This window comes from Rhinolophus hipposideros (genome assembly GCF_964194185.1).
Source record: "Rhinolophus hipposideros genome assembly, chromosome: 17".
NCBI lineage: Eukaryota > Metazoa > Chordata > Mammalia > Chiroptera > Rhinolophidae > Rhinolophus > Rhinolophus hipposideros.
In genome coordinates this window covers 41,829,404-41,901,492 of record NC_138063.1, presented here as the reverse complement: position 1 = coordinate 41,901,492, position 72,089 = coordinate 41,829,404, and the positions used below count along the sequence as shown (strand labels likewise).

Here is a 72,089-nt window from a genome sequence, read left to right as displayed (position 1 = left end):
ATTATTTTAGTCTTAAAATATTTTTCACAATCATTACCTGATGTTAATCCTCTAAATGATTACCAAAATGTATAACACAAGTGTAAAGAAGGCCATTTTGTAAGTTGGGAGCTAAGGAATAGAAAAATCAAATGATTTAACTGAGGACACAGAGGAAATGTCAGAGCTGAAGCTCCCTTCAGTGACCGAGTGAGCTTGGTCTCAACCCCATTATTGACCCCTCCCAGCCATTCTTCTGCCCAGAGCCCTTGGGGGAAGCTGCTGGGATTACCCCTAGCTCTCGCTTCCAGCATTGATAGTCCTGGAGGTTTGGGGGTGTAGGAAGCAGCATCTCTGGGCCCCCAGCCTTTAAGACAGTATTGCCATTTCAAGAAAAGGAATGAAATGTGGGGTTTTTCAAGGGAACAGGAACACCACCCTTTTAGGGGGTTACATTTTGCCTACTTTTCAGCACTATTTTAGAACTCAAGTTACTCATTCCACTTCAAATTAAGGCTATTAGTGCTCAGTAGGTGATAACTAATAATTTCATTAGGTAAGAGTGTACCTTATGACCCAGCAATTCCACTCCTGGGTATCTATCCAAAGGAATCAAAAACACTAATTTGAAAAAATATATACACCCCTATGTTTATTGCAGCACTATTCACAATAGCCAAGATATGGAAACAGCCAAAATGCCCATCAATAGACGATTGGCTAAAGAAACTGTGGTACCTTTATACAATGGCGTATTACTCAGCCATAAAAAAAAATAAATAAAAAATAAATGAAATCTTACCATTTGCAACATGGATGGATCTAGAGAATATTATCCTAAGTGAAATAACTCAGTCTGAGAAAGACAAATACTATATGATCTCACTTATATCTGGAATCTAAAGAACAGAAAAATGAGCAAACTAAACAGAAATAGACTGAGAAATGTGGAGAAAAAAAACTGATGGTTGCTAGATGGGAGGGGGTAGGGGTAGGGGAGAAGGTGAAGGGATTAGAAAATGCAAATTAGTAGTCACAATATAGTCATGGAGATGCGAAGTACAATGTGGGGAATATAATCAATAATGTTGTAAAAATTATGTGTAGGCCCAGGATGTGAAGTGTGGCATAGGGAAGATAGTCAATGGTATTGTAACAACTCTATACGATGTCAGAGGGGTAGTAGATGGGTGGGGTTACCACTTTGTGAGGGGTGTTGATGTCTAATGATTACATTGCTTTGTACACCTGAAACTAATTTAAAAAAAAAGTAAATCATCTGATTCCTCAAGGGCTCCTCTGTGGCTGCTATTGACAATGATCAAAGAGAGGCCACTATTCGGAGGAGGGAACTACATTAGGAAGGGGTTGGGGGTGTGGTGAGGGTCAGGTCACTGGGACACTTGTCATTAGGTGAAAAAGAGGAGGAAGTTGAATCCTAGGGCTGAAGATTTCTAAAATGTGATCAAAGATATACTGTGAATTCTTAATTTCTCAAATGACAAACAATTCAAGTGCTCCCAGTCTCCAAAGTGGAGGTTCGGGGCTGTGGTGGCAGGATGGCCAGATCAAGGCTATGGGTGGGGTGGGATGAAGGTCTTGACTCACTCTGATTAGTAGGCACAGCCTGGTAGCAGAGGGGTCTGAACCTGAGAAAGTGATCCTTGTGGCGGAAATATTTGGCCACTGTGGAGCCTGCTGAGGTGCTGATATCCCTGGTAGCCACTTCCCAGGGGTGGGATTTGCTGCACCTCTGAGCAGTATAGAGTGCTATTGCTCCTAGGGTGTGGAGTAGGTGGAATTCTGCCTCTCAGATTTTCACTCCACTTACACTGTCCTTATTCAAGTCCTCCTTGAGTTGACCCAAGGCTCGAGAGAGACCTCCTCCCCTGACAGAAGCTGGGATATTTCACTCCTGTAGTCATGTCCCCACCTGGCAGCTCCTGCCCACCCCTCCCACCCCCTCCAAAGCACACTCACATACAAACAGAGCCACCTTAAACATTTTAAAGTACTTTTAGATCCTTGGAGGGACTCCCGCTCTTAGGGAAGGACTAAATTTATCCGACTTCACCTCCTAGGTACTGTGACTCAGAAATTGAGTGACCTCCTTTCAATTCATCTTTTCCCCCAATCTTTTTTCTTGAAAAATTTCCAGCAAGCCTACCTAAAAGTTGAAAGAATTGTACAACGAACATCATGATATGCTTTATCTAGACTCACTGATTCTTTCAGCTGTCATTTATTGAACACCACTATGCCCTAGACACTATGATAGTCTTTGGATAAACACAAATGAGTGTGTCCTGCTTCCTGAGCTCAAGCTGCACATGGCTTATCGGGAAAGAGAGACCATGAAATAAACAGAAAACCTACAATATGGCCTGATAATGGTGCTAACCCAGGGAAGTGTATTTTGAGCAAAGGAAGCAGCATGGATGAAGGCATGGGAATTTGACAAGGTCCAGTAGATTTGGAGAAATGCAGCTCAGTGATGACGAAAGTGATGTTGAGCAAAGAGAAGCCCAGTTGCCAGTGCAAGATCTAGCCACGTGTATGTCAGCTCTGGAAGATACTGAAGCTGACCACCCTAAAAGTTCCAAGCCAAAAATGTTTTTCAACATTGGTAAGGAGATTGCTTATGCTCCTTTGTGAAAAATAAAATAAAATGGTTGCCAGGGCTGGTGGCTGTCAGGGATCCTGCTTGAAGAGGGTATTGGTGACTCAAGGGCAGTTGAGTTTCTCAGAATTGCTCAGCTATTGTGTCAGCCTTAGCATTGGTAATACACATCTTGGGGACCCCTGGCCTCTGTGAGCTCTTGGGGTCCCTGTTTTTTGTCAATAACTTGCTTCCCATTTCCTGGAATCCATCAGGAGTGAGCCTTGTAGAATAATTGCCCTAAGTTGTTACAACTAAGTTTTGAATGAAAGGGAATGAACCCTCTATTTATTTGAAAAGAAGCAAAGGAACACACCTGAAATGTCAGGAAAACTTTTAAAAGGACGCGGGACCCATTTTTCCTTCTAAGGAGAACAGCATCTCCTAGTTTTTCAATATGGCTCTGAAGTGATTTACAGCACAGGGTAGCCATACCTGTGATTTCTTATCTTGGTTGAAGATTTAACCGCCTTTCTTACATTGTAACCAGGAGGACTAAGTTCTCCCATGCTTATCCACATTCGGTTTAACTTTTTCACTTAACACTTAAGGAAACAACTCATAAGGACTAAAACCTACGACCTCTATCACCTTGCCTTAGATATCTCAATTTTATAATCTTGTTGTGAAAAGGGCTGGTTTAGCTTGACTAATTTGTTTAAATATACCAATATCTTGGTGTCCTTCAGATAGGATGGCATGGTGGTCTCACTTTAGGAGGCGCTGTGGCAGAGAGTGAGGGAGGGGTTTGATGGGAGAACCCCTAATCTTTCTGCTTCTGGAGGTCAAAAAGAAATTCAAGGGGGCCGGCCCAGTAGCTCAGGCTGTTAGAGCTCCATGCTCCTAACTCCGAAGGCTGTCGGTTCGATTTCCACATGGGCCAGTGGGCTCTCAACCACAAGGTTGCCAGTTCGATTCCTCGACTCCCACAAGGGATGGTGGGCTGCGCCCCCTGCAATTAGCAACGGCAACTAGACCTGGAGCTGAGCTGCGCCCTCCACGACTAAGATTGAAAGGACAACAACTTGACTTGGAAAAAAAGTCCTGGAAGTACACACTGTTCCCCCAATAAAGTCCTGTTCCCCTTCCCCAATGAAATCTTTAAAAACAAAACAAACAAGAAATTCAGTTGCATTACACTTGTTAGATACAATCTCTTCTTCGTATCTGAAATTCAGGTTGGCAACCCAAGTTTGGCCCTTAAGCTGTAGCAAAGTGTCTTGCTGGACAGAGCAGAGTAGGTTTACCAGACAACTGGCAGCTTAACATCCACAAGGACAGGCTGCGGAGCATTAGAATCTCTGCTTTTTGAAAACACAAAGGTTCTCTCCTATACTGTGCGGCTCCAGGCTTGCAGCGTGCAGTAGGAAAATAGAGACGCGTTACCTACCTGAAGACATGCTAACAGACGAAAACATAGCCTTGCTCCCTTGTCTTTTATTCCCTGACTGGGCCATTGCAATATCCTGAGAAAACTGAAGTTGCTCTTTATACAAAAAGCAAAGGCAAATTTCCAATTGTACTTATGCCTTCATATCTAATGGTATGTTCAGATAGCACTGGATGATTCCAGGTTTTGAATCAAGGAATTAACCAACTGACATTTTTCAAAGTGTGTTCTTTCTATTTTTATGTTTTCCAGCTTTATTGAGAGGTAATTAACATAGAGCATTCTATTGTGAAATGATTACCACAGGAAGATTAGTTAACACCATCACCTCCCATAACTACCATGTTTTATGCCATGAGAACATTTATGATCTACTCTCTTGGCAGCTATCAAGTATAACACAGTATTGTTAATTATAGTCACCATGCTGTCATTAGATCCCCAGAGCTTATTCATCTTAATGAGGGTCTGTTCCATAGAATATATAGACATTGAAGGTATGTATGATACCTTTATCCAAATAAAAATCTTACTAATGCCAGTACGCAAAAGTTATAAATGATGTAGTTAGTGCTGAGGGAGGTCAGTAGAAAGTCACAATAGTGATAGCAGGGGAGTCTGAGATGGTTTCATGGATGAGAGGCAATAGAGTAGCAGGCTCAAACTCAGGGAATATTATAACACACAAGACATGTGAAAGGGGGTCTGGAGACACACACCAAACTGTTCAGTTCTGTGAAGGAACCTGTGAAGAACCTTCAGTTCTGTGAAGGACTGGGGATGGAGGGTATTAAAGAGGACAGTTGCTTTCAACTGTATTTGTGTATTACTTGTATAATCAGTGGTGGGCTGATAAAAGTTTAAGAAGCAGCTAATGCTTCTTAAAAAATAGTTTCTATTATAGTGTTGTCAATTTCTGTGCTGTAAATACTGCCACCATGGCTACTTTCAAGCAATCCATGTAAGAACCAACTCGCCCACAAATTCTTAGAAATTTAATAATTCAAGCACTTATGTGCTAGGCTCTGAGTCGGGTGCTGGGGAAGATGAAGAAAAGATTATGATGCAGTCTTTGTCTTCCAGACAACAGAAATATAGTGGGTGAGCTCAAAGAGGAACTGAAGGAAGGAGAAATTAACTTTGGCAAGGTGTGGGTACGGAGGAGCACTAGAGAAGGTTTTCTGAATGAGCTTGAAGAGATGAGGTCATTGCTATGTATCTAGAGAACAGCAAAGAGAAAAGCCCCAAAGCGTGGACGTACACGATACATTCAGTGAATTCCAAGTTGCTCACTTTGCATTGGATTGCCACAAAATGTAGGATGTGCCACAAAATGTAGGATGAGGCCAGAAGAGAGGATTGGGGCCATATTGTCAAAGGTGATGAATTTCACTGTGTAGTAATGAGAGCTACTGGCAGTTTTTGAGAAGCATCAGGCAATAATTCTGATGGCAGTGCGAAGACTAAACTGTAAGAGACCATTACAATGTTTCAAGCTGGGCCTCAATTAAGGCAATGCAGAAGAGATACAGATGGGGCTGAACTAAGCATTTAGAGAGGAAGCATTGACAGGACAATGGATTGGCTGAGATGAGTGGAAGAGATTGGTTGCTTGCAGATAATACTTAGGACTTTGAAAAGTAGTCATTCTGCCTCCCTTGGCAATGAATTACTTCATCAGAAAAGAAAGGTAAGATTTTTAAGAGACTATGAAGCTTAGAACTTGGCAGTCCAGTTGGTTATTTCCCTGTGTCTTACTACTGACATTTGTAAGTTTGCATGCAAGAACATCTGAGATATGAGTGGCAGGTCATGAAGATGGTTTTTTCTTTTTTGTTGTTGTTTTTTTTTCTACTGAATTTGGATTTATGGATCTTGATTCTGGGTAGTTATTTTATGAAAACGATGGAATTTTGGCTTGGGATGGAGGATATCTCACAAAATTAGGAAATAATAATTAACCCAGGAGTTTACTAGATAAATATAATTTATCCATGGAGCTTAAAAGGAGAATAGGTAAGGGAAGAGAAGAAAGCACCCAGGTAAACCTGTGAATCCAGTTATTCAGAAGAGTAGTAGGAATTACATAGAAAGAATAAGGCAGCAGAAGGTTCCTGGTGATTCACATGAGAAAACAGTTGGGAAGGAGGCCAGAAATAATACTTAGGGCTTTAGATGTCTATGTACAAACACATAGGGCATTAGTAGCAAGCAAAGTAAACTTGGAATTATAACACGAGGTGTAAACATGATGATCTCATTGAAATCTTGTTGATGGGAATCAAGACTGACATACAGAGATAAACTCAAATCTATTCCCCATTCAAAAGAAGCGTACCTGTGAGATGGGAAAGAAGATTGGTGTGTGTTGTGGGAACTAAGTGGAAGGTCATTGAAGAGCATAAAGGTGAATATTTAGAAAGAGAGGATCAGAACATTAACGCAATTGCTATGTACCATTTGGCCAGAAGATAATAGGGCAAATGTTAAATATCAAATTTGTATAAAACATCCAAATAAAATCCTTTCAAAATTTGTAATAGGAAATCTGACCTTGGTATCTCATCATACTTTTACTAATTTTAGCTTTCATTGACGATTCTTCCCTCAATCAGTTATTACTGTGATGTTTTCCAGAGGGTAGTTTTCCATTTTCATTATTTGTAGTATGGTTATTAGTTATAATTTACCTTGGACAGGCTTTATGGATTTCCTTGACCCTTTGTTAAAGCAAAAGAAGAGAATGTTTATCTACCACTTATTCTGTGTTGCTTTTGTTCTCAAAACACATGGAGAAGGTAGAGCTGCCCAGACAAAGGCATGAAGATGATGGAGCATGTGCATGTATTTGCATTGACTATTGATTTTCCGAGTCTTTCTCAGCAAGTCATAGCTCATTCTGCCAAGGAATCAGAGGCACTTTATAATATGTTATTTATCCTTAAATCCTCACTGTAAAGTAATAAGAAAGTGGCAATTGTCACTTCCATGCTACAAATGAGAAACCCAGGAATGTAGATACACTGCTCCAGATCACACAGTGGCATAACTGCGACTAGTTTCCAGTGCCTGAGTTTTCAGTTCCTACCTGAGACTACTCTAAAAATTATATCACTTCTATTTGTGTATGGATCATATAATATCTCTTTAAGAAAATATTCTGCTTTTGAACAAAATAATTTTTTGGCTAATTATTATGTATTTTTCACCCATTGTATTCCAATCTATTATTTGCAAACAACAACAATAATAAGTTTTCAAACAGAAGCTTCTTGCAGACATAAATTAAAAGATTTTTTTTTTTTTTTTTTTTTTTTTTTTACCCTCAAGCTGAATTCTTGATAATGACCTTAACTTCTAACTATGGAATCTTCCATTTATCTAGAATGGATAAGTTCTGGCTAACTGAACATTGCTGTACGCAGCAGGGTCCCCACTCTTCAAAGAATATAAGCACAAAGATAAAGGAAAAGGTTTTACTTCTTTAAAATCGCACAGTATCTCACATTAGTATGAACAGTAACTCTCATTGCATAGTCTCATTAAAAAAAGGAGGGAGGAGATGAATTTTTTTTAAAAAAACTATCATTTGTGTTACCTTGTTTTCTTGTCACTTATCTTTTTCTCCTAAAAATAGCTTGTGGGAAAAAGAAATTTTAGATGAGGGGAACTTGTGATTGGTGATTGGCATTTTGAACTTTAGAAAGTTACCAGTATATCTGTCATTATACTTCTTTTCCTTAGGATACCAGTAATTAGATTCTACTACTAGGATACCAAGCAATCCTTACTTGTTCACAGAATCAAGACCCACTGTGAATTCTGAATGCCTCAGCACAGGTGTTCCTTCTGGTTGTTGTTTAATTTTATTTTTAAGTCATTTGTGGCTCCTGTGTGTGTCCCCTTACCTGGCACAAAGTAGGCACTGGATAAATATTTGCTGACTCACCCACTGATCCACGGACAGCCAGACTTCACATCCAGAACAAAGGCGCAGCTTTTAGGCAGTCTTGAATTCCTAATTTTTTTTTTCTTATTTCAAAAAAGAATACATGCTCATTATAGAAATTTGGTGAACAAAATAGAAACAAAATAGAGAAACACACACAAAAGAGACAATAAAGCTCTCCCTATCTTACCAGTCATAGAAATGATTATGCCAGATGATGAGCATTTCCCATTTATAAAATATTCTTCAAACACACATTTTTAATGGCAATAGAATGATCCATTGTGCAGATATGCCATGTTTAACCATATCTTTGTTGTGGGTCATATAAATTCTTTACAATTTGCCACTGGTAAAGATTATGGCATAATGTTATAAAATAAACTGACTACTAGAGCTGTTTATCAAGTTACTTTCCAAAAGGATTATACCCATTTAAAACCAGTGCCTCAGGTATTTTACGTGTCATCCTTGCTCAGGGGCCATGCTAATCTTCTCTGTATTGTTCCAGTTTTAGTATATGTGCTGCTGAAGCGGGCACACCTCAGGTATTTTAAATACTGACATTGAGAGAAATGAAGGCTTTGAAACAACTCCTTGCCTTTAAAACAGACTTCAGTATGATGAGAATGAACTAATGTTTTCCTCCAGACTTAACTCTGGGCCCCTGTGAAGGGTAGGGTAAACCAAAGGGGAATAGATAATTTGGAAAACATGCCTGGAAACCTCAACCTAAATTGAGGAGAGAGCATTTGACCTTAAAAAAAAAAAAAAAAGCTTGTGAGATAAAGCAAAGGAGCCATGATGCCCCAAACTGAGCGATTGATAACACAAAACAACTAATATTGTTATGCTGATTGTTGTCACTTTATTCATGGCCTCAAATTAAAAACTACTTTCTCTTTACAAGATAAAATTATGCTAATTAAAAGGGGGAAACTATTGGAAAGATGAGTCAGTCAAAAGGAGAGAGTACTTTAAAAAATTAACTTTCACTTCTGCGTATTTGTTTTATTCCAAAACAAAACAAACAAACAAAAATTAAAAAATATATATATAATGAAAGCCAAAACTTTCCAAAATTATTTGCCATTATCGTAAAGAAAATTCCATTCTGGTGCTTGTCTTTTTCTGCCACTGAATATTCTACCTCAGAGACTGGTAGACCAGGTGTCAGCCTGGAAGCTTCGCTCAGTACCTACAGCAGGTAACCATCAGTTCCTAAATATAGCACAAACATATCTCTTTGTTAAGGCAGAGTTTAAAATGACTCTAAGCCATTATGAACATGTAAAGTATTATTATTTTTGCAACATAATAGTTATTTTAAGTTTAACCCTTAATAGGACAATTTATTTCCAGGTTTCCAGTCAAGCAAATCCCTCTACTTGGAACTCTGGAAAGCTCTAGAGGTAGAGGTCTGGGCTCTGAGCCAGTCATTCAGTGGGAAACCACCATTTTAGAAATTGGGATTTTTGGAGTACAGTGGGAGTGAAATTTAAATCAATCTTTATGTGGGACAATTTTGCTGAAAAGCTTGAGTAATTGACCCTTTCTTTATTTTACATTTGTGTTTTGATTGATTGTCATAAATCCAATTCCAGCTTATTTTCCAATTACAAGCCTATTTATTACATCTACAGCTTGATGGCTCATGAATGAATATTGTAACCACCATTAGTCAAAAAGAGGATACTCTGTAGAGAGTTGGATAAACGTACTTTTATTAATATAATGGGAAAGCAGTATTAATCTCACTTTCTTTGTACATTTCTTTAGATCGCATCATGGTTAACCTTGAAATTCTCATTAAAGACATTGGCTAAAGACAGATTAGCTAAAGACAGATCATCAAAAGTGGATTCAAAGCCACCAAGTTTCATCCCAAAGCACGCTGGGAAGTCAGTGGTACCAAGGTTATGTTGTCAGGCAATAAAGAATAAGTCATATTTCTAGGACTCTTATGTGTTCCTTTGACAAGGAAGTGGGATGGAGAGGAATATGGAAGATGGGTAGCCACTTCTAAACAATGCAAGAAAATATATTTTTTTCTATTGATATTTTCTTTTCTAGTGGTGGCAGTAGATCTGAAAGTTCTAAGCTGGAGTAAAAGTCTAAGTAGCTAGGATTTGAGACAGAGAGTGGGGATCTATGGTCTGGGGCATCTAGAGGATGTGGTACTCTAGGATAGAGTGAACAGAAGTAGAATATTTCCATTTTCTTCCTCTGATCCCCACCCTTGTGTGCCTGCCCATTCCAATTTAGCTTCCTTAGTTCTACCCCATCACTGGGGGCGGGGGAGAGGGAGAAAGGGTATTGGTGTCAACAGGAAAAGATGATTTAGAGGATATTGTTGCTTATCTGTCTATTTATCTCCTTTATCCTTTCAATAGATCCTCTTAGTTTACAGCATCTCCCACGTACTTTGAGGGGAGACAACCTCAACCTTAACTCTTGGTTGGTTTCACCTAATCAGCCCATTCCATTCCAAAGCTAAGGTCATTGGTTCAAGGGTGAGCATATGACTTATGGGGCCAATACAGATCAATCTCAGGATTCCTGCTTGGAATCCTGTAATTGGGGTTTTCTCTCTCTTCTTCTGGATGCCATGATATACAGGAACCATCACAGTCCTTTTGCCACCTGAGAGAAATGACCTAAAGATGAAGTTAACATATGAGAGAAACACATAGAAAAAAGTGACAGAGAAACGGAGCAGGAATTCCTGGGTTAAACTGACGCTGAACTTCCAGTTACATGAACACATGAATGTCCTCATTGTTCAACCTAGTTAGAGAAGAGTTTCTATGTCTTGGAACCAAAATCATTCCAACCTTTATAGAAGGTTGGAGGTATTATATCTTGTATCTAGGCATCATATGGCCCATATTTAAGGGCTGTATCTTCCTTCTGACATGTTATGAATGGTAGTCAATTACTCATATTAACCCAGAAAATAGATTCAATGTTATGCACTTGCAGTGAATAATAGTAGAAAACAAAACTGTTCAAGTATACAATACTGTATGATAAGGAGGGGAAGGGTGGCATTTTGGGATCTAGCCATCATTTATTACATATTTCTATGAGAAAATCTGATCCAATTTCCAAACAAGCAACTTACAAATGAATTTTGGGGACCCTCTAGGTTTCAGGTTTCTCATGAGAGTATAATATTAGACAAAGTTTAAGGCTTCTTCTAGCTTTAATATTTTTTGATTCTTTGTTACTGGTTCATTTTAAGTAAGTACAAGCAAATCCCTGTAATAGGGCAGCATTTTTCAATCATATGGCAGTTGAAGATTGTTTATTTCCCATTCAGCAAGCTGTATCTTGTTTGTTTTCACAGTAGTTGAGGATTTGGCATCATTATTTTAACCATTTATGAAATTCTAGCATAGTGCTTACATCTAGCCTCTAAATATTTATACACAGAATACCTTATGTCCTACAGCATATTCATTTTTTGATTTTTCAGTTTTATACAAATCTGAGAGATCCACATAGGCTCATATTTATAAGCAATAACAAATTGTAATTTCCTCCTTCTCCACCCTTGGGTTAGTCAAAGCAGGGACTTTTCCTAAGACTAAAGATATTTACCATCTTTAGATGGTTTCAATACAAAAACGTAATGGTTCATAGTATTTTTGGTTCAATACTTAAGTTATAGATTGAAAAACAAGCAATCAAGTAAACACAAAGAGTGCCTTGAAATAACAAGATCCATGCTTAGAATCATGATTAGGCAAAAGCTATCTTACTTATAATGTAGCAGGTGATGGCCCACCTGGTAAAAATGAAATGTTGCTTGGAGCCTCCTCTTAACCTCTCTCACCAAATTTCTCCCATTAGACTTGCTTAGAAGTCTGAAATTCTACCAATCACTCCCTTAAGAAACTATACTACACAAAGTCCCCACTGAAACAATACTATGCTAGCCTGAAGGGCCAGTTATTAGCCCAATAACTCCCAGTAGCACACTAGCTTAGATAAGACCGGCAGCCACCTGTTTGGGGATGGGTTGCTGGGAGAGGGAAGAAGGGAAGGATTGAATGTGGAATAGCCTGATGAGAGTCCCTGTTGGTTACACAGGATATGGGAACAAGGGACCAAAGACAACTTGCCTTATTTCACAACGTTGCCTTAGGCTTTCCCTATATATCTTGATTCAAAAGAATCGTAGATCTCATTCTCCCTGTTGAGTCTCAGAGGGTGCCAACTGGAATAGATCCTCCTTCCATATCACTCCTATTCTCTGCCTTCTTTTTCCTCATAGTATGGTCACCTACAAAGAAGTGTCTCTGGGCCCCCTGTGACGTGGATCAGCAGTTGCTCTGCAGGCAAAAAAGTAGCTGTTTGGATGCTATTTCTCTCTCTTGAAGGACTTACTTAGGGTTATGTCCAGGAATAATGCTTCTTCAGTGAGCACTGGGTTAATGCATGGAGGGAAAAAGTGAAAAACAATTTTCTCCAGCCTCTTCTTCCAGTCCACAGCCCCTGTATCAGTGTGAGGGATGAAGCAAATAAGAGAAAATATGACATGGACATCTGGTGTTGATGTTGGAACAGAAGTACAATTGAACTGTTGCAGTTCTGGGTCTGTGCTATGAATCTATTTGGGGTACATCTAGTTAAATTATATATATATATATATTTTTTTTTTTGGTAAAATATTTTATGGTGACAGTTCTTTAAGAAAGGATCCTTCGGGCAGAAACTTTACAGTATTCATCTTGTAAGGTGCTCCACCTCTTGTGGTATTGTGTGAGAGTGTTTGAACTTAATTCTTTAGCAGGTCTTGCTCTGTCTCCCATGTATTTGAAGGCTACCAAGGAGGGAGGATCCATGGTGTGAACGATGGTTGGTTCTCTTCAAATAGGGCACCTGTTCTCACATTAGGTACATCCCCACCAATAAAAAGAAATTTGAACTACCCCCAAACAACACAATGGAAAATGTAAGTGATAGTATTCTTACACTGTGTTCAGTAAAAATGAAAGGAACTTGACCTTTTATTTGAATGACACCTTCAGAAGTGACCCTCTTTCTCTTGTACTCCTTTCCTATTTTATTTTTGGTAGGTACCAGTCATAAATCTGTTTTGTTGCTCTCGAGACTAAAATCTGTTCCTTAATATTGGAACAATGAGAACAAAAAATGCATGTGTCCAGCACTGAAAACGGAAGTTACACTTCTGCTTTGTGTTCATGGTGCTGGAAATGCCATTGACATTTAATAAATTCTTGCTGATTTGTACTATTAGCCATTAATTCTGCTCTTCAAGTGCTCTTTCTAATAGGCTTAATAAATTATTGACTAATACAGAATTCTGAATACAGATAATATAATATTCTTAAGAGGCTGAATTAGGAGAAAAACATTACGGAAAGCATTTTGAAGTTGGAGGCAATAGAATGTAGTGAAATATAAAGCCCATAAAAACTGAGACAAAGTCTGGGAAGTAAAGGAATAATGCCTGCTGCAATAATAGTCTCACAATAGCTCCTTTAAGGACCAAGCATACAGTGCCCAGGATTAGTGAATTTCCACAGGCTACCACCGAGATTTGTTTGTATTAGGATTATTGATCACAAAAAAACTTATAATGATAGCGTTTGATGATCAACTCTACTCAATACAGAATCCTACCAAAATCCATGCTTTGGACTTGGAGCATTGTATCTCAACGCTTTCAGTATTACCACAACTCAACAAGCATTTAGTGAGAGCTATGTGCTAAACACTGTGTGCATCTAGTCTGTGAGACCTGAGGAGCACAGGGACACAGTAAAGATAAGTCACCTGTGATCCACCACATGGCACAATGACCATAGTGTTGCCTGAGCATAACGAGGGCAGCCGTGATTGTGGGAGTGTGGTGGGGGGGTGTTGGAGAAAAAGGAGGACATTGTGTGATGGAAATACATGTGACAGCCTTCACTAGTTTTGTGATGGGTTTCACTGTCATTAGAGTCACACCAGTTGTGACCGTGAACACAACTTGGGAACTCATGAGGACAGAATGGGTGCTGCAAACCCAGACAAAGTTCTAGCCTTCATGTGATGCTTCTTTAAGGGAAAAAGGGTGCCAACTCTGTCAGAAAGAAGAACCTTTTACATTTGTTAGACATTAAAATATTTGCACCCTGAAAGAGTTGTATTGGCGCTGCAACTTTCACTTTTGCCTGTGATATAAACTTGATATGCTGAGCAAAAGCCTATGACTCCATTCACAGATTAAATTATTGGCACATTTGTATACATAAAGGGTGAGTTTATGATCTTAAATAATCCCCAGTAGGAAATATCTAACTTTCTCAAAGGCTTTTTCCCATATCTTTTTCTAATGTGTTTGGTCACTTACTTTTTTTTTTTTTTTTTAAAGATTTTATTGGGAAAGGGGAACAGGACTTTATTGGGGAACAGTATGTACTTCTAGGACTTTTTTTTTTCCCCCAAGTCAAGTTGTTGTCCTTTCAATCCTAGTTGTGGAGGGTGCTATTTCAGCTTCAAGTTGTCCTTTCAGTCTTAGTTGTGGAGGGTGCAGCTCAGCTCCAGGTCCAGTTGCCGTTGCTAGTTGCAGGGGGCACAGCCCACCATCCCTTGTGGGAGTCTAACCGGCAACCTTGTGGTTGAGAGGATGCGCTCCAACCAACTGAGCCATCTGGGAGCTCAGCAGCAGCTCAGCTCAAGGTGCCCTGTTCTTAGTTGCAGGGGGCGCTGCCCACCATCCCTTGCAGGACTCCAGGAATCGAACTGGCAGCCTTGTGGTTGAGAGCCTTCTGGCCCATGTGGGAATTGAACTGGCAACCTTCGGAGTTAGGAGCACGGAGCTCTTAACCACCTGGGCCACCTGGCTGGCCCTGTTTGGTCACTTTCTACGTAACTTTTTTTGAGGTCTTCGTATGTCTTCTCTTTCCTCTCATCTCTCTTCCCTTTAAGAGGTGGACTGCAATAGTTTATGTTTTTATTTGTTCATCGAACAGTTCAAACAGCCTGCATGTTGAGCAAGGCACTCTTCGAAGCACTTCGTAAATATTAACTCATTCCGTCTCCATAACTCTTCTTTGAGGTGGCTAGTGTTATTACCACCCCCTTATTACAGATGAGGAAAATGACAAGTAGAGATATTAAGAAACTTACATAAGGACACACAGCCAGAGAGAGAAAGCAAGCTGTCGAGCTGGGGTTTGAACCCAGACCTCCATACAGGTGCTTAATCTAGCTGAGGTATAGACAGATTCTGTGGCTGGTATAGACCGATTCTGTGGCTGGTATAGACCAATTCTGTGGCTGGTCCACCACCTCAGCCCTTGGTAGGCTCTCCCCCATTCGCCTAGCCTTTTTCACTTCTGCCCAGAGCATGCTGAGCTCTCTACAGAAAGATGCCTTTGAAATGCAAAGGTTGACAGCTTTATTTGTGGATCCACACTGTGGTTTTGGCTAGTCTGCTGGCCACTGGCTTTGTGGCAGGCAGTTTTTAAAAATGGTGTAATATTCTCACTGTTTTTGTTGGATAATTGCATGTCTTTAATTTGTCGTATTATAAACAGAGCAGTAATCTGGCTCAGGAATAGCCAGAGAAAGTTATTTGATATCCATTAAATCAAGTTTCTATTTTTATTCACCTCTATAGAGGTGAATATTATTATGGTCAGAAAAAAGCAACATCATGGAATATATTCTAGTGGGTTTCTTCAGACTAGATAGGTTACAAAAAAAAAAAAAAGAGAAAGAGAAAGGCTTTTGAAGAAGGTAGGCAACAATTTTGCTTCCTTCCCTACCTGGTGAATACCATTTTCCTCTTAGATATTATGAGTTTAGCTTCCTTTAGAATATGAATTTTAAAGGGGGAAACACACACCTTTTTTAGTTAATGGATTTGCAGAGTGATTGTTTTTCAAAGACCTATTTAAACTGCTGCTACCTAAAATGTTTACCTTACTCAGAAAATTCTGATAGTTCAAGATAAATGAAACATTAAATCGTGTAAAATAATTACTTATTTAGTAAATATGAAGACCCAGATAGTAAGCATATTTAAATTAAGAACATTCATTGTCAGTGATTGCTTTTCATTAGTGTTCTGTGATTTAGTTGACTTATTATATATTTATATTTATAGGCAAAGAACAGATTATTTAGATAGCATCTTCCATCAGAAGACATTTCAGTGGTTTGAAAACTTGAGCCTAAGCTAACTGTTCTGTCTTTGGAGATGAATCACACCTTTTGTTTAGCCCATTGGTATAGTATTTAGATTAACTTGTAGGCTTCTATTTAACCTGACAGAGTCCAAAGAGCCAGATCCGACATATGCCAGAGGTTTTCCTGGGGCCCTGACAGAGTTACATGCAGGGAGGAAGATCTAAGTCATTAGTTGGTGATTAATGTTTATAGAAAGTAATATGTCTACCATTTTACAGATGGAGCAACTGAGGCATGGAGAGGTTAAGTGGCTTGCCCTTGATCACAAGTCTGTTTAGTAGATCCAAGAAAATCATGTACTCATGCCAGCTGACCATGATTTTGCACCCAATTTCCATCAATACTAAATTTTGCAAGTTACAGTTCCTATACCTGCCCACAGGTAGGTTACAAACCGGAAGGTGGAACTAAAATGAGAGGATGTTGACCCCAGGGGAAGGAAGCTACTAAGGTTTGCTTTGGCTAACAGAGCTGACATGGGGGCTAACGTTCCCCCATGGACCCAATTTTCTTGTGCCCACTGGCTCTCTGCTGATCCCCCCATAGCTTCTGTCCATGAGGATTCAATCAGCCTCAGACCGATGGCCGGGGTGGGGGGCAGGAGGACTGTAAATCTGGGAAAGCTGCAAGTATTCAGGGTCTTGAACTTTATCAGGTTTAAATGTGTGATTGTGAAAGTAAAGAGCAGAGAAATGACAGCACTCAGTAAATCAAACGTAGAGAAGATCAGGACTGTCGGAGACAAGAGAAAAACAGGCTCTGGGCACAAACCCGGCTGAAAACCTGCAGGGAGGGGAAGACTTTTATGTTCCCCCCAGACTTTGCCTTCTGTAAAACAAATCTCTTTCCCTGTCATTTTATCTAGAGAACAGTATTCTTTGTTATGTCCCACGGATTTCTTTTTTTTTTTTTTAAGTTTTCATGATCGAGGGTTAGACCTTGTTTTAGAAGACGGGGTGCTAGGAGGGAAAAAAAAACACAGAAAGAAAATCAGTTGAAAAATGTCTGGAATGGCCAAGATTTTCCTGTCAACACTGCATTCTATTTTCAATAAAATTGTGAAAAAAAGTAGTGTGTTCCATAGCTCCTCGATCTTTATTTTTTTCATTCCTCAACAAAAATGTGGTTAAAGTAGAATTAGGTGTCCTACATATATAACAATACCAAATTGAAAGGTGAAAAACATGAGACAAGTACAGTTAGCTGACAGGTCAATTTAATTCGTTCTCCCCCTCATTAGATATAAGGAATGCTTATATCTAATGCCAGTCCTCACTGCTACCCTTCTTCGAGGCCCCATCTCATCTGTTAATTCATTCCTATCTACTGCAGAAAGAAATTCCCAGAGAGGGGCTGCTAAGACGGATTCTTTTCCCGGAGCAGAGGATGAGCCTCAAGATTACTATCTTTGTCCTGTAGAAGATGTTGGTCTGTTGCTGGTATGTGCAAAGGGAACAACAAGGAATGTTTCCTCTTCAAAGGAACCAAAAACAAGTAAAGAAACTTTCTGTCTCACCTCCCACCTCCCCCCTTTCCTACCATAATGCAATAAATAAAGTCCTCACTGCTGGTAGGTAGGAAAAGCCTGAGACCTCTGGTGAAGAGCAGTCTCAAAGAAGTTTTTTCCTGGGAATTAATTTAGCTCCTGGGGACAGTTGGGTCACACAAGAAATTAAAATTTGGTGCAGTACACACGTATGTGAATCTATTACAATGTAGACATTGGTAACAACAGTTCACAATTACATAGTGCTTACTATGTGCCTGTATTATTAGCACTTTACATATAAGAAATCTTTTAATCCTCTCAACAATCCTGTAAGGGAGGTGATTTGTTATCTTCATTTTACAGATGAGGAAACTGAGGCACAGAATAGCTAGGTAACTTGTTCTGGTCACACAGCTAGTAAGTGATGAGGACAGGATCCAAACCCAGGCAGGCTGGCCTAGAGTCTGGGCTTCTAGAAAATCCCTCACTGTGTGAACTAGAGTGACTCCCTTCTTTTCAAATTTACCATGAAGCCTAGATGACAATCTGAGTCTGGGTATTTTACTAGAGAAGAAAAAAGGCTCAGACATCCCCCTTCATCTTGGAAGTTGTCTGTGGTTCTTTGCTTGACCGGCTCTACAGAAGTGCCAACCTTCTAGACTGTAAACACTTCAAAACTAGAGGCTAACTCTTCTAGTTCTCCTTTACGCAGTGCATACTCAGTATTGGGCAAGGGCAGGACACTGGAGGACTGCATGTAGGTAGACAACCCTTTGGTCCTAATTCTCTGCATATTTGCCACATAGCTGAATGGAGAGGTCATATTTCTGGGAGGCAAATGCAGTGATTTTTATTTCTTGGGCACTTCGCTCCCCCCCCCCCCCTTTAATTGACTCAGGGAGGAGTGTTAGTTGCTTAGCAAATCTCCAAAAACCTATCACCAATTTTTTTCTGCTGCCCTTTAACAACCCTACCCCCACAGGGAAAAAAAATTCAGTGAGAAAGGTCTCTGACCTGAGACAGCTCTAGGGCAGTGGCATCTGGACCCTGACCCTCGAATTGGCATTGCCTGCACACCTAGTGATACTAGCAAATTCCAGGGAAAGCTCAGGTCCTGCCTGTCTACTGGGTTGGAACTTTCTGCATCTCTTTCACCTTCTTGGGTGCAGAAATTACCCCTCTCTCTGATGATCCAATTTTTCCCTTCCTTGGAGCCTGGGTGAGGAGCAAGCATTCGATAAGGTGGATGGTTTTGGAGTTCACTTTATTTGGTGGGGGGGATATGACAAAAGAGGCATCTTTAACTTCTGGGCACAGCATGAGGTGACAGACAGAAGCTAAAGATGCTAGATTGAATTATGGAATCAGGGCTGTCTCCAGCTTTGACAGAAAAGAACAATGGGGGAAGGCAGAAAACGTGGGAAGAAGCCCCACTGCAGGGAAGCCAAGGGGGTCTCATATGCCACCCCCACCTTCTTATCCTGCCATATTCAAAGTGATAGAAAAGGCATATGCAGGCCTGGAGTATGAGGAACGCTCCATCTACTTAGGGGGAGGACAGACAATTCTAGGGGAAACTCGAAAACATGTCGTTTTACTCTCCAAGCCCACTTCCCAGTCCTGGATCAGGAAACTGGATATTTCCTACTTCATCTTTGGTGAAAGGGAAGGGATCACCCCAGGGGCAGGGCCCCAGCCCAGCTGGCAGCCCTAGCGCTTTATGTAGTGATGCCAGTAGTAATTAATAATAATAAATACCACGCTTCATAACCAAACCCAACCTGAGAATGACTGAATGATTGGACCTCTGCCTCCCACCTGCACGCTGTTAGTCTGCGCGTCCACACCCTCCCATTAGCCGAGGTCTAATCCAGCTGCCGGGTTCCAGCCACCACGTTCTGACTAGGGTTCAAAAGAAGGTCTGCTCCCCACAACCGGAGATGTGGAGTAACGCAGCCCTTCAGCAAAACCGCAGGCAGTGCGGGCGGGAAGGTAGGGTAGTTTGGCTTTGTAGTAGTCACTATCACAAAATAATCCAAATGGGATGGTAGTTGAGGCCCCACGGAGCTCAGTTTAGTTTTTCTGCCGAGTGCAGTGGGGCTGCTTTGGGAGCTCAGCTCGGGCCTGGAGTGCCCGCGGCTCCTGAGACCCCAGGGCCCGGCACCACCAGGCCCCGGCAGCCGTGGGACCCCCACACTCCCCGTGCGGGGCCCTCCGAGGTGGTGATCCCAGGGTGTCAGGGCGCGTCCCGGCCGAGGGGAGGGAGGCCGGCGCCGGGGTGGAATGTCTTTATCGGGATCCGAGAGCCACCCGCTTCTCCTTCGGTTCTTTAAGCGATCTCGGAAAGACACCTTTCGATCTTTTGTCAGACATCTTGGCCCTTAATAGCTAAATTTATTTGGTTTAAAGCGGCCTTGGGAGAAGAAGGGAGGGAAAATCTTTCGTCGGTCATTGGGTGGCCCAGATAACAAGCTTTAAAAGAGAGAGGGGAGAAGAAAGTAAAAAGGTTAATGGATGAGGGGAGGGCGAGAAGGCGCCCAGCGTGGGGCTTTTACAGCGACCCTCCCCCGCCCGCCCCCTTATCGCCGTCCTAACTTACCCGCGGCGTATGAAGTACATTAAGTCACGTAAACAGCGCGCGGAGAGGAATGCCACCGCGGTGACCTTTCGTGCGCCGCCGCAGCTCGCCCACCCCCGCGCCGCGCTGGCGGCCGCAGGCGGCGCGGGGGGCGGCCCGGGGCTGCGGGGCTCGCGCCTGCCGGACCGGGCTTTCGGCCGCCGCGCCCCGGAGGCTTGATTCCGGCGGCGCGGGGCCGGCGTTGGCGCTGCGTGTGCCTTGACCCAAAGTGACACGCGGCGGGTCGAGGGCCCGGGGGGTTGGGGCGATCTCCGGGCTGTACGGTGTTCGCGCGTCCGCAGCCATCACCTGACATTTCTAAAGAGTAGTTTGGGGTTTTCGAGAATTAAGAAACAAAACAAAACCACACCCCCGCCCCCAAGAAGCCACCGTCAGGATTCTGGGCGACGGCCTGCGTTGGACTGACAGTCGCTGCTGAATGGGGGACACGCCGCCGCCGCCGCCGGGACGCTGGCGGGGGTGGGGGGCGCCTAGGTAACCTCGTGTCCTTCGGGGAAAGCGGCCCCGGCACAGAAAGAAATATGGTATAAGCGAGAAGGCCCCATAAATCTGGTTTAAAAAAAAACTCTCAAATTAAAACTATGTTGTAAGTCAGACGTTGTATTCTTTTTCTTTCTGAAACGTCGCTGGAGCAGCCAGGAGCTTTGTCAAATGGCAATATAATGCTGCTTACGTTTGCAGCGGTAAAGGCATAAGGTGACGGGGGTCCTCGGGGTCTCGCTGCTCCTCCGGAAGCAGCGCACGACCTGGTCCCCAAACACCCTTTCCCGTTTGGCAGCAAAGCCTCCGCCCCCTGCCCAATTGGCTGCTGTTTTCTTGCTGAATTCGAATCGCGAATAGTGGTGTGTCTCGGCCCAAATAAATCAGCCCTGGGGACAGGCCGCGCCCCGGAGCCAGCCCCTCTCCGAGGGTGAGGAGGGCGGCTGGGGAAGGACGGCTCACTGCGGAGGGGCCATCCTTTTGGTCTAAATAGTCCGGAGAGAAACGATTTCGTTCAAGTTTAGCAATCCCCAAAAGAAGAGACAGGAGGAAGGGGGAAAAAAATGAAAAAAGAAAAGAAAGTGGGGAGAGGGGTGTGGAGAAAGAAAGGAAAGGAAAGAAACCACGAAGAAAACGGAACAACTTCTAAGAGCCTGCCTGTCTACCTGCAGCACTACGAGGGCCTTCTACAGCTCTTGAGTTTCTCCCTAGTTTGAGGTGCATTCTTTCCTCTTTACCCCATATTCTCTCCACCTTCCTGGACTTGGTGGGGCGCTTAGAGGAGGCTCAGAGCGCCGGGGCCAGGGGACCTTGGGGGGTGGCTTTGAAAATGTGCGGGTCTCCCGGGGTGTTGTCCCCAGGGCCAAAGCCGATGCGTTGGGAAAACTGAAAATTGGAAAAGTCATGCAACCTGGCTTTCTTTCTGTCTGAGTAAACTCTACGGGTTAAACAGTTTTGTTTTATTTTTAAGTTAACCGACCGGAAGATCATTTCATTACCCATTCCCTCTTTTGGTTGGAAAATCACTCTGAAAAACAAAACAAAAACCAAAAAACACAAAACACCAACTTGTGACCCTGCAGAGGAGCAAACAATGACCTTCCCTCCTCCCCTTCTTTGTTTTAGGCAATGTTAAAAAGAGATTGGGAATCTGGAGGGCAAAATGTTGGGTCTCTTTTCGAGCCCTTAGAACTCTCACGTTGGGGACTTCCGTCGGTGTCTGTTTCACCGCTCACTTCTGTCTCAGCGGTTCCGGCGCCAGTGCACCCATCTCACCGCTGCTGTGGAGCTTTGGGAAAAGCAGGTCCCTAGGGGGTTAGCTAATGTCCAAGGAAATTCACACGGGCACCCCCCTCCCGGTACTTGCAAATATAAAGAAATGCACAGCAGGAATTGGGGGACACGGCGGGCTGTGTGTCCTCGGGTCTCAGGCTTGGGGGCCTTCACAGCCAAAGGATTTATTTGTTAACTCGTCTTTATAGAAATCATCTCATTGAGATTTGAATTTAAGAAAGGAAACTTTACTTTTAAGAGCAAAGCTGTGAAACAGTTGGACTCAAAGGAAACCAAACATTTCTTTACAGAAATACCTACCTACAAAGGAGTTTCTGCAAAACTCAGTCTATTTAAAAATTTGTTTGGAACTCACGTAAAAACCAAAAGAAAGGCATTCGAAGCCCTGGTCGGAGTTAAGCGGACGGCGCGGATTTCCCCCTCTCTTCTGGTAGTCCCACTCGATCGAACTCGGGTTAAAATTTAAAGCTTTTGGATCCTGCTCCAGTAGCCAGTCTCCGTTCCAGAGTTTTCTACCTTCGGTCTTTCCGTAATGCTACTACATTGAAACTGGGAGCCGCCGCAGTGATTGGGGGAGGCAGAGAGGAATGTAATAAAAGTGACTAAATTGGATGAGAACGGTTTATGGAGCTTCTCAGTAGCAATTTCAAATTCAGAAATGTTTAGCAGCAATTGACAACGAAGAACGGGGAAAAAAGAATTATTATCGCCAATTTCCTCGATTCCGTGCCCTCCTCCCCCGCGCTGCCAGGCCCTGTCCCCTACCCCCCCAGGACATACAGGTTCACAGCTCACAGTTCAACTGAGAGGAAGCATATACTTAGCGACGAGGTCTCACAATCTTTCGAAACCATATTTTACAACGCCCCTACCGACCCCAGTTTCACTCTGCTGAATCTCCTCTCCCTTCCCCAACTGGAAAAACATAAAAACAAACAAACAAAAACAGCCCAAACGCTTTCAGGGGAGACTGACCTTTAGAAAATCATTCACTTCGATTTACCTGGAAAAAAAAAAAGGGTAAAAATCCATTCCCACAAAACAACTCCTGCCCTAGTTAAAATTCTGTCTCGCCGGCCTTCTGGGGTCACGTCTGTCGGAAGAAGTCCCCTTTGTGAGAGAAAAGCAGCGAGACTTCACATCAGCGCTCCTGCCGCGGACCGACCTGCGGCCGCGCGCTCGCTGATGACAGATCGGCTCTGATAACCCCGCGACGTTTATTTCCAGTCCCTGTGCCGGCTAAGGGCCGTATCAGTTTGTACACAGTTGTGATAACCATTTGGAGGGAGCGAAGAAGGGGTGTGTATGTGAGGGTGGAGGTGGGAAGGGTATTTCGCGCTTGGTCCAGGGAAGGTGACCCCCCTCCCTCTTTCCAGCGACTTAATCTAAGACTTACCTGAAGTTCTCCAGAGAAAGCTCAGGGCAAACGGGACACCCAAACTCGGGGAGCATCAACGGGAGCGACTGGAATGGAAGCCCTTTTCCATCCTGCGCACCTCAGGGAATGACCTAGTACACCACTTACTAACGTAAGTACACCACGACCCCGAATTAAAAGTCCCAAAGGTTAGCAGAGAGTGTTGACGTGAACTTCCCTAAATTCCCCAGGAATTTAGTATATTTCTAAAAAGCAGGGCAGAGATAGGGAGCTGAGCACCCGAGTCCCTTCTTTTCCATGATAGAAACCTCGACCCCGACGGCCACCACGACCTGAGCCCCAGGGTCCTGAGAAAGAGGTCGGGGAAAGTTTAAGGTCGGTCACACACAAATCCAGAGCAAAAAAGCTTATTTAATGTGGAGGGAGGAACGGGGAAGGCAGCAGAGCAAAGTATTTTTACCCCTTATTTTGGGGGTGCGTTGACCCCCGGCTGGCGCGTCCCACCCGCGGGGGTTGTGGACAGCCAACTCCTCCCGTGCCAACACCCCCCAGCACCACCCCCGTGAGTGCGTGTGTAAATTGGGGCGGAGGAAAGTGCTTCGCCGAAGGATGGGTGTGAGTCGCCTGCCAGGTCAGGCGTGCTGCCACCTCCGCCCCTCCCCCGGCGTCCCTGGGCTCGGCGCCCCCTGGATGCACTCGCCCCCATTCCCAGGACAGTGCTCGCAGCTCGGCTCACACTCGCAGGCTGCACAGCGCTCATTGTCTGCCTGGGCGGCGCGCTCCCCTCCCCCCGCCGCCCGCTGTCTCCTCCCCACCCTCTTTTTTCTCCTCCCCTCTCTCCCTTCTTCTCCTCCTCTTCCTCCTCCTCTTCACCTCCAGCGCCCAGCTGCTCGCAGAGCGCAGTTCCGACCCACAGCCTGGCACCCTTCGGCGAGCGCTGTTTGTTTAGGGCTCGGTGAGTCCAATCAGGAGCGCAGGCTGCAGTTTTCCGGCAGATCAGTAAGAGGCGCCTCCTCTCTCCTTTTTATTCACCAGCAACGCTGCGCAGACCCCGGACTCGCGCTCGCCTGGCGGCACCCTCGGCCTCTCTCCGCGCTCAGGAACACCCTCCGCCGTGGCCGTTCTCCATGCGCAGTGCCCACCCGAGGTTCGGCTGCTTCCTCTCTTGCTCATGCTCCTCTCTCTCCTTCCCTCTACCCCCCACCCGTCGCGGGCCACTCGGCCTTGGCTCTCCGGCCCTCTGCGGGCCGCGGTGGGCTCCGAGCGCGTCTCCCTTCTCCACTCCCGGCAGGCTGTAGTGGCTTCCAAGTGGCCGGGACACCGCAGACCAACTTCTGGTGTCTTTTCCTCTCTCCGAAGCGCTTATCTGCGCTCAGCCTTATCTCCGAGTTATCTCGGCGCAAAGGGGCGGGAGCCGCAGTCAGGCGGGCAAAGAGACTTCTGCCTCGCTATCTAGCCCGGGTCTGTGTGTGAGCGTTCACTTCAGAATGGGTATCTCGGATGAGCCGAAGAGATTTGGAAAGGTAGCCCCAAGAAGGCCTGCCTCATTGCATTTCACCTCCCTCCTCCACCCACTCCGAGCCTCCCTGTCATTCTTTCTACTCTCCCCTTTGGGGTGGCTTTGGCTGCGGGGCGGTCTCACGTCCCCCCTCCTTTTTTCTGTACTCCGCTCCACCCCGCTACGTCCGATTCCGGAACGGTCTGGCCTTTACGTGGCTAGGGATGACCGCGGGGTGGCTTGGGGTGGCCCGGCCGCGGGGAGTGCTCTGCTAGCCGCGTCTGGGGTGTGAGGCGCGGCGGCGGGGACGCGAGTTGGGCGTGAGACTCGGCCCCGCGGGCACCCCGCACTGCCTGTGCGGGGAAGGTCCGGGACTGCTGTCCCCACCCCGGCGCCCCACCTTCCCCGGCCTGAGTTGCATTTTCCTGTGGGGCTTGCGTTCCGTCTTGTCAAAGCAGTCCGGGAAGCTCTGAAAGAGCCAGTGTGGGAGCACGCGGCGGTTTCGTTTTCGGAGACAGGTTGCCTTCTTAGCGCTAGGGATTTTCACACGAGCAACTTTCACACCGAGGCATTCCGGGTGAGAGGAACCCTCCAGGAGGCGGGATGAGGTAGCGCCCACACTCAAAGCTACTTAAAAAGTTATTTTGTGTGTCACCGGCCTGAGGGAGCCACGGTGGGGAGGAAGGGAAACCTCGGCCAGCCTCGCCGCCTCCCTGGGATGTGGCGCGCGCGCGGATGAAGGATGCTGTGGACGGGGTGGGCGGGGAGGGCGACGGGGCCTGAGTCGTGCGGCTGAGGGGGGGCGGGTATCTGGTCCTTGGAAGATCCAGTCGCGGCTGCGCAGGCTCCATGCCTCTCTCATTCCCCACCCCCCACACCCAGGGCAGAAACGGGATCTTGAGCAGTTTCATTAGCTAGGAAAAGGGGTGGAAGTGAGATGCCGTACAGTCTGCCCGTTGGGTATCCCTTTTTATTTCTCCTCTCGTCCCTGTCTCCCTGCCTCAGGAGCTAGACGTCAGCTTTGCAGCGGCGCCGGACTGTGGATGGCCTTGACTGACGGCGGCTGGTGCCTGCCGAAGCGCTTCGGGGCCGCGGCTGCGGACGCCGGCGACTCCGGACCCTTTCCCGCGCGGGAACCCTCCACGCCGCCGTCGCCCATCTCGTCTTCGTCCTCCTGCTGCTCCCGGGGTGGGGAGCGCGGCCCCGGCAGCGCCGGCCACTGCAGAACGCCGCAGCTCGACACGGAGGCGGCGGCGGGAACCCCGGCGCGCTCGCTGCTGCTGAGCCCCTACGCCTCGCACCCCTTCGGGGCTCCCCACGGACCTTCGGCGCCCGGGGTCGCTGGCCCCGGGGGCGCCCTGTCGAGCTGGGAGGACCTGCTGCTCTTCACTGACCTCGACCAGGCCGCCACCGCCAGCAAGCTGCTGTGGTCCAGCCGCGGCGCCAAGCTGAGTCCCTTCGCCCCCGAGCAGCCCGACGAGATGTACCAGACCCTCGCCGCCCTCTCCAGCCAGGGGCCGGCCGCTTACGACGGCGCGCCCGGCGGCTTCGTGCACTCGGCGGCCGCCGCGGCGGCGGCGGCGGCGGCGGCCAGCTCCCCAGTCTACGTGCCCACCACCCGCGTGGGGTCCATGCTACCCGGCCTGCCGTACCTGCAGGGGGCGGGCAGCGGGCCCGCCAATCACGCGGGCGGCGCGGGCGCGCACCCCGCCTGGCCCCAGGCCTCGGCCGACAGCCCCCCGTACGGCGGCGCGGGCGGGGCGGCGGGCGGCGGGGCCGCGGGGCCCGGGGGCGCCGGCTCGGCCGCGGCGCACGTCTCGGCGCGCTTCTCCTACTCCTCCAGCCCGCCGATGGCCAACGGCGCGGCGCGGGACCCCGGGGGCTACGCGGCGGCCGGCGGCGGGGGCGCGGGCGGCGTGAGCGGCGGCGGCGGCGGCGGCCTGGCGGTCATGGGCGGCCGCGAGCACCAGTACAGCTCGCTGTCGGCCGCGCGGCCCCTGAACGGGACGTACCACCACCATCACCACCACCACCCGAGCCCCTACTCGCCCTACGTGGGTGCGCCGTTGACACCCGCCTGGCCCGCGGGACCCTTCGAGAGCCCGGTGCTGCACAGCCTGCAGGGCCGCGCCGGAGCCCCTCTCCCAGTGCCGCGGGGCCCCAGCGCAGGTAAGGGTCTCGCCGCGTCGTGAGGGTGGGGACCGGAGGCTGTGGGACGCTCGTGGCTGTGGAGCAGCTCCTTGGCTTGGGCCCTGCTTTCAAAGCTTTCCCGTCGGGGTCCCCAGAGGTCGGCCTGGCCCTAGGCAATATTTGCCAACCTCTGGCTGGGCGACCCAGAATCTGACAGCGTTGACGTGCTGGTTCTGTTTCGCGAATTGTCTCAGTTCCTTTCCACGAAAGAGACTGAGTGCGCCTATGTATCTCAGTGCCTAGGAGAAGCTCGAGGGACTTGATGAATAGTGAATGGGGTGAACAATTGGAAAACTGAGCCCGGGAGGGAACCAACAGGACCTGAGCCCCGTCGCAGACGCTAGTTTGCAGGAGAGGGAGAGGGAGACTCCACTTGAGGGGGTGAGCTTAGGAGTGTGCTGGGTACTTGATTCACTTTCCCCTCATATGCACATACAGTCTCGACCGATTCACCTCTCCAAAGGTGAGGAGTAGTGTCTTTTAAAAGGACTCCACAGTGGGAAAGGACCTAAGGACCTAGTTGGCACCCCTGCCTCCCCTTCAGTGAGAGGGACACCTAGACTGGTCAGCTTTGTGACTATCCTGAGGGAAAACTGGTGTGTGTCGGGGGGTGACGGTGGGGGAGGTGTGCTTTGACTTAATATCAGCTGGCAGGGTGTCTGGGGCTGTTGCTGGGACTCAGGGATCCTGGAGCACATGTATTCTTCCTCTAGAGTTCAGCCCACCAAATTTTCAGTTTCCACTCCCACTCATACTTTCTTTCCAGTGTCTGGGGCAGTTTGGGGTGAACTGGGAGAACATAATTGTCAAAATACCTGGAAACTCCCATATTTTGAAGTGTTTTGTTCTGCTTCAGCAGGGGAGGGTGTGAATTGTGTTTTCTGGCCTGATGAAGACATTTTTGGCTTCTTTCCTCAGCTGCAGCATTCTGTGTCTTTCTTGGTGCTTTCACAGGTCTCTCTAGATGTTTAACCTGTTTGATAACCTGACAGACTCCTAAGACAAAGCTTTTTTTCTTTTTTCTTTTTTTGCTGTTGTTTGAGGGGAGCGGTGGGGATTCACAGTGGTGGCAATGACAAAGGAGGCGCATCAGCCTACACGACTCTACCTGGTGCTCTCACACTCCAAGTCTGGGCATTTCGTGGGAGCCCCAGGCCTCTGTTTAGGGCCAAGTATATTAGGGGCCTTAATTAGATAGGATAAAGTGAGGCATTGCTAGGTTCTAAAGACATGCTGGAAATTGTAGTGGCCTGAAAGTGAAGGATCTTATCTGAAAAGCACCCTCCCAGAGGGAGCAACCAGCTCTTCCTCCACCCTCTCTAAGATTTTGGTCTAAAAATTCGCTCTTCTTGCCCCTACAAAGCTGTCTCTGGAGACCATCTTTAACCTCCTGTGTAGAGTGGGGGCGGGGGGCCCTGTAGAGGTCACTGTGAGTAGAGACTTGAGAGAGCAGAGACCATTGTCACTCTTCCGGCGGCATAAGGACCCACGTCTGGCTCCCTGAAGCAGAGAGACGAGGCGAGGAGGAATCTTCAAAGGATGGGAAGGGTGGTGATGGTTAGGGTGTGAGGCTTTTGCACTCTAAAAGGGTGTGTGAGTTGGGTAGGGGGCAGGCAGCTGCAGTTGGGGCAAGGTCCTCAAGTTCTGCTTGTTTGGTTAGTGACACAGCTTAGCATCATCTCCATACTCCTTTCCCCTGGCCTTCCAGCATTTCACAGTCCTGAGAAAGAGAAGTAGTCCAAAAAACATAATTGGCATTTTTCGTTTGGTGTTTAAAGTAACTAGCTCTGTGGAAAATGCTTTTAGAGGCAGTAGGGTGCAATTGTAGGCAAGTTATGTTTCTTTTCATTTTAAACATAAGCTAACCTTTCATTAATTTTGTCACCTTTTGGATAAGACACTGAAAAATTAGAAAAATCTTCTGTAGACCCAGAGTATGTGAAAAAGAAAAGCCAACCAAAAAAATGGGAAGGGGTTTGGGAACACACCCAGGCTTGTTTTTGCATAGTCTTTTAAGAAGGTGGGAAGCTACTGAGTGAGAATGAACTAGTCTCGGGGTGGGGAGGGCAAATGACCCTCACTTTGCTTGTCCTCACAGGTGTTTTCATGCTAGAGAGACGTCGGTCCCCAACCCCTATTCAGCTTCTTAGCTATATTCTCTGCTTCTCCATTTTGAGTTTTTTAAACAAACCATTTTTGGAGGCACTCTTGAATCGATTTGGGCAAACAGCAGGGCTAAAACCTGAGTGCTGAGCTTTCTCAACCCGCCAGGTGTGGAGGCCTCTGGGAACCTGCTCCATACACCTCTCCCAGGTTCTTGTGATCAGTGTGTAGTGGAGATTCCTGGGATGAGCTCAGGGTCCACACAAGCCGTTCTAGTCCCTAGGCCCAGTGCCCTCCTAAGCTCCGGGAAACTATGTTCTATTCTCTGGGTCCTGGGAGGACATTCACTGGCTGAGTCTCTCTCCCCTGAGTCTCTCACTCCCCAGAGGCACACGAGGCAGCCATGTTAGGAGAGAGATGATGATTAGGGGGAAACTGATGAGCTTCCAGCCCCTTCAGATTTTGTAATTTTTATTAAAAAATGTTTATCTTATTTTTACCACTGATAGAATTGCAGCTACTGGGTAAAGCGGTGGGGAGAGGTAGGGAGAGAATGGGAGCTATAGATTTTATTAAGTAAACTTCATAAATTTTATTTATCCAAAGTGGACTTTAAGTTTTGTCTTTGGGTTTTCAGATGACTAAAGAGATTTACCTGGAGAGTTCACACTATCTTCTCCTGGGAGTCTTTATTGTTTCCAGCCCGGGGGTAGGAGGCCTGGCGTAGGGCTGGGTTCTCCAGGGAATGTCCCACTCCTCTATAGAGAGAGGCTCTGATAGGTAACATTTTAAAGTCAACAGCAAAGACAAATACCTTGTTTAACTTCAGTGTCCTTGAAGTCCTGAGCATTTTACTGATTACCGTAGTCAATAGTGGCTTTTAGGGTGGAGAAGAATAAATCTTTGTGATATGTTGTAAGTTGCAGTATCCCCATGACAACTTTGAATTCATTATGTCGGATGCTAATTTGTTTTAAACTTATTTTTTGAGAAAGGAGACTTTTGTAAAGGTAAACAGTAGTAATGGAATTAAAGAGTATTTATGCCAAAGACACATTTAAATATCTTTGTGTCAAACAGTTAATGGTAGAAATAAGTGGTAAACTGCATGGGAATGAGAAAGAATAGAATGGCTTGATAGCATGCATAATCTTCTCTAAAGTGTGATGTTTATTTACTTAAAAATTGATTCAGAAATGCTCTTTAAAGGAAGCCAAATTGGAACATTTAAACTTTCTATGATATAAGTAACCCTAAACAGAAGGAGATGTTTATTTTAAGTCTATTTAAAAAGTACTTAATTAATAAGTACCTGTCCCATTTTAGGTAATATTCATTCATATTTAACTGATGGGGAAATAATAAATGTTACAGCCATTTACTCTTATTAACAGGTTTAGGTTAGTTGTGAACTCCAAAAACTAATCAAATAGCAAAACAGACACAGTTTAGAAAGACTGCATAAGTTGAAGTTTTAGTGTAGGACAACAGGAAACAGTTTTATTTAGCACTGGGGCGGTCTTAGTAATTTTCTGAATCAATAAAATATCAACCGTTTGTAGAAATTTTGCAGATAGAAGCAACCTAATGAAAATCAGAATATTCTAGTCTCTGGTCCTTGTAGTATGAAAATAATACATTTGTCTCTGTACCTATTAATGTTAGTGCGTTATTTTCCCTGAGGAGACCTGAACCATTTTTCTAATTAATTGATATAAATGCCCAAGAACAGTATCTCTAATTTAAATCTGTCTAGTTTTTTATCGAGGAAAACGAAAGGTGGCGGGTATAGTAAATATTTTTTTCAAAGAAAAAAGAAAGAAGAAACAAGGCAACCTCAGTGTGTCCTGGGATATTAGTGGGCTGGAGCGGGGGTCAGTGATCAGTGAATATTGTACTGGCTTGCTGGGATTTGGCAAATGGCATACTGTAATTATGATGGATTCAGTTTTGAAAAGCTTGGGACCAGCCAGAAAGAAGGGGTCAGGGGACCCAAAGCGACCTCTACACAGCTCCTCTCTCCACCCTGAGTTTCTTGGTGGTAAAAGGCAAATGATTCGGGTTAGGCTTTCAGAACTGGCTCCTGCGTTCCTGGGTTTTTCCTGGGGGCGCCTAGGGGTGCAGAGAATGGTCAGGATCGATGGGGACCAGCCAGCTTCCGGCTTGGCTGCCGAACAGAAAAACCCGAGGGGACGGGCGCGGGCGGGGACGGTGGCAGTGTGTCGCCAGCCCTGGGACTACGGGGTCTGGGGGCCTTCGGGGGCGCCTCGGGAGGGGCGGGCACGTGTGGCCTCACCGGGCCTTTCGTCCCCCTCTCCCCGCAGACCTGCTGGAGGACCTGCCCCCCGAGAGTCGCGAATGCGTGAACTGCGGCTCCATCCAGACGCCGCTCTGGCGGCGGGACGGCACCGGCCACTACTTGTGCAACGCCTGCGGCCTCTACAGCAAGATGAACGGCCTCAGCCGGCCCCTCATCAAGCCGCAGAAGCGCGTGGTAAGTGCGAGCGCCGCTCCCCCGGCAGCGGGACCCCTGGGCAGCGCGCCCCACCCCGCGGCCCCCGCGGACACAGGCGCGGCCCGAGACCGCCGGGGCCTGCCCTGAGCTCAGGGACCAAGTCGTACCCCTCATTCCCCGTTCTCTGGCGCCCGACTGGAGGTCTAGGGAACGAAAACAGCCTTTCCCCCACACTTAAGACAGAGAATGAATGCCATCCTTAAATGAAAGAGGTAGAAAAAAGAAAGGTGTAGGGTGCTACCATCTTTTTGAAGTACAAAAATCTATATCTACCTATCTCTATATGTCTTGTAAATGCACAGAAATAATCCTGGAAGGAAACACAAGAAGTTAGTAATGATGGTTAGTTACCCCTGGGGAGAAAGACTGAGTGTACCTACCCAGGTCAGGTGAAGGAAGAATTTTTTTGTTCATTATGTACTCTAGTCTGGTTTGGATTTTATTCTTGAAAAACTATGCTTGTTTATGATACACCCCCACTCCCTCACCCCACAGAACATGACAACAAACACACTCCTTTTCTCTCCACCGCCTCGTTTGGGGTTCCTTTGATTCTGTCCCTTCTACCTTTTCTCCTTGGAGTGAGACAGGTTTTAGCCCCAAATTCCATCCATCTTTTGGATTGCCCTTGACTCTGGTGAAAATTTACTTACTCTAACCTTAGCTATTTTGAAATCTGGCTCTTCAGAGAGCTACATACATAGAACTTGAGAAAAAAACACAGTCTGTGTGTTCTTAAGTTGAGGATTTTCACCAATATGAACATATTTTACTATGTTTTAAAGTATGGAAATTTTCATTTTCTTTAGGGATTAATCTGTTGTCATTGTGTTGTGTGCGTCTGTGTGTTTAGGAGAGGGTATTTACTGCTGTAGTTATTAGAGAAAATAAATGAAAGCTTTCACAAGCCCCACTGTAAGACTAACATTTGTTTAGCCAAGCACTCCTACTCTAATACCTTTTAAAGTAAAATATTTTACAGTTAGATCCCAGACATCTTAAGTATCTAAGTAATTTATTTAATTGTTATACTCTAATTAGCAGTAACAAATGCTACACATGTTGTTTCTGTTAAATAGATTAGAGTGAAATTGCATCACAATGTAAGTCTGACACCTTAAGAAGAAGCAATTAGTTTTATGGTTGTTTTGTTTTTAATGCATTTAAAATAAAGTGGCCAAGGTTAATTTAATGAGTGTATGTGCCTTAATCTTGTTACAACCTCCCACAACTTAAAATTTTCTTCAAAACCTATCCTTAACTTCAATATCTGATTCCCTATGGTTTTTATTTTTCTTACATGCATATTAAAAAAAAGAAAAAGTAGTGGCCAGAAAATATTCCAAGAAAATTCCTGTTCTCATATATTAGTCAGTGTATTCACAATGAAACTGATTATCATTGTTATTTATTTATTTGTAAAGGCACGTTGAACTGAGTACTAGCTGAGCTCGAAAAGTTAATGTTTTTCTATAGATTGAGGGAAAAACGGGTAGGATAGTAGCCATTTAGGTTCTAGTAACATTATAAATTGGATCTAGTAACATCCACATTTAGATGGTGTCATTTGTTTTGTGCCCTTACCAATAAACATAACTTACCAGAAAAACAATTTTTAACATCTCTAAATCAGTTAGTTTTCCTTCTGTGTGACAGGTGTCTTGGCAGTAACCAAGGTCAACCAATATGCTTTGTAAATGGGTTATAAATGATACCAATTGCAGGGTGTGTTTATCAATTAGTTCTCCTTGTGGGCTTCTTATTTATGGTTTTGATGGATCTACCTTAGTTATCAGAAGTAGAATGTTGAACCCAAGTTTGTTTAGCCAGCAGTACAGAACCAATCACTGTGAATTTGAACTTGTAATACATTGCAAAATAAGAGATTTATGGTGTAACTTGAATTCCTTGTCAGTGATGAACATAACTGAGATCACTTGTTACAAGGAACTTTTATAACCCATTCACCTTCGTTTTACATGTTTATGAGGACTGGCTTCACTTATGATCTGCAGTTGACAGTCATAAAGTTCTTTGTTATAGTGGCAAATTCTGATAACAGGTTTGCTTCACATTGGCTCCAAATTCCACTGGAAACTGTCATAAATGACCTGTTTATAAAATGAACCTTCCTGTCCCTAGTTTATTGATTTCACATTTATGAAGAGAAAAGAGTGCTCTCCTAGGAAATTTTCTTTTAACCCTAAAGAAACAAACAAACAAACAAACAAAAAAAAACAAAGACAAAAAAATGCCTGATATATAAGGTTTTATGTTTTCATCATTTTAGCAAAGTGATTCCCTAAATAATTCTCCTGTCAGCCACGCATATTCATTTCAACCAAAAGTCAAATTGATTTTTTCTTAGCACCAACTTCAAATGTTTTAGTGCTGAGAGGCTTACCAGTGTCTCTGTTTTTATAACTTGTCTGTAAAGAGTGATGCTAAAGTAATATAACAGGGTGTGAACTGTAAATGCAAAATTTAATCTTTTAAATTTGCCAGCAAAGGATTTGGCAATCTCTGTCCTTTAATCTGTGAATATTCAATACATGCTCCATTTTTTTGATGCGCTCTTTATAACTTTTTTTTTTTTAAATTAATCAGTGCAGCTCACTTCCCAAATTCTGTAACTTTCAACTTGCTTTGGTTCGTGGATTTCCCCCACAGTTTTTTTACTGAAGTCATGGCACCGGTTTTTTTGAGTTGCCTATTTCGGTAATTTAAAAACAAATTTAGATTTTTTTTGCCATTCAGGGGAGGAACTTATACTGGGTTAAATTTTCATTCTTTATAATTCACGCAATAATTTAGAGGAAATAAATTCCTTTGAACGATATTACGGGTATAGGGAACATGGAAATCAGAATGTCGGTGCTAGAGGGTTAACTTTTTGTGATAATACCATCTAACCCTTTGTGTGAACAAAGTTAATTACTGTACTGGCAGAGTAAATAAAATATATTATTTTCATAGTATGTAAGACAATGCCAGCATTAAAACAGTGCCATAAAATTTGCTTATCCTTTGTAAAATGGAATGTATTAAAAATTTTTTGACAAAAATTCTGTACATTTTCCAAAATCAATTTCTATTACCATATGTAGGCTCTTTTAAAGTTTCTGGTTAAAAAAAAAACTTAAAAAGAAACTTAAAAGAAACTCTGCAAATATCTGAGAAATATACCTGATTAACACATTGGCAGGCAGTTGCAATTGCATTTCATGACTCTTATATCTCAGACCTGACAATAGTGAGTGCACTTTTTGGCCAACAATGTGACTGCATCCCGCTGATTCTATGAGTATAATCTACACCAATACGCTGGAGCACATTAGTCCTATGTTTGGGACTGAGCACACCATGTAAAACTCAAGTTTCTTGGTCCAGGAAGGTCAACCTAATTACACTTCAAATTTGTTTTTCTCAAGGGACCTCTTATTTATAATAACCAGGTCCATGTTTGTTGATGACAGACACAATACATTGATGTGTGTAGCATATACATAAAAATCACTTCTAACTGTGCACTTAATTTCTTGTGCTGCTTTGTTGTAGCCTTCTTCCCGGCGGCTTGGATTGTCCTGTGCCAACTGCCACACCACAACCACCACTTTGTGGCGCAGAAACGCCGAGGGCGAGCCTGTGTGCAATGCATGTGGACTCTACATGAAACTCCATGGGGTGCGCCAAGTATTCTGCTCAACTGTAGACGCGTTTCGTAGAGTTTGTACATAGTTTCAGTGAAGAAAAAATCAGCAACGGAGAAGGGATGAAAGTGAAAAATCTGATTAGATGCATGCTATTGAATCTAGGAAGATATTAATTATATTAAACTATTACATACCAATAAGAAACAAAAAATGATGGCAATTAAAATGTCACACATGTCCAATGTAAGACATTCCAATTTTAGAAATATTAAAATGTGGGAAATGTGTGTTTTAGAATTTAACATGACACTAGTAATTCTTTTTTTTAAAAAACTGCACAAAGAAAAAGCATGGAACCAACTGTAAATGCGCAATAACTTTTATATCTTAACTTAAAAAATTTCAATACAATCCGATATACCTACACAAGAGTAATAATATATTTGATAGTCATAAATTATAGTTAGAAAGATTCTATACTTCATTTTAATGATAGCACAAAATATAAATATGTCAGTCGTAAAAAAGGAAAACAACTTTGTATATATAGGAGGAAGAGAATATATGATCTCTTTGAAATAAAAATATGCATTCAATGATTTTACACTGTAATTGCAGTTGTTAAAACAATAAATGTTAATTGTAGGAATAATTTCTCCCCGGTAAATCACACCATTTTCTCTGAAGGTGGGGACCTCTGCCTTTGATGGGGAAAGTGTAGTCTTTGTGCAATTGGAATCTATTGGGTATATATAAAAATTGGATTGAGATTTATGCCAAATTCTTTCAAATGAAGGCTTTCAGTACTGATGTTGGGTCTTTAGTTAAAGTTTGCTTTTTCTTCAATACGTTTGTTAAACATATGACCTATGCGAAATTTTTTTTAGGTGCCTCGACCGCTTGCTATGAAAAAAGAGGGAATTCAAACCAGGAAACGAAAACCTAAGAATATAAATAAGTCAAAGGCTTGCTCTGGTAAATATAAAATGCTATTTGATTGTAAAGTATTTGCCAGCCTCGACAGTAGAGTGTATGTATATTTATGAGGTTAATTTTGACTGTTGCAGGTAATAGCAATAATTCCGTTCCTATGACTCCAACTTCCACTTCTTCTAACTCAGATGATTGCAGCAAAAATACTTCCCCTACAACACAACCGACAGCCTCAGGGGTAAGTGTTAAAACAGTATAGACTCTTTTTAAACTAGTGACTAGCTCTCTAGTATATTATCGCAAATTTTATCTTATCTGTTAGTACAATAATCTAAACCAACAGTTCAGTTTAGTTAGCTGATACCTAAGAATAGTTTTTAGAGGAAATTACATTTAAATGTCAACAAAATGACAAACTTAAGTACTTTACAAACCTCTTAATTAAGATCTATATCATGTTTTTATGGTTAAATTAACCCAAGTAAGAGCAAGAAGTTTTGGTTTGAAGTGCTTTAAATTGTTTTATTTCCAGGCTTTTATCTGAGTTGATATGTATATTTCTAATGTAGATCAGAAAAACTACCAACTCAGTGGTTTCATATATCTCAGAGCCCACGACATTTAAATTGCTTTTGCTTATATCAAGTCCAACTTTCTTTTTCCTTTCCCTCCCCTTTTTATTCCCTCCTCCCTCCCCTCCTTCCTTCCTTCCTTTTTAAAAATCGTCTACCCAAAGCACAGCTCATCATAATGTGTCACGTGCTACTGTTTTCACCGATCTTCCTTCACATAATTGTCCTCTAGCTGGAAAGCCTTGCCTTCTTCAAATGCCCCTTAGTTACTGTGCCCAGGCTTCTTTCAGCCTGTGACAAAACTGAGCAATTTGGTTTGTGAGCGAGGGTCTTTGTGAAGATCACAGAATTAGTTTCCATAGAACTGTGATTGAAAATCCATTTTTCTCAAGTGAAGAGCATTTACCCACCCTAGTGTTTCCCAAATTTATCTGGAATGCCCTTTTAAAAATGACTGGGTCTCACTAAGATCTAAGGTGGGGCCTGGGCAGCCAGACTTTGTGGTAGGATTATGCTGAGAGTAGTTTAGGACGAAACACCAGCATTAAAATCCCTATTTACTTAGTAATTCTTTTCTACATTTAGTTTTGCCCTATTTGGGGTACTTTGAAATACTACAGATTCCTGGGCCCCACCCTGGATTTTCTGAGTCAGAGTCTCTGGGGGCGGGGCATGGAAATTTAAATTTTTTTAAACAAGCGCCCCAGGTGGAATTGAAACCGCTGCCCTCAAGGTGTCTTCCTGCCAGGGTTTGGGAACCACAGAGCTGGTTTCGTTTCATCGTATTTTTATTGTCTTAAGCAAACAAAGTAAACATTTAAAACAATTTTAAATGGTGCTTAAAATAGTATTTTTAATAGTATTTTTAAAATAGTATTTCTCTTTGTCCTCTAACCCAAATTCTTTTGGGTGTTTTCTTTAATGAAACAAGAAGTGTGATCAGAGGGAAAGGAAAAAAGCCTTTGTCATTTTTGTTTGTTGCAGACACAGTTAAAGAATCTTCCTATCCTTTATAAAGGTGGACTCTGGTGTACAATGTTTTTACAGGAGGGTTAGATGTAATTTTAAGGATCTATAGTGGTAAATAGGAGAGTCCCTTGTGGGGAAATGAAAAGATCAAAATTATTTTAAAATAGTTTTGATTATGCACTAAGTCCTCAGAAGCAATTATGTAGCTAAATGAGGCAAGACAATGTTCTGGTTTTCAAAAGCCTTGAGGGAGCAGCCAGGTTTTTGGCTTTAGTGTCTGTCTTTTTTAGCTGAAATAAGGATTGCTGCCAGCTCCAAGTCACTTTTGTTGGTGATATAGTCCAACTTAAGCATGGCAAAAGCCAAATTTGAATGATAAATGGCACAGAAATAGAGCTATTTGCCCAACAATGGTCTTTGGGGACTTGGAACCCTAATGGATGGAATCCATTTTGCTCTCGTGGTTTTTGTGATGTAAAATTTCAAAATTGGCTATTTGCAACTCCAATCAGTGGCCCTCCCAGGAGTGGAGCAGTGAAAAGGCAGTGACAGGTTTTGGCCCTGGCCTGTCTGGAAGATAGACCTCGGGGTTTGGGCTGCTTTGGTGTTCCAGCATCTCCCACCTGGGAATCAGCACACCAGAGGTGACTTGCAGGCCACTCCATACCCTTTGGAGGAACACGCAGTTCCCTACCAGAGGCCAGGAGGCAAAGCAGCAGGATTTAGAGATTGGGGGAATCTGAGAACAGTTCCACACACGTCTTTCGTTGCAAGCTGCCATTCCCTCCTGTAGCCTGGGCAGTCCCCACGATGGGGCTGTGTGAGCTGCCTGCAGCCTCAGCAATGCTTCTCCACAGCTTTCCCAGGGGTAAGAGGGGTTGGGGGGGGGTGGGGATGTGTGAGGTGGATTGCCCGCCCTCCTCCCTTCTCCCCAGGGACCCATTCCTCCTGGCTCCACAGGCACTGGTCCAGCACCTGGGTTTCGGGGCTTTCTCCAGATGGTGAGCCCTTCCGGATGTCTCCATCAGCCCCTTCCTACCCTGAGGTGTCTGTTGTGGGGAACTAGGCCTGCTCGGCAGAAGCCAATCTACTGGCTGCCTTTGGAAACCGTCCCCCTCCAAGAATAATTGTAGACTCCAGTGGTTTCCCCAAGAGTGCCCGTGTGTGAGTTTGGGTCTCTATGCACTTTTCAGCGCCTTCTTTGGGTGGACTAGGTCTTTGTAAGTGGCCAGCATGGCCGCTGAGGAACTGTGAAGAGTATGCTGGAGGAGTTATCTGTGAGCAGCTGGCAGAAGCATTTGTGAGAGGTGGCTATGTTGAATAAGATGTGTGTCATTTTGCCATTTTGATCATGGTTTATGATTTTGGAGGGCAGTTGGTATTGGGACCGACCGTTTCTATGATTTTGTGAAGTGCTATATGTAGGTGAGGAAAATGTTCTATCCACATAGCAAGGTTGTGCCTGGTACATAGTACCCTGCACCTCCAGGGGCTCAGCATTGCAGCCTCTTATGATGATGGGTCCATCCCACCGATCTCCAGTGCCAGCTGTGGTGGAAATTAGGAGTAGCCTAGCTTACTTGGGATAACCGACCTATAAAACAAAAGGCAATCTTAGGCCCACTCCCAGTCAAAGACAGGAATCGGGGGCCACAATCATGCCCCTATTTGGGCAGCATAACTGTTCCACCTTGTGAGTTATAGCAAGGAAGTTGCCGAAGTATTATCAAACTTGCTGTTTTAATTCCCCCCTCGTGTCCCCAAGAAATCAATTCTAGATCACTGGTGGGCATTCCCCGCAGGCTTCTTCTAAGTCCTGATGTTCTTACATGTGGGCATGTTCAGGAGGTGGCACCAGGTCCCCAGTGGGGCTGGTTCCTGAGCTAACCTGGCAGGATCTGAGTATTCTGGAGGGAGACACTCCTAGTGCTGTGTGTGTATGTGTGTGTGTGTGTGTGTGTGTGGTGGAGGGGTGGCTCCAGAGCTCCTTGCCCACAGGATGAAGGTGTGGGCAGGATTCCTATCACACAGCAATGGGCATTCTTCCAGGACAAGTGTCCAAGTGCCACGAAAATCATTTTTGCACTGCTCTGAAGTCTCATTTCTTTAACTTTTTTTTGCACGTCTTAGCTTGCTACGTCATGTTTTAACTAAACCTCTGCCTGGGAAAAAAGGAGCCATTCCTTTTGATGGACATCAGGTTGCTGACCCAGCTATCTTATTATGACTCAGTTTCTCTTTGTTATAGCTGAGCGTGTGTTGTGTGTATATGTTGGACGTAGAGAGAAGGCAGTTTGTTTCCTGTGTATGATCACTGCCATATAGACCAGGATTAAAATAGCTCATGTCTCGTTCCTTTGGAATTCTTTAAGAAATATGTTAAACTTAAATTTTGAGAGACAGTTGATTACTTTTTTGTGACTTTTGAATTTAAAGATAAATTTCCCCAAAATAGTCTTCCATTCTGTATACAATTTTCTTATACATGTATATTTACTGAAAAATGTGTATTTAGTTGACTTAAATACACATCAAATTTTCTTTGGCATTTATATTATCTGTGGAGTGTAGGAATATTTAAAGCTTTCATTGAATTCCATTTATTGACTGAGTTATGTCTTATAAGGTTTTTTTGTTGTTGTTGTTATTGTTAGTTGGAGGTAGACATAGTAACATGTTCTATTTCCGTGATTCCTAAATAAGATTTAATGGTCTATAAATATTCCTATTCTTCGTATGACTTGTAACTAAACATTTGTAAAACTGGAAGATAGTTTGTGTGTGTATAATGTGTATATATGTAATATGTGTACATATAACATACCATATTTATAAACTTTATAGTTCAATCCCCAAGTTTTATTAAATAAAAGGTATTTTTTAATTTCCTTTGAAACAGGAAAGATTAATTTGGGGACAAAATAAACAGTGAGACTTAATGTCTGAGAATAAATCGCTGAACATATTTTGCCTGCCTAAAAATAGTTCTATAAATAATTATTAAAAAATTAAAATCTACTTAAGTTTGTATTAACACTGCAAATATAATGTTGAAGTCATCATTAAACATGTAATGTTGAAATAAATGGAGATGAACTGTATGACTAGCCCTTGCTTTACATTGTTGTTCCATTTTAAGAAGCATTGTGCTATGGGAGACTCTGTTTACAATTGAGTAAAACAAGGTCCTTGGTCTCAAATTGTTCATAAGGTGATGGGGGCAGGTATAGCCAGAACTTATTGCTGGTTAAATTTGGAAGTGCTTTACATGAGTGACAAAGTACAGAGGAGGTGAGAGGAGGGAATGGTAGATTCTGACTGCAGAGCTAGAAATGACTTCATAGAGCAGAGAAAGTTTGACTTACTTGGGGTTTTTGCAGGGGAAACAATGGGATAGAAGTCTCTAGGAGGAAGAGGAGCACGGTATCTATGGCACTTCAGAGACATAGATTTTGGAGTTCACTATGACTGGAGTGCAGGGTGTAAGAAACCAAAGGCAGGAGGTGAGGCTGGTAAAATAGGCGGAAGGTAGATCTTTGAAACAATTTCAGGTTAATACCAAGTCAGCCTTAAGTAGGGCCCAAACTACATTCATTGCTAAATGATGAACTTTCTCTATCCCTCACTAAAGTGACAAATGTGTTTCTGTCTCTATGCTAGAGTCCAACAATTAAAACATTCTTAGCTGGGAGTATTTTGATAATTGACATAAACAAATGCTAACATGCTCCTACTTGTACATTTTACAAACAGGGTTCCTCCTCACAATTAGTAAAAAAAAGAAAAAAAAAAAAGAAAGAAAAACTCCTTGGAGTTGGTGACACACACTGACCTTATGGCTTGTAAGCTTATAATTAGTTTCTCAGTCACCAGGGCTGCTCAGGGAAAGAAGGTTTGGGGTGGCTGCCTGGTGACTCTTCCAAATGGAAACATTAGACGTGGTATGTTAATGATAGGAAAAAAGTTTCCTCACCTTTGTGGTTCCTTGTTGGTGACAAACTTCCACAAAAGAGGCAGACATCTTTAGAAAGAGAGAAGGACCTCACCTCAGGTTCCTCACTGACTGGTTCTGTACTTTTGGGTGGACCTTACCCACTCTGTGGTCAGTTACTATTCAAATAGGTATCTTCATTCCTGTCTCATTCTTCTGGGATGCTATGTTCTGAGCTAGACCTGTTTTCTTATTGTAGTCACCTCTTGATAATAACATTATTCACTGATCTTGTCAGAAGATGTACTTCTGAGCTGCATGGTGCTAAATCTTGTGATAGAAGTGCTTTGAAAGAGTTAATGCCCATCCTTAAGTGCTTGTAGCCGACAGGCGGTGATTTAGGGACTGACAGTTGTTAGGGTATCTGGATGTCTTTATAAGGTCTTCTGCAAGAAGGTTAGGTAATTTGCAGGTTAATATTTAATATTCTTTTTATAGATTTTATTTTATGTATTAATATTTGCATCCTACTGTGAAAATGGGAAAACACCACGTTAGTCATGTAGCTCATTTCTTTATTAGCAAATTTATACTCCAATGTCCTTTTCTCCAAATAATTGAAGCACTTTGAATTTACTATGGCATTATGGTTGGCCACAAAATAATAGTTTCTATTATTACTAACTATTCCTTTAATAGTTAAACAGCTAAAAGGTACATCCATAAAGGACTTTTATATACAGTAGAGTTGCTTTCACTTAGAGGAACGTGATTATGAAAAAGATATAATTCAAGAGGCTGCTGAAATAGGGACAAAAAGTTACTGCTGAGCTCCTAACTTGATTATTCTACAAGAGCCTTTAGAATACTTGAAAGCCAGACATTAGTGGATTAGTCTTGCATTTTATCATCGTACTCTTGCTTTTGAATTTTCTCCCTTTCTCATAAGATAGTGGACATAGGAAGGCAGGAAACTAGCTTCTGTCAATACCTTATACGTGCCAGGTATTATGTACATTTTCTCTTTTATTCCTAATTATTACTCTACTAAGAAGGTGTTTTTATTACCATTTTTCATTTGGGAGAGCTCAGAAGGTAAGTAACAGGCCCAAGGTTCTGTATCAAATTAAGAGGCAGGACTTGGACGTGGACTTAGGGCCGGCAGATGCAGAGTCATCACTAGGGCACGCTAGCTTAACATGTGATAGTATACGTGATGAGATCTGTACAGAGAAGGTGTAACATTTTCTTAATGAAATGTGACTAATTGTGATTAGTAATTTTCAGCATTAAATATTGTCCCATTAAAACAGGTGGGAAAATAGCACCAGAGAAGCGATTTGCTCGTGATCAAATATGTGAGGCACATGGTATGCATTGTCTTGTTAATATTATACTTATTAATAAAATGTATTGTAGTACTGAGACTATGTTAGTTGGGTAATAGAAAAAAATGGGTAGTAAAATTTACTGTTGTTGTACCTAATGTGATTACTAAACATTTCTCTTAAAATATTAAATATAAGATTGCAGTGCTAGAATACTTCTAATGGTATAATTTACATACATACAGTGAGTACTAAGTTAGTTGGAAGTTTTCAGAATGTTCAATTAATTTTATAAAAGCATTGAAAAAAACAGTTTTTAATAGGCAAATGTCCATTTTTCCCCAGAGCTTATAGTCCAAGATACTCTTTTTCTAAATGAATAAAAAGAGTTAAAAAGTCATTAATCTCCCACAAGTGTCTGAGAGTTGCGGTTACGTCTTATTATTGCCTCATTTATAAACCAGGGCCCGGAGTGACTCCATAAGGTCACAAAACAAGCCAGTGTTGAAGCCGGGACTGGAACCGACGTCTCCTGCCTCCCAATCCAGGACGTTACCACTCCCAGGAGTTGACCAATCATCATAGTTATTAATATCCTACTTGCCACTTGCTACAAGCCATGAACATAAATATTTTGCTGGCATTTTATCTTCACGTTCCCTATGTGCCAGGCTCCCTTTCTTTTTTCTTTCACAGCCCCTTCTAATAACTCACGTTCCTCTCTGACCACATTGGCCTTCACTGTGAAAGTCACACGTCACCCTGGCAGGGAATGTTGAAGCATGTGGAGTTTGCATACTTTCCTTTTGATCTCAAGGCCTTTTTTAGACTTTTTTTTTCGTGTGTGTGTGTGTGTGTGTGTGTGTGTGTGTGTGTGCGCGCGCACGCACACTCGCACGCGTGTATGTGTCACAGAGAGGATGGTAAGAATGAGTAGTTAGAAATACACGGTATTACCTTAATATCCAATGGCTTTGTATGTGTATTAGGAAATGGTAAAACTGTTCTGCTCTTTAAATAGTTTATAACATATATGTCCACCCAATTTGTCACAGGAGTGTGGTTTATTTAATAAGTGACTCATTATCACAATCTGAAAACCAGAATACTAGGTAAAAAATAAGCGTGGGAAGAATGTCACTCATCTTTTCATATAGCCTCAGGTTAGAAGGCTTCATGTCAGAACACAACTTTTCTTTGTAGATTACAGATTCTTTGCAGTTTTTTCCCCCTGCGTCTAAGAATATACAAAATTGTCACAAAACTTGAAATAATGTTACGGGAAAACATGGCTAAATTTAAGAAATCTGGCTTAGAATGCTCTGAAATGTTATTGCTAAATTAATCTTCGAAGAAAATGAATTCCTTTACTGGAACAAAAGTAATTTATTATGCATTTCATGGGTGTCTGCCAAAAGAGTTACTAGAATATGAAGAACTAATGGATATGAATTAAATATACTCGGTTAGCTCTGTTCATGTTTAGACCTACCTGTTAATTTTCTCTGAAATTTTAATAGTTTAAAAAAGCATCTCCAAAGACAGGTGTTGGCGTATATGATAATTCATAATTCTGCTACTTACCACACCAGCCCAACACTCAGAATTTGTGAGACTGAGCACAAAGAGATTATTTTATTGACCCCAGATTTTAAGTAAGATTTGAGCAAATAAACAAGTATTGATTTGGATGTCCTGTTGGAGTCTTATGAGTAAACAGTTCCAAGTCAATATCTGATTATGTTTAAATGCTGATTTACGTGGTGTGTCGCCCCTTTTGGTAGTTCTTCGCATCCGTGGTTTCTTTCACCAGAGCTGGGGCACACACTCCAGTATCATTTCTATCTTATTAAGCACAAATACTTTTAATTTAAAGCTCTCATTAAGTTTAGTTGCTTGATTGATGGGGTAGCCTGGATATGGTCTGAAGTTTATTCTGGGGGTTCGGTTCACAGATTAGCAGCTGGAAGGAAACAGATTCAGGCAGCCAGGCGCTTAGCTGCTGCTCTGTGTGTGACTATAGTAAGCTGCCAAGGTTTTGTAAAGCCTGTTTTCCTCCTACTAAAGGGGAAAAGTAATTCCTACCATCTGGCCCTTAGGAGTATGGCATAGCATAAGTGGGAGATGCCTGCAGACCTCTTTGAAGCTTAAGAAGAATAGCACTATTTAAATTTAATCTTGGGAGTTAATAGTGATGTGCTTTATTTCCATGGCATTTTTTTCAATTCCAAGACATTAGAAATAAATCCTTACTTTTCTAATGGGGGAAATTTAGAGATGTAGAACTATTGTATTAACAAAGTAACCATTTTTTAAAAAAAATACTAATTGTATTTATCTGATAGCAGCAATTTTTCATTCCTTATGATACGTAGTACTTTCTTGTAAATGCTGTTTGGTCCTTGGACCATGGTATGCTTTCTCTAATGGAGATGGTGAGATTCACATGCTCGTCCAATCTCTTGAAAAGCCAGATCGTAATTCTCCAGGTTTTAAATCTTGCCTCAGGATCCTTTACCACTTAGTTTGAAGACTGGAATAGTCTTTCATTTTGATTAATTTCAAAAGAAAAACTTTTTCTTCAGTAAGCTGTGACTTCGAGTTGTTGAATAAACCTGCACTCCCCACCCCCCAGTTTATATTTGTACATCAGTATTTTACTGACAATCCCAGAATACTTATAAACTTTGGGTCATGCCTGTCTTTACCACAACATGCTTGCTGTCTGAGCGTATATAAATGTGTAAAACAATTTGCTGTTCTGACCAGAGTAGGTTGTGTGTAGAATAGTTTTCTCTTTGAAAAGGCAGCATCCTGGGGTATGAATATAACCTAGTTTACTCAAACCCAGAAGGGGCAGGAGGGGTCAAGGGGGCAGCCAGCGAGCTCTCCAGTAAGGAATTTGTTTGTTAAATGACAAAAAAAAAAAAAATAACTATTCTGCTAAAAACTGAGTTAGGTCATCAGCTGAGGTGACCATGACTCTCCCTTCTTGTGAGAAAAGGTGCTCGTATCCTCTTGCTTTGTTTGAGCTGTTATGGGAGAATTAGAGGGTTTCGTTGTGATTGACGATTCTCACATGTCTGGGTAGAGACAGAACCTTTGTGTGTTTGTGTACCTTCCTTGTATGGCCTCCTAAATTATTACTGAATCACTTTTATGTCAGGTCCTATTACCTCCATCCAAACTGAAACGAGTGTTGTTTTGGGGTGGAAATTTAGATTTATCTGAAAGTGTTTCTCTTTTGTTGGAACTTATGTATAGTTTTACTTTTGAGGAAGGCAGCTGTAAAGCACTGCGAGAATCTAACCTAAGAGGTTACAAAAGCAGAGAAGAGAGCTTTGGCAGTGACGGACTGCTGGCTTCCCCTCACACAAGAAAAAGCCGTAACCACAAACTTTCTTAGATGTGTAGGAAGGACAGATCAGAGGCCATGAAAGCCGACAGTCTGAATTTGAGCTAAGACGGCAGTACGATCATCATCAAAGTCTTACGCTCTGGAAATGATCACACACTCATCCTCAACCTGCCTGGGGTGCAGTGTTTTGTTTTTTCAGATCAAGCCTGCATTAAGAGAGATTATAGCATGGAGGACTGAGTACATCCCAGTCGACTTTCTTTTTTGGTTTTCTTCCTCAAAAATGAAATGTGTGTTTATAATTCACAAGCCAGAGAACCTGTTATTCTTCTGGACTGGCTGTGTCCTTTAAGGGTTTCCTTTGCTCAGATATGTTACCTTTCCAGAGTTGCCTAGGTGGGCATCCCCGCTGGAGGTTGTCTGGGTCTGCCTATTATGGGATATGTGGAGTAAAGGAGAAGAAAGAACTAAGCTGGTGAGCCAACTGATTGAGACACTTGCTGGGCATTCACTACATTGAGTTTATCAAATCAGAAATCCTTGAATTTTCAGACATATGTCTGAAAATGAACAAAGGCATATTCTCACAGGAAAAAAAAATCCAGTGACCTAAAGATGAACCGTGCCTACTTCACAGGCTAGTAGATATTTTCCATGTCCTGGTCTGCAGTAGCCAAGTTGTCCCTGAAGTCATTTATTCCTTTAGGAGGGAGTTTTCCAGCCCAGCTGCTGTGCTGCCGGGTCGCTAGTCAGTGGTCTCCCACCTACACTGGCCTGCGTTCAGTACTAAGCCCAGGCTGGGTCTGGTGCTGATAACACATTTTTTTTCAACAGGAAGTGCTTCCATTTTCAGTTGTCTGTGGGAGGGTGGAGGGCAGATAAGCTGTGAATGGAAACACAGAACAGATTTCTGCTCCACCCTCATATTGCACTTTGATCAGAGAAAGGGAAGACCTCCGCCTGCCTGAGCTGCCCTCGGAAAGGAGGAAGGATGGTTCAGTTGCGGGCATTCCCAAGCGCTCTTCTCTACTGTTGTTCAGAAACAATTGATGGACTAGGTTGGTTTAGGTTAGTGAAGTGCCTGCTTTTGCTTTGGTGAGATGTCTGCGATCTGAACTAAAGTCCTTTCAAGGGTTTAACTAGATGTGGGAAGACATGAACCAATTGAAATTTATACTTGTGTTTTTGTATGTGTGTGTGTACTGGGTCCAGGGTCGTCATAAGTTTTCTCTGGTTTTCTCCCCAAATTGTACTGATTCTCAATAGATAGCTCTTGAATATCACTAATGAGGAAAGGCACTTAAGTGAATAATGAACCTGGTTTCTTACGGAGTTGTGCCAATTCTAGACTTCTACAGTTAGAATACCAGTTTCAAGAGCTCAAGTTACACTGGTGAACCCATGTAGTGTGTTTGCTGTTTAACTGATGTGGAACCATGTTTCACATGGGCATGGCTGGCCAGGTTCCAGCCTATGCCTGGTGGCTGGAGGTGAGTTTAAGGCTGTAGGAGGCCCCTTCTGATCTTCTTTTCTCTCTGGTGCCTCCCTATTTTTCATGCTACTTTGTCCAGGCTGGCTCATCTGTAAAGTGCTTGTGCCCATGTTTCTGGCGCTGGTGTGTTTTACTCTTCCCCTAAAGTTAGACTATACCATTTAATGAAACTGTGCAGAGAAAGGCATAGGTGGCTAATAGGTTGGGCCCTCTCAGGTGGTCCCCCATGCCCTCTTGAGCACCCTTGAAATACTCCTGTGTTTGTGTGTGCATAAGCAAGTTGTAATTATGACATACTTAGAATTTATATCCTGCTGTTTTTCACTTAATGTTGCATTACAGGATATTTTCCATTTTGCTACATGAGCTTATTATTTTTAATAATTGCATAATAGTTCATTAAGCGGATGTACCTTGCTTTTCCAAATCATCCCCATATTATTAGACATTAGATTATTTCCATGGTTTCCACTATTATAAGTAAACCTGCAATGGAGGTCTTCCCATGTGGGGCCTTTCCCTTCCTTTGAATTCTTTCCTTATAATACATTTCCAGAAGTGAAATCATAGAGCTAAGTAGAGTATAAAATTCTTGTACCTGCCTCCTAAGGCATGTACCTGAATAAAGCCCCACCAGCCGTGGATGAGAGTACTGGGGTTACCAGTTCATGAGATCTCATCAGTATGATCTCATTATTCACCGTTACATAAAAATCTTAATTTATTGTGTATTGGTACAATTGACATACATAAAAGTTTTTTTTACATTATAGTATTTCATGTTTAAATAGTGTATCCCCATTTACAAGTAAGGTTCTCAAGTTTTAGGCATAAGTACTTGCTCCATTTTTTTATGAGAGACTCAGATGTTGCTTTTGATTTCAAATGAGCTGGTATTTTTTTTTTTTAAGAGCTCATCACTCATGTAATTTGGGGTTTGCCTGCTATTTGATAGTAGGACTCTCAGCCTGCCATACAGTTTAATATTGTTGTCTGGACAAAGACAATGGGTATTTCAACTGTAATTTTGGGATTGCTGCTCAGGTGTAAGAATAATATTCAAGTTATTCAGATTTCTTTAAGTGGCTTATTTGAAAAAGGGGCAGTGAGCCTTTTAAAGGGCTGCGGAAGAACCATTTTTTTTGCTAACAGTTGTCAGTAACAATTAGAATAAGGTCATCATTGAGGTGGTTTTCACCTAGTTATGGATGAGTTCCCATTGCTGTTCCCACCCAGTGATAGCAGTAACTCACCTGGTGAAGGATGGAATTGGGAGATTTGATTAGGTCTACACTCCTTTAACGACAATAATAAAATACTAATAGTACGGTAGTGTATTCGTATGTAGTCTTTACTATTGTTAGACATTGTTATAAAGGCTTTATATATATTAACTAATTTAATTCTTGCAACACCCTTATGATATAGGTGCCTCTTTTTATTTCCATTTTCTAGTGAGGAAACAGACACAGAAAGTTCTGGGTCAGGCTTTCTCGTTTACCTCTCCCACACTGTCTCTTTTGACTCCTTTGCGTAACCTTTCTGTGTTAGCTGGCTTTTCTTGTGAACAGGCCTCCCCATGTCCTGCATGCCTCCCATTCTAAACACCCTTTCCTCACCTGATAACAATAGCTTACCTTTATGGAAATGTTTAATGTGGCAAGGCCTCAGGCTGATGCTTCTACAACTATCTCATTTAATTGTCACAACCGTTCTTGAGGTAGGTAAGACAAGGGCCAGTTACTGAGGTGAGCATACTCAGTAAGTGGCAGAACCAGGGTGGTACTTATAGCCCACGATTATCTCCACCATGCAAGCTGCCCTTGGATGTTTCCCAGGAATCCTTTTCCCTCTCTGATTCCTTTTTTGACCTCTTGCCCCATCTCTCTGTCTCAGCCACGCATTTATCATTCATGACAGGCAGTTGAGCAGTCTTACTTTTGAGTGTATATGTGTCCTGGCTTCTCATGTCGCCTGGGAGCTTGTCCAGGGAGCAACTATCTCTTTGGGGCTCAGAGTTCCAGAGCCCGGCTCTCATGGATACCTTGCTAATGTGCCTTGTTGCTGGCTTGTGGTGACGCCAGAGCGCTCTGCTATCTCTGCACTTTTGGCCATTTGAGGTGGGCTGCTTCCTGGGCCAATCCAGGCACCCTCTTCATTTCAGAGAATAGCACTTGCTGTGCTGAAAGTCAGGTTTAGTTAGATAAATGCAGATGTGCTCTTTTTTGGGGAATAAATAGCTCAATACAAAGTTGGGTGTGACATACATCATTTGTAAGGAACTCACTCTTTCTATGAGTTGTATGATAGCTAATGAAGAGTCCTTTGGTAATTTAATATCACCCTTTTGTGTATTTCCTTGGGGTTTAAATCTGGATCCACGTTGGCTTTGCTCATAGTGGAGGTTCTGGACGGAAGGGGTAAAGTTAATACCATATTTACAAGTGTAACAAAATCCATCACTTCAGTGTGTTTGACAGAATTATTTCAGCTATTTCAAAATTTTCACAAGGTTCTATTTAAAATTTTAGACATCTCAATGACTTTTAAATTTGCTTTTTTATGGACCCAAATCCCTTGGTTTAAATCTTTAAGTTTGTGTTATTTAAAAAGAAGTTTGGGGGCCAGCTGGTTAGCTCAGTCGGTTAGAGCACAGTGCTCTTAACTATAAGGGTGCCAGTTTGATTCCCCACATGGGCTACTGTGAGCTGTGCCCTCCACAACTAGATTGAAAAACTGCTTGACTTGGAGCTGATGGGTCCTGGAAAAACACACTTAAAATAAATACAAGTTAAAAAAAGTAACAAAATAAAAAATAAAAAGAAGTTTGGGGGTATTGTTGTTGCTGGATTTTTACAAATCCTTGTTTTTGCTAAGAAATGAAGGGTTCGCTGCATGCAGAGGGGCTGGATTTAATCTGTACAGTTGGGAGGAAGTTGGGATGGGCAGGTACCATGTTTCCCCGAAAATAAAACCTAGCCGGACAATCAGCTCTAATGCTTCTTTTGGAGCAAAAATTAATATAAGACCCGGTCTTATTTTACTATAATATAAGATCGGGTCTTTAATGTAATAATGTAATATAATAATAATATAATATAATACCAGGTCTAATATAATATAATATAATACTGGGTCTTATATTAATTTTTGTCCAAAAGATGCATTAGAGCTGATTGTCCGGCTAGGTCTTATTTTCGGGGAAACATGGTAGGAAGTCACATGGTCAGACCTCTGGAAGTCCCACCTCCCAGCCCTATGAGGTTTTTGTGAAGATGAGAGAAAAAACGAGGTTTTATCCAGGGAAGAATAAGGCCACATTTACTTCTAGGCCCTTGAGTGGAGCCGAGGGAATTCGGTATACCTTTCATTCAATTCGGCCTGTGTCTGGTGCCGTGTGTGTCTCTGAAGTGAATATAGCATCAATTCAGCCCGACACATGTTTTAAGGATTTAATGGGATTGTGTATGTAAAAAAGGAATGCATTGGAAAGTACAAAATGTTCTACCGGTGTCAAAAAACAAATATGCAGTAATTTATGGGATGGGACCCTGAAAGCACGAAGGAAACAACAGGCTTCTGAGCTTTTAGAAGGAAAGGGGCATGATTAAAAAGTATGTAATTATGACTAGATTTTTTTCTTAAAAAGTCAAATGCAACTGTTTTCTCAAACCATAGTCTAAACATGATCTTGGTTGTTTTGATTTGATTCTACTAAATTAAATAATGCTTTCTATTTGGTCTTTCTCATTTGGATGGAGGGAATGAGTGAAACAAGAGAAAGGTGACCTTTGGCTTCAAGAAATAATTGCCATGATCATGACAGATAGAGGATGTTTTTTATTTATAATGTGATCTGCTTCAAACATAGCCTGTTCTTCTTGGAAAGAATTAAGGTAAATGAGGTAGATATTAAAACCTGTGTATGCATGGGTTAATTTTCCATGAAGTCAGTGCTCAAAAATTTCATTTATCAGGCCTTGCTGAACTGTGTAGCTTTCCTTTTAAGACGTTGACATAACTGCTAAGCCGTGTGTGTGTGTGTGTGTGTGTGTGTGTGTGTGTGTGTGTGTGTGTGTACAGTGCGCTGCGCTTTCTCTTTGGAAATGATTAGATTCTGTGGGCATCATTAGGGCCTGTATACCTATGTGGTGTGGCTTGTTTCACTGTCAGAGATCTTAGGGTTTGGCACTTTTTACAAATAGCCTTCCTCCAATTCCTTGTCTGCTGTTGTCCAGCTGTGCCTCTTGCCGGTTGGTTACTTCCGTGAGTCCTGAAGATAATGGGAATGTTTCTGAGAGCTTAAGTCTCTAGAGTGAGGTCAATGGCACTGTCCACCTCATTTGTCCCCACGTGTTTACCTAGAAAGAGTAGACCACTGGACAAATTTATTGATAACTCTCTCCCCTTCTTTTTCTCCTCTCTGCCCACCTCTTCTGCCAGGCTGGTGCCCCGGTGATGTCTGGCGCGGGAGAAAGCACTAACCCCGACAACAGTGAGCTCAAGTACTCAGGTCAAGATGGGCTGTACATAGGCGTCAGCCTGGCCTCGCCGGCCGAAGTCACATCGTCCTCGGTGAGACAGGATTCCTGGTGCGCGCTCGCCCTGGCCTGAGCCCGCTGTTGGGAGAGGGAGGGCCCTTGGGACCTGCGGTGATTCCGTCCAAACCGGGCGAGTATGCTGACGGAACATTCCTCTGACGCGTGATTTCCGTGCCTTTGTTTTGAAAGAGATGCATTTCCCAAGAGGCTTGCTCTGCCTTACCACCCAGTCCCTGTCAATGAAGAGCCAGGGAGAAGATGGAGCACATCTGGGGAAGGGCCAGTGTAGCCCACAGCACGTCACCCCCTCTCTGGCCACTGCCAGCCAGCCTGCCTCTGGGTCTGCCAGGGGATTCAGTGTCCACTGTGCCACTTCCAGAAACTGGGACTAGGACTGGGGCCTTGCCTGCTAAGGGACATTGAGAGAGATTTTTAAAAAAGGTTTTATGTGTATTGCCCCAAATCATGTGCTTCTTCTGATCGGTTTTGGTTATTCCAGAATTTCTTCGTACCTTTTCCACACCCAAATTTCACATGCGTTCACGGAGAAGACCATTTGAGGCCATTTGGTACACACCTCTGGAGGCTGAGTCGGTTCATGAGGTCTCTTGTCAAAAATATTACTCAGTTTGCAAGACTGCATTATAACTGTAACGTACACTGTGACTGAAGTTTCTCAAAGTTCATGTTGTGTGACTGATCTGAAAAGTCAGTCGAAATTTGTAAACAGGGTAGCAAACAAGATATTTTTCTTCCATGTATACAATAATTTTTTTAAAAAGTGCAATTTGCGTTGCAGCAATCAGTGTTAAATCATTTGCATAAGATTTAACAACATTTTTTATAATGAATGTAAACATTTTAACTTAATGGTACTTAAATAATTTAAAAGAAAAATGTTAACTTAGACATTCTTATGCTTCTTTTACAACTACATCCCATTTCTCTATTTCCGATTGTTAAAAATATTTCAAGAACAAATCTTCTCTCAGGAAAATTGCCTTTATCCATTTGTTAAGAATTTTTATACAAGAACACCAGTATCCTCCCTTTATTTTACTGTGGAATATGTGCTGGAAAAATTGCAACAAAACTTTACTACCTAACAGACAACATTTGTAAATACTCTAGGCATCTGTACACACTATGATGGAATCTCTATAGTGTGACTAACCCACAGGCAGGTTGGTTTACATTAACTTTTTAAAAAATGGGATGTCATATGGAAACCTATTTCACCAGAGTTTTAAAAATAAAAAGGGTATTGTTTTGTCTTCTGTACAGTGAATTCCTTCCCTTTTAGTTTCATTTTGTTACTGTATGTGGCTATAGATGTTCATATAAACAAGTGCATGTGACATTTGCAAATTGCCCTACGGCCTTCCTTTCAATGAATTGTACTTTTGGAGCTGTTTTATACCTTGGTTTATTTGAAGTTGGCACATGGAATTATTACTTTCAGTTTGCGTTGGGGACAATTTTTATAAGTGAAAGGGATCCAGTATTATGACATTATCTAAATTATAAGCATTTTGTTTAGGATCAATCCTTAAAAAAACATTTTAAAAGTTCAGAGTTTCTTTCTCTCGGAATGAAATATGCTGTATGACCCAGAAACTGTTTCCTTTTTAGTTCTCCCCTTTTACAAGTGTCACTAAGTCTCAAAGCTCATCTGAGGTTGAAGGTCCTTATACTCACCAGAAGATGTAATCTGAACAGTCTCTGTTTTTCATTGTTTGGTGGATTTCAGGAAATCAGGAGGCTGTTCCACTACACAATATGGTGGCATTTTATTCTGGCTTCTGACGTGTGGGGTGTTTTTGACTTCTTTTCATGTACTGATTACAGCCATTCTATGGGGTCCAGTCTGAATCTTTCAAGAGACGGGAAGTGTTCTTTTGTGGTGGGGTGATGTTGGAAGTCAGACTCTGGGCTGGGGTGTATGTCCATGTCGGGAAGTCACTGAAGCCCACATGCACCCTGAAACCAAATGGTAGGCTAGAACAATGGGTAAGAGTGCTGCATCTGGAGTCAGACCATTAGGCTTCAAATTCCTTCTCTGCATGCACCAGCTCTGTGACCTTGGGCAAGTTATCCAGTTCATTTTTCTCACTTGTAAAATGAGGCCAGTAACATAACAGGATTAAATCAGAGTCCATGTGAAGAGCCTAACGCAGGGCCTGGCACTTAGTAAGCATTGAGTGTTGACTTTGAAGGAGCTCTTACCACATGGGTGTTTGGAATGTATTACTTCCTGTAGGGAATCAGAAGTTTGTAGTCTGAGAGTGTGATGTCTCTTGGCTCACCTGTATTTCTTCAACAAGGCTGGGGAGAGTGAAACGAGGGATCCTGCCCCCCAGTCCTGGGGGTGGCCGAGATAGATGGGGAGGATGCTTGAGAGATACTAGTCTGAGTTCAGCTGATTGTTTTACAGAACAGGGCTGGTTTGACAGCAGAAGAAAATTATTATTCCCTCATTTTTCCCCCTCTCTCCTCTTATGGTTCTCATTACTTTGAGTGCTTTCTGGAGGGTTGGCAGTTGTTAGAGTTAATAAGCTTTGATTGGAAAATGAATTTTTCTTATTGGGGCTTCCAAATGATTGGAGAGAGAGAGTGTGTGTGTGTGTGTGTGTGTGTGTGTGTATGTATGTGTATATACATATATATATATTTTTTTTTTCTTCTGGGGATGGTCACAAACGTTGCTACTTATAATCCTAAGATGCCATTAGGTTGCTAAATAAAGCTCCTCTTTTTTCTTTAGAACACAAAAGGGAAAGAGTTCTAGCTTTCATGAAATAAATTACAAGAGGCAGAAGGAGACAGAAGGGGCTTCTTGTAGCCTGTCCTAATACAATGAACTCCACTAATCTGGGCTTTTTCAATGGTAACTCTCACCTGTGATTGTATAAAGCAGAAGTTTGATAATTTGTTCCAAACACAATCTCTACCCCTCCTTCAAAGTATGACATAATAAACGAGTCATAATAGGGAGTGCATTTACATAGATGGTACACCTCTGCTTAAAGAGTCCTTAGACCTATTACTGTGGGATGCAGGATTTATGTCCTCTGTCACCCATGGCTGATTTTAGGCCATCTTACATAACCAAAAGCTCTGTCTGGGGTTTCTCTTCAGGGTCACTTCGTGTTGTTTCCTGGTGCCTATGGGAGGGTCAGGAAAGCAAAGGGAGCCATTCATTTCCCCCTGCAAATAAATTAACTTCTTGCTCATGGGAAATGTTTTCCCCAGTCCTTGGAAATTTGATGTAATTTTAGATCATAGATAAATTGGCTGCTGGGAGGGCAACTCAGCAAGTCTTTGGTGGCTATGCCAGATTCCAGGCTGCTTTCGATTTGGGGCAGTGTGGTGGCTTCGGTGCATTAAGTTCTATGTCCCCGCGTTGTCCATGGGGTCTTTGGATCCCTGTGACTCTGAAAAGGAAATACTAGGTGTGTATGGGAGTGTTGGGGGGGGTACGTTTGGAAGGGGGAACAGGGACCAAATATTCGGAAGAAAGCGTCTCTAGCTAATTAAAATGTGTTTTGTTTCTGGGTTGAAATAGCAAGTAGGTTTGGCAACACTAGTTATCTTCTGTTTGGAAGCTCTCATGGGCAGTCAGATATGAGTTGGATTATTTTAAATGAGAAAAGACATTAACTAATTTGCTAGGCCAAATCTCTGAAAACGGTCTGTGGGTAAAAATTCGGCTCTGGCCACTTGAGAAGTCTCAAGATGGAGTGTGTGGCTGCAACGAAAGCAGGCCCCTCTGCTGTGGTCTCTGGAGGTGAGGGGACAAGGTTCAGAGGCCAGGTGCTAACCTGTGGGACCCGCAGAGGACTGGAATGACACGGTGTCTTCAATGGTTTCAACTGTGAGATCTTAGCAGGCTGAAAGCCCAAGTAAGTTCATAGGAACTTTGGATAAATAAATTATGGTTGATAGTTCCAAATGGCTTCTAAAGGAGAGTTAGGGTGCTGCAGGTGCACGTTGAACCTCCGAGACTCACATCAGAGTGAGTGGCCCCGCTCCCACCAAGGCTTCTGTGGCATCTCCCCAATCTGCCCTGGAGAACGAGCAGGACAGTTGGTTCTCACTGTTCTTCCTGCTCAGTAGCTGTCACAGGGAAGTGATCGTTCCACAGCTGATGTCACTATTTTAGTTAAAGAGATACTTATTTAGCTTTGTGGCTTTTTAAAAGAATGGACATTCTAAAAATGGCTAAAATATAGCAAGTAAAGATGATTAATTAATAGAAGGGCTTATATTTCAGTCATCAGTGGTCCCCTGTGGTAAGAGAATCATCTAGACATCCCTTAGGTTTTGGGCAAGTCGTTTCCTCTCTCTGGACCTCAGTCTCCGCAGCGACCATAAAATGGAGAAATCGGGCAGTATTGTCTAAAGGTCTGTTCCACAGTCCCATGTGCAGATTTAGGTAAGGAGGCAATGGTGGGTCTGTGGTTCGGCCTCCACAGGGCGCTCCATGACTAGGGAAGCTGGTGAGATTGAAATCTCCTTTTAGCTTTTTTCTGGTTCCCTCACCTCCTCAGGTTTTGATCTATGGAGGCTAAGTCCTCCTGTTGCCCGAGGCCACAGAAGGTGAGAGTCCTGGTCATGTTGATGAACACAGGGGCTTAATAAGAGGTGCTGTCATCCCCTAATGCCGAACCCCCAGATAGAAAACTTGCAGTGATACGGACCCAGACCGGAAAATGGAAACGTCTGGCAGCTGAGCAGTCCGCAGAACAAGGAAAAAACAGCTTTGCTTTGCTTGGCCCATTGCTTCGATATCTTGTAGTTGGGTTTTTATGTCTTGGAAACAACCAACTTTTCATTGTTGTTTGCCTTCTGTGTCTTCTCCTTAGCCATTACAGAGTTTTCCTCCCTGTCTCTCCACCCCTGTCCTGGCTTTTACCCTTATTTTGGTGAATTTTATTCCTTTAACACTCCAAGATGGGTCTGAAGTAATAATAGCAAATATTATTAGTTACTATGTGCCAGTTTCCATACAAAGTGTTACACATATATTGATACATATAATCCTCATACCAAAAGAATGAAGTAGTGCTGTCCCATTTTACAGATGTGTCTACAGAGAGGCACAGAAAAGTTAAGTAACTTGCCCAAGGTTACACAGTGGCAGTCTGGTTCCAGAGCACAGGCTCTTAACCACTCCACCATATTGGCTTTTCATCTTGATTTAAAGGGGAAGAAATTGACGAACACAGAGGAGGGAAGTCAGAACTCTCGGAGACGTGAGGCTATGTCCTTTCTCTCTCCCCTAGCATCTCAGAAATATACAACTGTGATTTGCAACACAGGCATTCCTAGATTGAGGAAACCTTATAAACGTATATGCTTTTTCTAGTTATAGTTTTCTTAAGAATACGTTAAGTTAGCGAAGTTGTTAGGTGGAAAGTAGTTTGGAGGTGTTGTGCTGTCTTTGAGTAATTCATTTTTCCCCTTTCCATGTAACTTCAAGTAAGGCTTGTTATGCTCTTATCTAGCTCAAAAGATTAGGGTAAAGCATTTTGCAAAGTATGAAAAGCTGGAGGAATTATTAGGAGTGGCTAAAACTGAACACCAGAAGGTGAGAACAAGGAATACTTCGTTGTGTAAAATCTTTCTAGGCTTGGTCATGCCAAAGAATTGTTTTCAGGAACACTTGTGCAATATTTTGGCAGTGGTGACTTAGGCTTTATCTTTTTAAATAAGTGTTTAGTCCTGCTTACATCATTGTTGCTATTATTATTTTGATAATTGTGCCTTACTAATGATGCTCTCTGTCAGGGATTCTCAAACTTCTAGGTGCACTATATCACACACAGTGCTTGTTATTACAAAATTGCAGAGCCCCTGATTCCTTCCCCGGAGAATCTGATTCTACAGGTCCTCTGCTGGTCTGTGTATTTTGGCTTTCGCATTAATTAAATTTTTTTGAATCGTACACAATTCAAAAGTTGTAAATTGGAATATAGTGGAAAACAATTGCCCTTGTCACCCCTGCTTACCACTCACAGTTCTTCTCCCAGATTTAACTTCTTATTTCTTGTAGTGATTTTATGCATTGACTATAGATGCATACATAAGCATATACAAGTATATATCTTCAAATTTGTAAGCACATGTTGTAGCGTGCTATACACATTGCTTTGCATTTTGCTTTTTTCACTTAGTATATTTGGGTAGTTCATTATTTAATTGGAGCCCGGTTGAAGAATATTTGTTTTCAATCTTTTGCTATTTAAGCAATTATTATACCATGTCTGGGTCATTTTACTCATACACAAATATACCTATGGGATGAGTTTCTAGTAGTGGCGTTACTGAGTCAAGGAGTATCTACTTTTAATTTTGGTATATATTGCCAAATTGCTGTCACAGAGGTTGGTCCAATGTGCACACCCCCAGGCAATGTACAAGAGTGACTGTTTTCCCTTAGTCTGTTATCAAATACTCTGATCTGTGTCATTTTTGCATCTCTGAGTTTTGTTTTGCGTTTATCTTATTGTGAATGAGGTTGAACATCTTTTCTGAAAGTTAAGAGCCATATGTAGTTCCATATATGTGAACTCTGCTCAATTCTGTTCATATTCTTTACCTATTTTTTTCAATTGGCTTACTAGTTTCATTGATTTGAGAAGTTCTTTGCATATGAAGGAAATTAGCCTTTTGTCTAAAATATACTTGAAAGATATTTATTCCTGGTTTTTCATTTAACTTTGTTTATACTTTTAAAAAAATCGTGACCATCTTTTCTTTTTTAAAAGTCCCATGTTTTCTTCTAGTATGTTTATGATTTTGCTTTTAAGGTTTACGTTTTGTTTCCATCTGGAATTTATGTTTCTGGTTGTTGTAACATGTAGCATATATATTCAACCTTACTTTTTTCCAAATGGCAACCTAATGGTCCCAGCATCATTTCCTCAATAATCCATTAACCTCCCACTGATTCAAATGGGAATTAAAAAAATATGTAGATTCTCATGTGTATATGTATTCTTGTATAAATTCATATGTGGATGTATATTTAATAGACATGTTTATATATATTTGGATCTATTTCTGGATTTTTCTATTCTGTACCAATGGTCTGTTTATTTATGCTTTGATACCATATTGCTTTGGCTATTATACTTTGCAGTCTATATTTAGAGGGTTAGCTGCTTCTCATTCATCTTTAAAAGCATAAGAATTTGATCATTATTTTCATTTATTTATTTTTCCATACAGACTTTAGAATCAGCTCATTCAGTTTTTTAAAAATCCTGTTGGCATTTTTATTGGAATACTATTACCATTTTAAATTAACTTAGGGAGAATTAATATCTTTACTTGTTAAGTTTTCCTGTCCAACATGAAGTATGTCTTTTGATTTGCTTAAATATTTTTTTATCCCTCATTAGCATTTTAAACTTTCCTTCATGTAGATCTTGTGCACGTTTCCAGTTGAGTTTATTCCTAGGTATTTCACACTTTTTGATGTTTGTGTATCTCTTCTAATTGGTCATTATGTATGCTGAGTATATTAAGTTTGTTTCCCAGAATCATTCTGCCTTTTCGTATTTCTTTTTTCAGTCAATTCTCTTGCATGTTCTGGGAGAATATGCAGTTTGTATTTGCACTGCTGTGGCTTGGATGTTGGTGGAAGACCCTGCTCTTGGTGTTGTCTGAATAAGGAAATAGTATACATACCTCCTAATGCACTTATTCACTTAAATCATGAATTCATATAACTTTAGAGATGGAAAGGACTTTGCTGAAGTGCAGCTGAGGAAACTGAGTTTCAAGAGCTTAAGTTCTGCTGGTCAGTATGGAACCTAGGTTTCCAGACTCCTGGCTCAATGGCCTTGGCTCTGGGCTAGGCTGAGAGGTCACTGTATGAAACTCAAGAACCAAAGATTGTGAGCAAAAGCTTGGCCTTTGGAAGAGGCTGGTATCGTCTTACTACTCTGGGTATTGCTTCATTAATTAACTTAGGAATTAACAAGCTCCCGAGACTTGCGCCAATACAGTTTTTCTAAGATTGCGTATGTCCCCAAACACCAGATCTGTGTTACCGCCAGGGAGTAGCACAAATGACCATTAGTCTCCAGTGAATCATCAGGCTACATTTGCTGGAATAAATGAAAGCATTATGAGAGCAGGAAATCAGGACAAACACCTACACTTGCTAACCCAAACAGCTTTCCTTTCTGAGCCTCTGGAGATCAGTTATCACCAAATGGACAGATAGACCCTGCAAAGTTTTTGCAGGCTTTACAGCTTGTAAATAAGAGACTGCATCCTTCAAGCTCCCCTCTTGTTGAATCTGGCAGAGAGGAGATCTCTGGCTCCAATCAACTGGGCAATGACCAGTAGCTGGGCTGGCTGGGACAGCAGTGACTCCAGTTGAATGAACTTTATAAATCCACTATACTTAATGCAGAGCATCTTTTATTTTAATAACAAAGACATCTTGCTCATGGGAAATCACTGGGAGCACCTATTGGGTATCACCTATCAGTTATAAAGCCATGCCAAATATCGATTGGTCTGTGTGGAACACACTGGTATAGATTATACAATATTTAATGTTTCTGTAACTCTTATCATCCCATGTACTCTTTCTTACAGTCTTATTATTCTTTGTACTTTCACCAGGACTTCCTTTGTTTATTCTATTTTTCTATTTAACTATTTTGTTGATGACTTGAGTCTACAACAAATATTTCTGACTCTTTGATACCATTAGATTTAGTGGTGGGATTTCCAGCTGGGTCCTTCCAGGAGCAATTCCTGAAGGTGCCTCCTCTCCTTTACAAATGGGTGAGACATTCTTTTATTTTGGAACTGATCACAGTAAGCCTTTGGTTGGTGGTTGTATCTTGGATCAAGGCAGTGGAGGGAGCCGCTCCCAGTTTAACCTTTCCTTGATCTTTTTGAAGCATTTGACATTTTTTTTTTCCATTTTTCCTGAGACCTCCTCTTTTGACTTTTATGATGTTATAGATAAATCAGGGGTGTGAGGAAGTGGAAAAACTGTGGACTTTGGAGTCATGCAAATGTGGGTTTGAATCTTACTCCACACACCACTTCTGTGGCTTGACCAAGTAGCTTAACCTCTCCAAGTTGCAGTGTTCAGTGTTCAAAATGGAGAGCAATATTACCACCTCACAGCCCTGTCATCAGCCCGGAAGCCTTACTCAACTTCAGCTTTGTGATGGATAGAGCAGCGTTTGTAAGCCTGGGCAAGGTGCTAGCACGGTGCCTTCATGATGTAGACATTCATTGGTTTAGCTGCTTTCTACTTTTCATGTGTAGCCTAGAACTTCATTATTCATTCCCCATCTATTAGAGATCTCCAGAGAAACAAAACCATGTATGTGTATATGAATATGTATATGTACCTATATATGTATATGTATATGTGTGTGTACTTCTTTACATATCTATATCTATATATATCATCTATCTATATCGTATCTATCTGTCTGTCTATCATCTATCTATCTATCTATCTATCTATCTATCTATCTATCTATCTATCTATCTATCTACAGAGGGATATTTATTTTAAGGAATTGGCTCACATGATGATTATGGGGGCTGCAAGTCTGAAATCCACAGGGCCAGCCAGCAAGCTGGTACCTCAGGTTAAGATTTGACGTTGGAGTCTGAAGTCTGAATTCTGCAGGGTAGTAGTCTAGCAACTCAGCAGGATTTCCATGTTGCATTCGCGAGGAGGAGTTTTTCTTTGGGAAACCTCAGTTTTTGCTCTTAAGGCCTTCCACTGATTGGATGAAGCTTATCCAGGTTATGGAGGGAAATCTGCTTTAGTTTACTGCTTAAATATTAGTCACATCTGAAAGAATACCTTTGAAGCAACACCTAGGCTGGTATCTGACCAAACAATTGAGTGCCATAGCCTAGCCTATTTGACACATAAAATGAACCATCACATTGCATAAGTTTGGCTGTGGATCTTTAGGAACTGGCCTTCAGTCTAAGGTTAAAGGACATTGTGGTGATACAGCTTAGAGAGAGCCTTAGCCATCTGTTGGAATGCACTCAGGATCAGTAATCTGTGTTGGCTATTTCTTGGTGACTCTCTGAAGGTTCTTACGGTGATGGTGATGGTGGTGGTGGGGGTGGAGGGAGTTTTGTAGAAGGTGCCATCCTGAAGTGCGGGAGCTGCCTGCTCCCTTCTGCTTGGCTCTGGGCTTGGTTCACCATGGTCTAGATGTGTGACCCTGGACAAGTCACTGGGCTCTTCTTGGCCTCAGCTTACTTGTGTAGAAAGGGTGACATTCAGACTTGATGCCATTTGAGTTCCCTTCTTACATTTTAATGTTGAGTTTCTCCGCTCCTCTTGTTTTGGTGCATGATTTGCAGAGACTTGTTAGGAATTTACAGCTTGTGATTGCTTCACTTTTTTGGAAATGGCTCCATGTCTTTCAGCATTAAGAATTTAATGACCAGAAAAGTTTATTGACCAGAAAAGTGATGACTTTTTAATCACTGTGATGTGATGATGTCATTCATCTAGTGAGTGCTCAATAGGTATTTTTTGGATTAAAAAATATTTTAAAAAAGTATGTCTCATACATAAAGACATGTTCATAGCAGAAGCTCCTGGGTGATGATAGATAGGTGCCCCCTCTGCATTCACTTTCTCAAAGTTTAGGAACTAGAGTATATTGAAAAGAACCAAAGCATTGGAATAAGAGAGATCTTGACTTAAGTCTTGGCCTTCTCACTTACCAGCTGTGCTAACTTCATCATACTATTTAACTTGCCTGAGCCTCAGCTTACTCATCTGTAAAATGGGGGTAATGGCTATCTCACAAGGTTGTTGTGAAATTAAATGAAAAGCTGTATGAACTACTAAGCACAATGCTTGACATAGAGTGAACCTGAAATAAAAATTAGTTCCTTTTTCTCCCTTGGATTGTTTAGGAAGTCTTGGAGCCCTGCAGAGCCACTACTAGGTTTGAGGCAAGAGGCTCACTTTCAGAGATATCAAAGAATCTGTCTATTTTAAAAAACAAAACAAAACAAAACAACACATGAGGGTGTGGTCATCTGAGCTTGTCACATATGAAACGGGAGGGTTAGGCCATGTTTCTTTAAAACAGACTCTCCGTACTCTAGGAATGGGCAGTTCTTCCAGTCTAGGAAGAAGTGATGAATCATTACAGGAAATATTGTTTTTTTCTCAAGTACCTTATCAATGAAAGTAATTAAAAATAGAACCTTTAGTTGAGAACAATTTTGGGAGGAGCCAGAGTGGAAATGGACATCCCAGGGCTGGAGTCAATGTCCTTGAATTAGTTAATCCTGGATATTAATCCCTGTCACTATCTCTCCAGGGCCTCAAAAGGCTTGTATATTGAAAAAAAAATTAAAATACAACTTTATGTCAGAAGACTTAGAAAACCTTCAGTGATAGAAATGATAGGAAATAATGTTCTAAATAACCAGCTAAAAATAGACCTCTATGGGTTGCTGGAGAAAAGCTCTTTTCCAGCTGCAGAAGACAGCTGAGGCCCTGGCGCTGCCCCCCCCCCCCCCCCCCCCGCAAGGATGAACATGATGCTCTGACCACTCTTCTTGCAGCATCATTTGTGTGGGACAAGGAGGTTCTCACTCCCTCTCCACCTGGTTTCATTCAAGCCCTAAATTGCTGTTAATTACCATTAACCAATTTCTTTCAACTGTTCTGCTCTTCAAAGAAGATAGGTTCTGAATTATTCTTTTCTTTAATTTTGGCTGGGGGGGGTGTCACTTTGCTACATTCTAAATGTGACTTTAATTGACACTCCCTAAATAGCTGCAGTTGAAACTTGGTGTCACACGTGCCCTTTGACTCATGTCTTCTTGGGTTGGTTACTACAAACCAGCCAGGTCAACACAGCTACTTGTCTCAACTCCACTTTCGCATGGAGGAAACAAAGCTGTTTCTGACAGGGCTGATTTGAACTAAGGCCAATGGTTTGGGGCTCCTGGTTCTTCTTTTCCAAAGTGGAAAGGCAAGCCTGTGGTCCAGCCTCACTCCTGAACACACAAGGCTGAGACTTAGTCCTGTTCACACATTCTCTTTTTGAAGGGTTTGTGCTCACATTCCAGCAGGGTCAGGAAACAGGAAGCCCAACAAAGGAAAGAAGTACAGAGGGAGAGATCTAAAAACACAGAGGCAAGAAAAGATATACTCGCAAATCTGACCTCGTCATTGGCTGATTCTGTTAACTTCAGGTGGAGTAGGCAATGGGAATAGAGAATTTTAAATGAAATATTTTTATTTTAATGAAGTCTATTAAGCAAAAGAGCATATATATCGCATATATAGCTTAATGAATAATAATAGTGCAAATATCCAGATACCCACCACCCAACTTAAGAAACACGGCATTACCAGAAAAAGAAAAAAACCCCACACAAAATAACGAAAAGAAATCGGGATTACTAGTATCTTTGAACGCCTTGTGGGGTTGAGGGGCAGTTTCAGTTATCTGTGGTTACTTAAACCACAGCCAAATGTCTGAATCCACCGTAAATTTACATTTAAATATGTCAAATTATCACCTCTTTTAGCATTCTCCAGATAAGAATTGGTTTCAATTATTTAAAGGATTCCCTACTTCCCCAAAGCTTTCTCATTAGTGTCTCTCTCATCCCAGCAGCCACTTTTCCCCCAACTTTTGTCTTCAAAAAAAAGGTTGATAATCCACATAGGGAGACCTATTTCTGTTGAATAACATCTATTTAGCTACTAATTCTTCCTAAATTCTGCAGATATTAGAGCCAAGAATCCTTACAGACTTAAGCAAGCAGCAAATGCCTCCCTGTGCAGCACAGATAAGGTACCGTATACTTTCAGGCTTTTCAGGGAGGGGGCTGGGAGGGTAGGTTGTAAGTAGGATTTTCTTTCTTTAATACACAGGCACTGAAGCTTGCAACGAAGATCTCTTCTTCCTCGTCGGGCCTTTTCCAGAGGCATATTATAGACTTATTTCATACGTTCTATATGGACGACGTTAGGAACACGAGCTGAATGGATGGATGGTGCAGGCAGGTTTGATCATCTTAAGACAGACACTGCGGAGAAGCCATTCTGAGTACTACAGAGTATATACCTGCCACTGAAGGTCAAGAAGCGTCTTACTACATTGTTCATCAATCCAAAGCAGGCATAATGATCGTGTCTCCCACATACATCATGGTATCTGTGTACCTGCCAATCCATCATTTTCTGAATGTTCCTAGACACTATTTCTAGGATTTTTAGGTGCCCTCCACCCCATTCCTACATTATTGCCCACTGGGCTGAACCTGGACCAACTGTCAGCTCGCCCACCTTTTGCTGCCTCCTCCACAGGGCTTTGAGAATCATCTGGATGTGAGACCCAGACAAACCTAAATCTGTATTCCTTGGCCTTGTTTCAGAATGGCCCTTTCTCTTCCCAGTCTATTTCCCAGAATTCCCATGACGTCACACCACCAACTGAAGCTTTTTCGTCCTGGACCCTGATAAACTGGGTTGGGGGCTTTTTCGGGATCTTTTTGGATTTGGCAGTATCATTCATGGGCAGGGCCCAGGCCAAAGGATTGAAAAACTCTTTCTTATTCCTCTCGTGAAAATTCATGCCACTTTACAGACGTCTAATCCTAAGAGCCTCACTGTCTGATTGTGAGACCTTGTCCTGAATCTCCTACAGCTTATAGAGGACTCCAGAGCCACTAATGATGACCAGAAGATGAAGTCACTAGTGAGTCAGGTGGAAGCTAAATTGTCAGCTAAGTTCAGGTGACCTTGACCTGGGGCCTGCAAACGTCTGGATTTATTTGTGAAATTTTGTATGTATGTAGGTATGTGCATTTTTTCTAGGGAAAGATGGATGGCTTTCATCAGATTCTCAAAGATATTTGTGACTCAACGTAGATTAAAAATCAGTGTTCACTTCTGACTGCTGGTTTGCAGTACAATGAGAAAAATAAGGAGATATAATTGAGTTTTTCACAAACTTAAAGTTATAAGAATGCTCTTTATTCTGAGACTATGTTCATTTGATTTTTTTAGTATAAAATATTTATTTCATTTATGGGATGATGGTGACGGTGAATAGTAACTACAGAAAACAGTTCTTTCTTGACAAATAAAAAGTTGATAACACCTCCAATTACAATTTCTTTTTCCTGGCCTGTGAAACCCCCCTAGTAGGAACCATGAATCTAGAGGATTTCTTTATATTTGCACATGATGTTGAAGCGTGCTGTTGTGTTTCACTCTGCCTCTCCCTCACTGTCCCCTGTGCATGAGAGTTGTGTTTTATTATACACAAAGCTGATTTAAAGAAAGTGATATGTTAAAAAATAAACTGGGGCATATTAAGATTCTCGAGAGTTAATTTGCACAAAAATTGATTTGAATCAGGAAGCACCAAACCTGAAGTGGTTAGCTGTGCTCCACTGACAGGAGGCAGGGGCAAGACTTTTATAGAGAAGACGCAGAAGCAAAGCAAGGAAAATGATTTAATTGTCTATAGCTTAAGTGGTTGCCTTATTTGGGAAAGCCTCGTTGGCTGACTGTGATTGGTGTCCTTAGGTTTTAATTTCTTAACGTTGAGGCATTTACAGACTTTTGGTTTATGTAGGCCACTACGTCATTAGAGTGGCCTCAGTCTAGTGGCCTCCTTGTGTAACCAATTAAACCCAACTTCTGGTTCCCAGAAAAGGAAGAGGGTGGGCAAAGCACCTAATCTTTCTGGGCCTTAGTTTTCCTATAAAAATGAGGGAGTTCAACTGAGACCTTTTAAAGTTCTGTCCGAATCTAGCATTATATAATTCAAATGAATATATCTGAGGCCAAGTGGGAAAGGCTGAAATATAGATCAGAGTCTTAAAAGAGAAGATCAAGGACAAAGAGAGAACACTGTTTCTTGATTTTTTTTTGTTTTAAAAACTAGAGTGGAAGAAAAAATTTTGGTTGTATTTAAAATTTGCGAAAGAGTATGGCTTTTGTCTACAGAGATGGGTAAAGGACAAACTGATCAAAATCAGACACAGGTTTCCCTTGCTATCTAATAATATTAGGTTGGTGCAAAAGTAATTGTGGTTTCAGACCGTGAATTTTAAATCATTATAACTAGGCTCAATCACATCTTTATTAATAAAAACAGGAACCATTACAATCAACACATTGCTGTCAATGAAAAATAAGTTTGTTTATTCCTGTAGCATTAAAATCGGTGCTCCGGATTCAACGAACTCTTGGAAAGCATTTTTGCATCCCCCTGCTTGTGGAACCGTTTTCCCTGCAAAAAGTTTTTGAGATGCTTGAAGAGGTGGTAGTGGGTTGGCAAGAGGTCAGGTGAATATGGCAGGTGAGGCAAAACTTCGTAGCCCAATCGTTCAACTTTTGAAGCGTTGGTTGTGCGACATGCTGTCAGGCGTTGTCATGAATAATTGGGCCCTTTCTGTTGACCAGTGCCGGCTGCAGGCGTTGCAGTTTTCAGTGCATCTGACTGATTTGCTGAGCACACTTCTCAGATGTAATGGTTTCGCCAGGATTCAGAAAGCTGCAGTGGATCAGAACGGCAGCAGACCACCGAACAGTGACCATGACCTTTTTTTTTGGTGCAAGTTTGGCTTTGGGAAGAGCTTGGGAGCTTCTTCCAGTCCAACCACTGAGCTGGTTGTCATATAAAATCCACTTTTCGTTGTACGTCACAATCTGATTGAGAAATAGTTTTTTGTTGTTGCTACGTAGAATAAGAGAAGACAACACTTCAAAACGATGATTTTTTGATTTGCGGTCAGCTCATGAGACACCCACTCATCGAGCTTTTTCACTTTTTCTTGCTTCAAATGCCGAACGACTGTAGAATGGTTGAGGTTGAGTTCTCTGGCAACCTCTTGTGTAGTTGTAAGAGGATCAGCTTCAGTGATTGCTCTCAATTGTTCATTGTCAACTTCCAAAGGCCAGCCACTGTGCTCCTCATCCTCAAGACTCTCCTTTGCAAAACCTCTTGAACCACCACTGCACTGTACGTTCACTAGTAGTTCCTGGGCCAAATGTGTTGTTGATGTTGCTGTTGTCTCTGCTAATTTACGACCCATTTTGAACTCGAATAAGAAAATCGCTCAAATTTGCTTTTTGTCTAACATCATTTCCATAGTCTAAAACAAATATAAAATAAACAGCAAGCAATAATAACTCATTAGCAAAAAACCATAAAGTTTTGAAATGTGCATTAAAATGATATGTAACATAACCACGTGTATTTAAGAATGTATTCCAATATCAAACGGCAAATTTCAACAATGCAAAAACTAACAATTATGTTTGCACTAACTTAACACAAGTAGAATGTTCCTATGAAATCTTTCATCAACTGAAATGGTATAAAGCAAAGAGTATCCCTCTTTCCAAAAGTTCATGATACGCCACTTTGCTTTTACGAAAAGCCTCCATTGGTACACCTGTTTTCACAACCGAAAGAAATTTGAAGATTTTTCACTTTTATGAAAACAATGCTGTGACCTGTATAACAACAAGAAGAATAGCAATGTAAGGAATAATAACAGTTGCTGCTCATCTCCTTGAGTGGCAACTCTGAAATGAACTTTGCATTTATGATCTCACTGAATCCTGCAAGGTAGGTTGGAGCAGCCCGCTTTACAGATCCAATCATTGGCTGGGCAGCCAGTAAGTGGCAAAGCTGTGATTGGAACCCAAATCCACTTAACTTGAAAGCTCCCACCCCTGCTCCCACACCTTGAAGCCAGAGCTTTTTTCCTCAAATATGTTCTGAAGTCCAACAGCATTGGTGTCCCCTTGGGGTTTGTTGGAAAAGATCAGACCCCACACCAGACCTATTCCAGCAAAATATAGAGTTAACCAGACTCACAGGGATGCGTAGTCACGTGAAAATTTGAGAAGCACTGGTATAAATGACTTAAGAAAAAGAAAACTTGTCCCACATGTTAATACACATCAAGTGTTCCCTGGCTTGACGATTGAAGAAGAAAAGGCTGGCACTAAAGATGAAGGAGAGGGACATTCATGTTGTGGAGAGTGGAGTCCTTGCTTAGGGATTGGTTTGTGAATTTCTGAATCCCTCTTGCCTGTTTTCTCCCTTGAAGATGAAATACATCATACAACCCCAAGAGTGAATTCCAGTGTAAACTCTGGGTGATGAGGTGGTTCATTGATTGCAACAAACATACCACTGTGGTGAGAATGGCCATAGTGGGGGAGGCTGTGTGTGTGTGTGTCTGTGTGTGTGTGTGTGTAGCATAGGAGGTACATGGGAACTTTCTGTACTTTTCACTCAATTTTGCTGTGAACCTAAAACTGCTCTAAAAATATATATTAAAAATAACAGCAATAATTGAGTATGTGAGCTGTGGCCTTTGCCAAAGATGGCACAGCCAGTAAGATAAAGTCTGTTCAATTCCTTTTTTATCCATTTGGATAAAAGGTGCTTTTGAAAGAGAGGGTTTTGTCAAGTGCCATGATCTCATCATCTGGCAACACCAGTGGGAGAGCATCCAAGGGAAACCCAGGGTGTTGACGTGTGGGTGGCTCGGGGGCCCACACCACTGACAGTGAGCTTGGAGTTGGTGGGAGGGGGTGGGACCTGCTTTGCTCTTGCAGGCTCTGATAATGGGTAATGAGAACCTGGCGGTTCTGGCTGTGGGCTCCTTCCTGCTTAGAAGTTCCGGGTGCTAGCTTTTGCTTCTCTCTGGTTTTTGGGCTAGTTTCCCTTTTGTTCTTTAATAGATGCTTGTGACCTGTGGTGGCTCTTTAAAGGGCTCTGCTACCACGGGGCAGCCCTGGATCTCCCTAGGATTACAGACATTCCAGGCCAGTTCCCATGCTGTGCCCTCGATGTCAGCTCCTGAGGACAGTTAGCATCCCGGAAACATACCCTCTTCCGTGTTTTGCTTGGTTTTTAAAATAATGTTACTAACATGTGTATAAAGCTTTTAAAATGTTTTATTCCTGTATCTCATTTTTGATTCTGTGACAGTGTCTGGTAAATGAGTGGGTGAATGACAGTATTAACGAGGCTGCGTGTTACTTACTCATCCTCTGGATAATGAAGAAACAGAAATTCGGGAAGTGAAGTGACTTGCCTCAGCTTCAGGCTGGTGGGTGAGATAGGTGACGTGGGCTATGGTTCTCAGGACTCTTCCCCATGTACCTCAAGGTTTCTGGCCTTATAAGCCCTGGGGTCTCACTTGTGCTGCTTAAGTACTAACCAGGTCTGCAAAATAGCTGATGCTTTACTTGTTAGCCTTTGAGGGAGGACATTAACTCTGCATGTGTTTGTATTTGTGAGAGTTAGCACTTTCACAGGAGATTTAGGATCAGGGTGGAAAACAATATAACAAAAGTGATTCTTTAAAATGACATAAAAAAAATTGGCTCTGCTGTTGTGGCTGAGCACCTAAATAGCCCTTTCTTCATTTTATCCATGGTGCCAAGTTTTAAGAAACAAAATACCGAGAAAAACAAGGCTGAATGAGATGGTTAGGCTTGGCTTAGGGATGCCAAATTCAGATCTCATTTGAACAGTGAACAGCGAGGAAATTGGCCTCAGGGAAGCCAGGCGTTACTGACAAGACGGGCTATCAGAATTTGAGGCAAATGGTCCAAGTGGCTGTTTAACATCTAGGGCTTTCACAGCTTCGATTTCAAGCCAAAAACTCACGTGGGTAGGAGGAGCCCCCAAGTAACCTGTGAGCAGTTTTCCCAGAGGTGGCTTATTCATTAGCAAATGTGGGAAATTACTAATTAGCACCCCTCGACCTTGCTAAAGCAGTATAGGTTATAGGTGGTGTAACGAGAATCACTCCACCTCCTCCCACCCTCTTCCCTTCTGAGATACTTGGATTGATACTGGAAGGATGTCTCCATTAATGAGACCAACATAGCATTTAAGCCTTTTTAAACCAAAAAGATGGATATTAAACAAATGCTAAAAAAGTTTGAGGGGGTGGCCAGATGACTCAGTGGGTTAGAGCACGGGCTCTTAACAACAAGTGTTGCTGGTTTAATTCCTGCCTGGGATGGTGGGCAGCACCCCCCACAACTAGACTGAAAACAGCGACTGGACTTGGAGCTGATGGGTCCTGGAAAAACACACTCCCAATATTCCCCAATAAAAATAAAAAAAAAAGTTTTAAAAAAGTTAAAAAAAACCTTTAACACTACCATCCTAATGTGATTGCTATATTTTTTTTTATGTGGAAAAAAATTCTCATTCAGTATATTGCTTTGTTTTTATTTTTATTTTATTTTAATTTAATTTATTAGTTTCAGGTGTACAAGACAAGGTAATACTTAGATGTTCATCATTTATATCCCTCACACTGTGAACCCCCCTCCCCCCATCCACTATCCCTCCGACCTCACACTGAGCCATCACATTATATATATAAAATTATAGTTGGCATTCATTAATGTTTAGCTTCTGGTGTACAATGCCATGATCAGGCATCCACAGTATCCCTGAGGTGGTCTCCCAAATGGGACACGTGTCCATCGGATACC

The 72,089-nt window shown here is 42.4% G+C and overlaps 1 protein-coding gene across 2 annotated transcripts; it reads left to right on the top strand.

Annotated features, from left to right (window-relative positions):
* Positions 1–26,007: 26,007 nt before the first annotated feature.
* Positions 26,008–54,353, top strand: GATA6 (GATA binding protein 6; the record flags this gene model as incomplete). Of its 2 annotated transcripts, XM_081078350.1 has the most annotated exons (7): positions 26,008–27,133; positions 31,582–31,751; positions 35,331–35,456; positions 36,313–36,400; positions 36,493–36,596; positions 52,452–52,583; positions 52,739–54,353. In XM_081078350.1, the coding sequence occupies 7 exons, from the start codon at positions 26,008–26,010 to the stop codon at positions 52,790–52,792; spliced, it is 1,800 nt and encodes a 599-aa protein (XP_080934476.1). The 2 variants fall into 2 exon arrangements, with proteins under 2 accessions (XP_080934476.1, XP_080934477.1); XM_081078351.1 differs by lacking the exon at positions 52,739–54,353 and having other exon boundaries at positions 52,452–52,622.
* Between the last annotated feature and the right edge of the window lie 17,736 nt (positions 54,354–72,089).